Source organism: Metopolophium dirhodum, chromosome 1 (assembly GCF_019925205.1).
Source record: "Metopolophium dirhodum isolate CAU chromosome 1, ASM1992520v1, whole genome shotgun sequence".
NCBI classification, from domain to species: Eukaryota; Metazoa; Arthropoda; class Insecta; order Hemiptera; family Aphididae; genus Metopolophium; species Metopolophium dirhodum.
The window spans coordinates 58,681,029-58,753,117 of NC_083560.1; the positions used below are offsets into that span (position 1 = coordinate 58,681,029).

Below are 72,089 nucleotides of genomic sequence, written 5' to 3' on the forward strand. Positions count from 1 at the left end.
ACCCGTGTGCTATATACAACTATACAAGCGCGTATAATAGATAGGTATTTTATATTAGGTATATTAGATATATTAGGTACATATTATAATACATGGTTGGGCTTGTTATATTAAAATTCCTTGTCAACAAAACGAATACGTAAAAAAAAAAAATCATAAATATATATTTATAGGTAGTTTTTTTTTTAAATTTTGAAATCTGTTTTGGGAAAACTTGTTTTGGAGACGAATTAATGCGTTCACGCGTCCACAATGTTCTGCTGGGAAAAAAACAGATGAAACCTACCTACCTAATCCTATAGTGTATTTTTAAATATTTCCTCCTTGACGTATTATACATTCTATAAAATGTTTACAAGAATCTTTCGAAGAACAATTATTTCAGAAATTTTATTTAATAAAAACCGTAGATATTATACACATTTTGAAAAAATTAATTGATCTGTAGTCTGTAGATCCGTTTGTGTAATAATACATGTTTAATCTGTTTCAATTATAAAAATAACAATTTATGAACTATGAGTTATGTTACCTTTAACAACAATATCATTTAATGACGTACATTTTTCTAGTTATGTTTCAAAATTATATGGTCGTTTGCAGTGAAGAGAATTTTACTATCATGCAACTTTCGGTTTTAACAAACACACTGTAGAACATTGCCTTTAAGTGGGGACTGAAACCGTACCGAATAGATTTTGGACAAAAACCTTTTGAAAATGTTGATGTTTTTCATCTGATGAATTTTCTTTTCCAAATTCCAATAGGTTCTATTTATTTAGAGAGAATAAAACTATAGATTATAATCTAGTGTCATATACAAACTAAAACCTAAGTAAACTTAAATAACTTTAAAATAGTAGATCATCAAGCATATACGGTATATGGTTCTTTCTTCTTGACCTCTTGAATTGTCCAGACATTTTAAACTAATATTATCACAAGACTCAGAATTTACCATGCAAAAATATCACGCAGTATCTATCTTAATAGTATAAGAGTAAAAAACTCCTGCAATGTTCATATCGCCATTAAACATGGCTCATGTCCAAATGCCGCACAAATACCTATACTTACCCAGGAATGAGGAAATTATAAACTTCTGGTCCTAACCTGACACTAAAAATACGGTTCGTCCGCTCACTCTGCAAGTGTATGCAGCATGCATTTTGAAACTTGATTTATTAAGCTATAATATAGTTCGTTCCGAAGGCCGGTTATCACATAATTCATACTTCATAACAACGCTATAATATTATATTGGGCGAATGTAAGTTCTCACTAGAAATCACTTAGAAACCTAAGTTCTTTGTATTCATTTTTCACGCTTTGTAACCCAACAAATAAAATTTTATTGATAATTTTAGAAAAAAAAATTAAAAGTTGAAAATGTCTGTAAACAGTTCAAAAACAGTCAAAATATTTTGAAAATTTATAAAATAAATATGATATAATATACGGTTATTCGTTTTTTAATTACAACAAAATAAGAAAATTGCTACATGAGAAATCGAGTGAATATGCAATGTTGTAAAAATATGAACTTTAAACGCTCATAAAAATTTAATTTGACTTTCTTGTAGATATTTTTTTGTAACAATATAGTAGGAACCTTGTATTAAATGTTCAAGCTTTTTTACCCAACAAACAAAGTTTTATTGACATTCATAGAAAAAAAGGTGGATAAGTGGATGTCGCTCTGCTGTACAGTAGGTTACAAGTGGGTCACTGTAATGGATGGTGTTAAATTTGAATTCAATGATATAATATCATTGTATAAGAAAAACGATTCTGAGCGAAAACGGTTAGTCAGCCTATGATTTTACCAAGTATATTTGATGATATTATTGTGAATAAAGTAATTTATATATAACCTATTTACGTGGAGCCTTGTTTTAAATTTTCAATCTTTAGCCATAAAAGTTAAACATTTTATACATTTTTAACCACAAAATAATTAATACATTATAAATTTGATAAATGTTGTCAAAATTTGAACTTTAAATGCTTATAAAAAAAAATTGTGCCTATGTATTTTTAATATTTTTCAACTGTTATTAGAACGATATATCAGGAGCCTTATATTAAATGTTCACGCTTTTTTACCCAACAAATAAAAATTTATTGATATTTATAGAAAAAAAAACTAAAAAAATTGAAAACTGACAATGTCCGTAAACAGCTCAAAAAGAGTCAAAATATTTTCAACATTTTATGGTGTATAGAAAATGCTAATATGAACATTCAGTGAAATTTTCAAGTATCTACAGTCATTCGTTTTTTAATTACAATAAAATAAGAAAATTGTTACATGAGAAATCGAGTAAATATCAAATGTTGTAAAAATATAAATTTCAGACGCTCATAGAAATTTAATTTAAGTTTCTTCTAGACATTTTTTTTTTGATAAAGGTAGACAAACTTATGAGTAATCTTATATTACATTTTCAAATCTTAGATTTAAAAAGAAAAATTTTTATGAATTCTCAACTCAAAATAATTTGCTATTTTTCGTGATTTTTCCGTATTTTGTCAAAATTTGAACTTTAAATGCTTATAATTAAAAACTGTGACTAAGGATTTTTAATTTTTTTCATCTGCCTTTGAAACAATAACCTAGGAGCCTTCTATTAAATTTTCAAGCTTTTTTAATCAACAGATAAAATTTTATTGATATTTATAGAAAAAAAAAACTAAAAAAATTGAAAACTGACAATGGCCGTAAACAGCTCAAAAAGAGTCAAAATATTTTGTAAATTTTATGGTGTATAGAAAATGCTAATATAAACATTCAGTCAAAATTTCATGTCCCCACGGTCATTTGTTTTAGAGTTACACCAAAAACCAAAATCGATTTTCTCGAAATAGATAATATTTTATTGATATTTATAGAAAAAAAAACTATCAAAAAAATGGAAATTGACAATGCCCGTAAACAGCTCAAAATATTTGGAAAATGTTATAGTGTATAGGAAATGCAATTATAAACATAACCTACGGTCATTTGTTTTAGAGTTACACCAAAAACCAAAATCGATTTTCTCGAAAACAGATTTTGCGTAAAAATTCCCGTTTTTCCTTAATTTTTCTTTTGTTTTTCACGTCGCTTGTGAAAACTACTGTGAAATTTTTACTTTTGACCCCCCAAAGTACCAACTAGATTCACTTTCCTATCAGAAAAGTTACTATTGAAGAAAATCCAAGCACTTTTACTGTCCTAAAAGGTGATGACAGACACAAAAATAAAAAATAAAAAAAAAACACACATCATTGTAGAATCAATACATTCATCGCTTCGCTCAGAATCTAAAAGACTAATACAATAAATTGGAAACAGAAAATATTCCTAAACAGTACAAAACAAATCAAAATATTTAAAAAAATTTATCGTGTTTAGATAATGCAAATATAAACAATCAGTGAAAATTTCATGTGTATAATTGTTTTAGAGTTACACCAAAAACTAAAATCGATTTTTTCGAAAACAGATTTTGCGTAAAAATTCCCGTTTTGGCTTAATTTTTCTTTTATTTTTCACGGCGCTTTTGAAAACTATTGAAAATTTGAAAATTTGACCTCCTGAATGCACCAACTAGATTCACTTTACCATCAAACAAGATACTGTTGAAGTATATCGGAGCAGTTTTACTGCCTCAAACCGTGATGACAGACACAAAAATAAAAAAATAAAAAATCACTCCGCTCATAATCTAAAAATGAATGTACATTATATACAAAGGTGGGCAAGTTAATGAAAATAATTAAGTGTGGCAAGTTAAGTTAATTCAATTAGATTGCCTTTTGTTAAGTTAAAAGTTAACAAAAAATAAAATTTTACTAGATAAGTTTAAAGTTAAGATAAACAATAAAATAAACTTATCTCAGTTAAAAAAAGTTAATTTTTTAAAGGTACAATATTTTTAAGTCATAAACCGCCATAGTATTTGCCATTTTGTGTACACAAACATTTACCAAGACGTTTAACACGCTATGTAAAAAATTAGATTGTTATAATATATAATTCGAAAATAAATGACCAAAATCGAAAAGAGTCAACGAATCAGTATCGTGTAGTTGATTACGCATGAATCGAAAAGAAAATTAACTTAACTGCACGACAATAATAATTAACTATAAAAAGTTAAGTTACAACAATAAATATTTAAACTGAATAAGTTAATAAGTTAAAAACATGGTACAAAAGGTCCCATCGACTTCGATTAAAATGTAAATATCGACAAACGCATTTACGCATTCTCAAAAACAGCTGAAGTAGTTCTTATGAGGTAGTCTTCTGCAATAAAAACAATGTTATCAGACAAAACGTTTTATATTATTATAAAAATAGCTCAACATTATATCTTTTTTGCGTAGTTTTATTTCTTTCTATTATTCTACGAGCCACGTGCGTATATTAATAATTTATTACCTGCAAGTACCGATGGAATAATAAATCTGTAAATGTGCACCTCAGATAATATTATCATAATTCATAACACATTAATACCTATTACTTATGTACCGGCAGTGATCGTAATAGAGGGGACATAAGGAACGAAATTCTTCAAATTCTTTATATTTTGAGAGCACCCCTATTCCCCAATTATTTTCATTAGAACAATAGGTACCTACGTTGTTTTTGCTAACAAAATATTATTTTTTTTATATCCAGTTTTGTAATTTTCATTTTGCCAAATTGTATTCATGAATTATGACTCTAAGCTGCAATTACATATCTACCTATACGGTATAATATAATTTAATTATTGTTAAAAAACATAATTTAATATAGGTAGGTAGTAGGTACATTTAATAATTCAAATTATTTTTAATGTTGATACATTTCTTTTGTTCAAAAAATATTTATTTTAATCACTCTCAAGTAGGTAGTCGTTAGTGGTTAGTCGATAACTTATATAGGCTCCCTTCAACCGCAACTTAAGTTAAGTCAAGTTCAATTATTTTAATGGACGATATTTTTTTTTAAGTGCCAAGAGTCCCCTTCTTTTAGTTTTATATGTCTGCTTGAATGCATTAATTATTAAAATAACCAATAATGCAATTCACCGATTACGGCAACTGCATTTGACGCGCGATAATAATACAAATAATGCGATTGCAGTAGCTATACAACCTGTAATTGTTAGTGATACTACTTTTGAAGACCGAGGAATAGGTATAGATTAAATTAATTAAATTTAATATGTACGAAATACGAATAACTACATAATTTCAGTAGTGTCGATTGACGATTATACAGTAAACAGTATTGCCCAAAATTTGAGTTCGTTGATTTGCGATTTAAAATTTAAATACGAAAATATAAGAATTATACATAAGTAATAATTTGGTCTTGCGACTTAAATCTTATTAGGCAGTCGCGTTATACTATTATTACAAAACATCTAATAGTTTTACACTTAGTTATAGATTATAGAGTAACAAATAATATACAATACTACATTACACATTTTGAATAGTTAGATTTATTTAATTACAAACTATATTATATCAAATTATTGTTATTTGCATTAAAAAATAGCAACATTATATATAATTGCACATCTAATGTACATATTGAATATGATAATTACAGCTGAATTTATTATTATTGTCATTAAAATTGTTTAAAACACCTCTTGAGTCATTTGTATTTTTTCTGTTTCCAATATAATTTTGTGCTACCTAGTTGAGATCTGACCCACTTCTATCTTTTTTTATTAATTTAATGAAGTAGGTACCAAATATTTATCTGAATCCATTATGATTTATGACATTCTTTAATAATTCAAAAATATAAATAATTTATGTCAATTTTCTTGATAAATTAATATTTATATATTTTTAAAGCTAACTTTTACTTCTTTTGAAATAACATACACAATATAGCAATTACCTATGTAATATTATAGTTGATGTTTCGACTAGTTTCGTCCAAATTGTTATATTATGTGGCAACCTACAAGTGGTTGGTCATATACTCAAATGATCTAATATCACAAAACCACGTATTAAAGTGTTGGTCAGGTAAACACAACTGATAGTCTAATACAACCATAGACATATCATTAATCTTATACTAAGTATACTTAGTAAATCAGTTAGTATATAGAGAGTATATAATATTAGTAGTAGGTAAAGAAAAAATGTAAAACAACACAAATATAATAAATAAGTAATATATTTTAAAATAAAAAGTTCATACATCACAAGTAGTTTAATTGCACAATACACCTATATTGATACTTGATGACTATTATTATTAAAGAACGATACAAAAAATAAATTGTACAAAATTTAGTTTATAAATAAATTCCTAAAATTTCGTATTTTTATTAAATGTAATAATAAAATTAAGTTAAATATTACTATGAGTAATAATAATTTGTTAACAAGTGACACAGTTAAGACTGATACGGAGTATTTTTTGGAAATGGTATCAACTCAAATAAAAAACCGAAATGGGTTTATACTTGGACAAGGAAGGAATACAAGGAAGAGATGGTGTTTTTGAGAAATTTTTTTTTAATGCGTCTTTGTGAACGAGTGCTTGAATTGAGAGTGAACAGAGACCTCTACTTTATAAAATATATACGCGTACCTCTCAGTGGAGCCGAACATGTACTTAGGTAGTTCAATTGAACTGCCTTAAAAATCGGGTGGATGGTTGGAGGGTGGGAAAATAATAGAATATATACTTCCTAGTTTCCCAGTCTTTCTGCTATTATTTTATGAAACACAGGAATGTCATTAAATTATTCATACATAATTAGTTAATCCCGTTTCTCAGTCGTTTAAAGGGGTGGGTGGGTCAATCAAACTATTTGATCTGCCAGTTTTTATTTAATTCGGTGCCACTGGTATCCCTTCTAATTATATCCTATAATCAATTAGATACTTAAATACTCAGGTACGCATTTTTTTTTTAAAAAACACATGCATCCTCTCCCCCCCCCCCCCTTTAAAAAATTTTCCAATTCAAGCACTGCTGTAAACAAATACAATGTAATAAAAGATATAAATTTGATTTATTGTGTTTGATTTCAAGTTTCAGAGTGCAATAATTACTTACAAAGTTACAAATAAAGTAATATCATATGTATAATCGGATTAAAAGTAGATATTATGGCCAACATTTTAAATAATAATTTAATTTTACACTAATTAAATAATATTAAAAAAAGAAAATAATGTAATACAATGTAGTAATAAATATATGTTTATTATTAAATTATGTTTGTGAAAAATATAATAAAATTGTATTTTACCATTTACTATGCTAAAATACCATAGTTGGTTAATTTTACGAATAAGTTTATCTATGAAAAGTAATCATTTTACACAATTACATAAAAAAAAAAAATGTTTGGGTAATGTTCATAATTAAGGGTAGTTCATTATTTTGTTCATAAAAATATAAATTAAATTGAAACTCCATTCAAAAGTTTCTTGTCAAAGAGGAACTCACCAAGAGCTCCATGTGCTTCCAACATCTTACCAAGATTGGATATTTTACCAGCTAAGTCACGCTGACCTTCATATTGTTCAGTCAAGAAATCACCAGTTAACCAATCAACTAACTGAAAATAATTAAACAAAACCCATTTATTGAAATCTGTTTAAATGGATTAGAAAAAAAGGTGGATTGTTATTTGAGATAACATAATTTACTTATATTGTACAGCTAGTCATATAGAAAATATTTATTTTTATAAATAATATTATAATTACTATTATTTAAATAAGTAAACCTTTCACCTTTATTATAGATATAGAATGAGCTAACGTATACTTAATAGGAACTAAAGCATACCTAACTAATGGATTTTTTTAAAAAAATATATGTTTACATATAGATTAGAAAATCATTAGACATAAAGTTAGATGATAATGAATGTAATAGAACCCTACATATTTATAAATGAATAGAGAAGAGCATACAAGTTGCTTATTTTAACACATGATTTATTAGTAAAAATGTAATTTAACAAATTATTTTTTTCTTTAAAATGTATTGTTTAAATTATTGATTTTACCTACTAAAATGGTGAACATAATATGACACAAATATAACAGAACATATCGTAAATTAACTATGGTGAATTATAGTTGCTTTAGGAAATAAAATAAACATAAAAAACACCATGTAGAAAATGTAACTAGTTTAATGTAAATAAATTAAGTACGTATATTAAAAACATTGTCAAATAAAAGTTGTGTAAAATCAATAATTGTCTAGGTAGTTAATTGTGTTAGTATATTCAGTGACAAGAATTTATAGGTTTTATAAGGTATTCTTTACAAAATGCATACATCTGAAATAACAAGCTTATAACATGATGGCAAATAGATAAGTTATGATAAATAGAAAAAAAGTAAAAAAAAAAGAAAACATATAATTGGTTATAGTACAATATTAGTTTTTCCTAACGAGAAACAAAAGGTTTAGAATATTAGTCTTGATAATATATGAAGTAAATATAAATAAATGTAAATATAAATATTGTAATAGTATTTTTGTCAGGCCACCTAATCGGCAACTAGCCATAAGCCAGAAAAATTTAAAAAAGTATAGTATCTCATGTATACTACTTACGTGCACTTTGTACATAATCATGAAGTTATCAAATACAATTTTGAAGGTACATATCACCTCAGTAATTTCTTAATAACTTACAAAAGTATATGAAAATGAAGGATGGAGTTTTCATACATAATAAAAATCTAAGTAAACAATGGTTTTGTGATTGTATTAGGTATGTATTTATTATATGGGAATAATTTAAAGATAAAAATGGTATCTTTGTGTTAAAAGTACTTAAAAAGTGCATACAAATGGTTAAAACTATTTTAAATAAGTCTTAAATTTGATATTATTTTTTGTTAAGTTTTTTATTCCTTCTTTGTTTATGTAATACTTAAAATAGTATTGTATAACAGATAATAAATAATTAATATAGTTGAGAGTTACCTATTATAAGTTAATTATTAATAATGATAACGTCATATTAATTAATACTTCAAGTACATTATACATACATTAAATAGTTATAACACCCCATTAAGACTCAAGTGATCTTAGAAACACTCAAATTGATAAAGTCATAGTGAATAATCAACAACAAATAAATGTTGAAGTATTATTTTGATAAAAACTCTTATTAAATAATATCCATTCATAATTTTTTTTTTTAAATTAAAAATATGTCACGTAACATTAATAAAATAGAATACTACTCACATGATAGTCGTTGAAATCTTGTCCATCACGTCCAGGTTCCTCACATGTGGTGGCAATATCTCTTATCTTACGAGTGACATGAGCTTCCAATTTTAAAGCATCCTTCAATGCACTTAAACCATCAGTCCATGCTTCAGACAAAGGTTGCTATAAATAAAAAAAAGTAATAAAATAATAAAGTAACCAATAAAAGTTATATAACATGGGTAATAGATATATTTACATACAGGGTCACGGATTAATTGACTGATGTCTTTGGTCAAACCTCCTCTCATCAACAAATATCCAATAATTTTAATGGCATGGTCACGTTCTTCGCTGGCACTATCAAAGAATATTTTTGCAAATCCTGGACGATTCACTGTGTCCTTCGAAAAATGTGCTCCCTAAAAATACACAATATAAGCACCTTTATAAAATTATTTTGTTTCCATTTACATATTTTGAGTTCTCACAGTTCTCACTGGTTATACATAATTAATTTTCTAGTCGTGTAAGCCAACCGATATTATGAAAAATAATATAATTGTTTCTAATTACCATTGCAAAATATGTCATTGCTGCAGTTAGTTCTTCCTGGACCTGCTCTTTCATTTTTTTTCGTACATGGGTCAACCATGGTGATCCAATCGTCTGGAATTTGGACCTGTGGCAGTTTACCTGAAAAGGGATATAATAAATACGATTGCCACACATGTAGCTGGCGATTTGCAGCATTTGAAATACATTATGAATAGGTGATTGTAACAATACTTACAGGTCATTTTTCCTTGTGTCTCTTGGCTGGCCACAGCGAGAACGGCTGCCACACAGAGCAGCGAGAGTTTGAACATGATTTCGGCGTGCGGACGAATGATGGGTATTACGAAGACTCAAAATGGAGACTGAAACGGAAAAACGAATGTATAACAAAGACGAACAATAGTATAATAATAATAAATTGTGCGCAATGGACGAGACGAGACGTTGGCGACAGAGAGAATAAGTCGACGACAATGACGGGAAAATGGTAATTATAAATGTTATATATATAATATTATCATGTTATGTGTTTCGAGAAAATAATAATAACGTATCGTGGCTTGGCGGGGGGTAGGGGGCGGGGCGAAGAGATGCGGAAAGGAAAAAAAATAATAACAACATTAAATCGTACAAAAACGTTACGACCGCGACGTGTTCAATGCAATATATTATTATTATTATTATGAAAGTCGTACCTGGAGCTCAAAACGGTCCAGAGAAATGAAAATCCTGTTGACGGGTACACGAGCGTCGGTGCTGTGGGCGAATAATACCGAGTTACAAGCTCAGTACTCACAATGGAACGTCGAAACACAATGCGTACGACGGCGGGGAACGTATAATAACGTAATCGGTCGGCAGTCGTTATCAGGTGGAGTCGGCTCTCGGCGGCGCGCGCTCGCAGTCCACCGCTCCATCCCGTCCACCTGTGTCGGATGCCGCCGCCGAAGCCGAACGCACCCTCACCACCGTTCGACCTTCTTCGGGTGGGGGGTACACCGCCCCGAACCATCCCGTCCTTCAGGCGCACCACGGTCACCGGCGCCGCCCACCGACCCCGCCGAACATTTCACCGCCATCCCGCCTGCCCTTCGAAATACCCAGAAGGCCAGAAACGCGGGCCGCTGCGTCGTTTCCTTCCCTATTTTTTCGTCGTATTCTGTTTGTCTTGTTAATCAGCATTTCAGCTGGCCTGCGCAGGACACAACTCTTCTGTAATAATATTGTTACCATCGTACGTTAAAAATATATAATATTAAAACATTTAAAACATTATAATATTTTTATTCCACTGCCGATATTCCGGGTAATATAATTATGTGTATATATATATATGATTAATCATTATTTTCTCTCCGTTCTGCGTTTTATCTAATTTATTTAACGGCGCCGATTATTGTTGACTGTTGTAGTTGTCCATTGTTTGCTGCTCGGCATAACGCTCTTTGTATTTGCCTGCTGTTGTTTACCAGGCCCGCCGGCGCGCGCCGTTCCGATTTCCTTCTCCGTTCTCAACGTCACCGCTCGAATCGCTTCGAGTGCGTTTTAGGTCCGCCGACCAGTAACAGTCCATTCCTTCACCCGCGCTCACCTGCACTTCTCTTTCCGCGTCCGTCGTCCATTGCTAACGCACAGAGTGAGTATGATTTTTTTTATTGTCTTACGGTCGCGTCGCCCGCCGACCTTTTATTTTACCATACTATTCTTATTAATATTATTATTATTATTTGTATTACTATTTTCGTTTATCCCACGATTCCATAACTACAATTACTATCTGTACCTGTTCTACACCCTATAGTTGACTAGAATGAAAATTACAAACAACAAAATTCTTGTGATAAAATTAGACATGGATGTAAACATAATATTACATTGTGTCGTAAAATATTCAAATTCTATATGTCACAATATAGTGAAATCATTTTGGTTATTTATGCATAATTACTGTTGTAATTGCTGGGTATTATATTATTATTATTATTATTATTATTATTATAATATAATTATTACTATTATATTAGCTATGTGTATAAAATAATATGTCGTTGCCTGTTGGTTTCTTTGTCTCTTATTTTTATCTTATGTAACTATTAACTATTTATATATATATATATATATAAACTAAATAGTTATTTTATTTGCCTGTTAATGTTCAGAAAAAAATTTTTTTTTTTTGTTTAAATCGTTGTTAGTAAGTATGAATTTTATTTATAAGTTAATTGTTTTGAATAGGTAAATCTAATACGAAGTTAGTTTATATTTAATGCATAATAGTACATAATACCAATTGTCAACAACATATTATTTATATGGCGACATTTATAAATGGCAAGTTATATTTTAACATTTTAAAAATGACTTAGGAAATGATCCTGTGTGATTCAACATAAAATAAAAATGCCTAGGAGATTATTAAAATTATGATGGCTGATCATTGACAATTGGTTTATTTTAACGAGTTAAGGTCCCCACATACTGTAGCGGTGAAATTCCGCTGGACACAATTTACCAACACCGCGACAGCGTTGCCAAGACAATATAATTTTACCTCCACCCACTGCAGCGGGTGGCGACCTTTATTCATTAATTAATGCACTAGTGACATTAAATTAATAATAGTTAACTAGTGTAGGTCATCGGTACCTATGAAGCTTTCTTAATTAAATAGTTTATTTGATAGGCAGGCAATAAGATTTAATTTTTCATTTCAATAAATCATAATTCTTACTTATTTACCTAATTGTGTGTCATTATTTAATTTAAGCTTCCTCATATAAAGGATTATGTGTATTATCTGTTTTATAACGTTGATTCAATTTGATATAATATGTTTCAGTAATATATTTCTAAAAATCTACATTTTGTACCTAAATTGTTGTAATAGTTTTTTTGACTTTCCTGTCTAGATCAATTAATAACACGTATTAAAATATTTTGACAATCCGACCTCCAAATGTAATACTACCTATTTTTATTTTTATGATAAGTATTTTTCATCTAAAACTAGAACTTAATCTGAATAATATTTATCAATATTACCAATTTCAGTTTTATCATAATATTATAATAATATGTAGGTAGTATCAACTAAAACAGTAAAAATGCTATTGTAGAGCCTTCAACATTTTTATACAAGTGTTTAATATAGATCTTATAGTTTTATGTACCTACCTTATTAGTTATTTTATTTTCATGCCTAAAATAATGCATACCTAACAAATAGTTTAAGTAGTACCCTATTCACATATTATAAATTAAATATAATCTTAATACTGATAATTATAATATTTAAAACTTAAAAAAAAAAATAATATATAAAATGCTGGTAGATTAATGACAATAAGAAGTAATGTATTTAATGATAAACACTCAAGTGGACTATTTTATTGTCTAGTACTCTAGTGTCTACTCATGACTTGCATAATGTTAAGTGATGGGCCATAGTTATTTATTTTTATCAGTAGTTTACGTAATCATAAGTATTCGTACGTGGTAATTGTGTAGTGATAGGGTTGTATGCTTTGGTTCAGGTGTAAGTACTTACATTATGGATGTAAACTACATGCAACATACATAGTTTAAAATGTAAAAAGAAGCTGCAAAATAAATTATATTTTTTTAAATTATTGGTAGAAGATAGGTTAACATATTTTTTATATTGAAAACTAGTTTTGATGACTTTATTCCACACTTTATTCCACACTTAAAATTGTTAAAGCAACAGAAAAGAACATCATTTTTATTCACATAATCACTTTAATTTGTTATAATAAATTAGTACAATATGTTTATGTGTTACTCAGAAGTCATTAATAAATTAAAATAAAAACAATTAGCTAAATATAATATGTTAAATTGATATAATCCTCTATGATTACCATTAAAACAATAAAACAATTGAGCATTTAATTTAATTTAAGCTTATACTTGTTGTTGTAAGTTAATATTTAAAAATATATATTGTCTTATGACTTATGAGTTATTGCTGATTTTAAGATCTAGTTTGGTCGCCTGTTTAGCAGAATTTTTTTTTGGATTCCCATTAGGTTTCTGTCATGCACAGTTTTAGGGGATAGCTGTCACCAGTCACTTTCTTCAGTTGTTAGCATAGAAAGTTGAAGGTTTTTTTTTATCTTAGATGAACAAAAAATTGATGATTGTCGTATTAACATTTGAAAATGTTGCTATGCATTGAAAATTAACTATAAACAACTATCCAACTAAAAAGAAAAAAATTATTAGGTCCTATGTATATTATGTACCTAATAATAGCAGTAATGGCTGCATAATGATCTTATAAACAAAATTTTCTTTAGGCAGGTATATGTTATAATTATTATATAGTCATTTACGACACATATCAATTGTGATAACTTTAAATTACATGAATTTAAATATACAAATACTTACTTTTTTATTTAACATTATGTTATAAACAATTGTTTGGGCATTTTTTAAGTTTTGGAATATTATTAGTTTGTTTGTTATATTATTTATTTATTTTTGAAAAGCATTTTTCTTAATTTTAGGACATTTAATATTTGTGCCCCAGTAATAACTAATAAGTTGAGACCAATAAATACTGATATAATACCATAGTTTAATTGAATTATTATTTTTTTATAATTTTCAGTTTCAAGATGAGTATTAAATTGTTCGCAATTTGTGTGACAACTATCCTCTGTGTAGGATATGTTGCTGGTGAATATTGTTACAATGATGTTGTTGGTGCATGCAGCCCAGTTGGTTAGTTAAATTTTTTTTAACTCCTATATTTGTTTTTCATATTTAATTTTGTTGTACGATTATTACAGGAGGAGAAGTCCAAAACTGTAATTCAAGATATGGAGCTTTCAAGGGTGATGAATTATTGGTAAATGTACAAGGCTATGCCAACACACATATTTTGCGTAGTTTTCAATTCTTGCTAATGGTAAATATTTATTATTTTTTATATTCAATAGTTAATTCCCTAATTATTTTTCACACTTGAAATTTAACAGTTTTATTTTTATCTACTTAATAAACAATACAAATAAAACATAACATTATCATCTTATATTAATTTATAGTATTAATTAAAGATTTTAATAATTATTTTACTAATAACTTAAGCATTATTTGCTTAATATTGTATAAAACAATTAAATCTAGGTACACATAGTGTCTCAAAAGAGAATAATCAGTCGCTCGACCAATTTTCATCAGTGTTGCGCTTCTTCCACCAACAAGTACGACCTGGTATTAGCGTATTCACATGAAGAACACTCTATGCACCAATCTCCTCATTCATGATGGGCAAAACTTGATTGTTCTCTTTTGAGACAGAGTATATGTAACTTTGGTTGTGATTATAGAGTGTTTCATTCTATAATATATTATTTTATATCTATTATGTCAACCATAATTTCAGTTTTTGTAATTATTTCTTATAAATATAATTTTAATTGGACAGAAGACATATACTATGTACTAATATTTTTACTGAATCATACTTGTTACTTATTTTGTTATGCATTTGTTTCTTTTAGTCTTCTCATTTTGGTAACTTTGAAAAGAACCGTGGTGGTTTTGAAAAGCTTTACAGACAATTGTCTGACAATACATGGGAACAAGCAATTGATCTTGTGAAGTTTATTGGCAAACGAGGAGGTCACATGAACTTCCGTGCACGTAAAGACGAGAAGAATGAAAAAGTAATTTGTGGTTTTTTGAGAATCACATTTAAAAACGAATATAACTATTATTTATAAACATTGAGTTAATATAATATTTTTTATTCCATTAGCAAATTGATTTTGAAATGTATGAATTGGGAAGTATGGCAAGAGCTTTGGATATGCAAAAAGGTTTGGCTGAAGAAGCACATTTCATTCATGCTGAAGTCACTCGCAGAAAGGAACATGATCCTGAGGTGAGAATTATTATTTTTGAATTTATTTAAATAAAATAATCTTTTGAATGATAATTTAATTTGTGTTTGTCATTTTATCATAGGTTGCATCATATTTGGAGAATAACTTCGTACATCAACATTCTGAGATCATAAGAACATTGGCTGGTCACACCAACGATTTGAAGAAATTGATTGGCAATCAACCCGATCCAAGCTTGTCCCTTTATCTCTTTGATGAATATTTGCAGAAATTATAAAATAATTACATATGTCTTTTGTATGCCATTTATTATTATACTTTTAATCCCAATATTATTTAGAACAAAACAAATAAAACAAAAAAATAAATCTAGTAATTAAGGAAAGTATTTATAATCTTTATAATTATTTATTATATCATAAACAAACGTGAGTTGTCACTTTTGGCAACTTAATTTATTATTATCATTTAATTGAACAATTTATTATTATTATTTTGGATATTCATGTACATTGTACAACTCACTTTTAAATATAACAAATAATGAATATTACATGTCTATTGAAACTATTATAGTATCTCCATTATGTGACTTGTTTATTTCAATAAAGTAATATTTTGTAACCTTTATATCATTTTGCTCGTACAACTAATATCTTAAACACGATTAACATATTTAAATATTTCTACAGTCAAACTTGTTTAGAACATAAGTTTGGGTTTTCACCAAAATAATTAGGCACATAATATAATATGCTTTATAGGTATATTTTTTTTTTATCAACTGTAAGGATGAATATTCGAAAAAGTTTTATTTAGCATATATTTTCTACAAATTAAAATGTGTTTTAATAAAAAGGAATTATTTGTTTTGAAAACAGTTTTGACTTATTATCAAACTTTTAAGTAACAACATCATTTGTTCTGTCGTTGGTTTTTTATGATATTTGAATTTTTAAGTGAGAATAGTATGTAAAACATTAATATTAGAAAATGCTCATAATTCTCATAATTTTTTTTTTACTTACTCAGAAATATAAATACATGAACGTTTCCTATAGGCTATATTGCTATAATGTATCGATAATGGATATTATGTTATTATTATGATGCTATCGTAATATTGACAATGATTTATTTTTAGCAGAATGACGTAAGGAAACGGTATTTATAGTAATACCATTGATTATAAATATTAAATACTAGAATTTATAATCAATACCCATGATGGAAGAAATCACAGTAATTATTTCTATCATGGTAATACCCGAGTACAGTGAATACCGTCGATTAGTAATTTACGACGGTTGAAACTTTAGATATATACTACAATAATACAGCATAAATGTTGTATATATCTATGGTTGAAACATTATTACTATAGGTATTATAATTATAGCTATAAAACTGTTTTTGATGTTAACTTTTGGAATATTAGGTACCTAGAATAATGAACACATTCTTACAATAATATTTACAGTTTATTACGTATATTTTGTTCATTGTTCAAACACTTATAAAAAAGTATTTAAATTATCAAATATAATATAGGTAGGTACCTATATGCTATATATTATAATAAACATTTTTTTTTTATCTCTGAAATATATTTATTTGTGGGAAATCAATATTTTGATTATATTTATGGGCCCCCAAAATTGTTTGGCCCCGGGCCCAAAATTATCTTAATCCGGGCTTGTAATCATATTACTTCATTCAAACAAAAAAAAACCTTCAGTAAATTGACGGCTATGGCACGGAAAACAATGAACAAATAACTATTCTATGTATAACGAGCAAGTTTGAAGTAAATAGAGTGAAACCGAATAGGTACCTACAATAGATATCTATAGTATTTGCCCCCGGATCGTTATCATAGAACATGAGTGTGTTGGTCTGTAAAATACCGAAAGTATGAATTGGTGAACACGTATCACAAAGAACGACATTGACCGGACGTTATGGCCTTTTCGATTGGCCAACACGCCCCGCGGTGCACTAAAAGTACCAATGGTGAGCGCCGTAACCAGTATACCATCCGATGCACTGTGGTCCAAAAGTGAATATTTGCCGATCTTTATTGACCATTTTAAAATTCGGAAAACTCAAATTTTTATACGTTTTTATGCTTGTATATAAAAATGTTTTTAACCAAAGTTATAACTATTGATATGCGATGAATTCCTATTTTTTTTTTTTTCACTCAACTTCCTATAGCCATAATCATCCATTACATAGAATGCTTATGTTGGCCAACCTGGAATGACAATGGTTTGAAAACCAGGGTCTTCACCACGGTCTTAGAAGATAAGGTCGGACAACTTCCCAACCTCCCGCCTATTACAATATTTCCGTTTAGTGAGGCAAAAACATTTCCCATATTGCCGCAAAGGCACTGCCGGTTAGACTTATTTTGAGGTTAAGAACAAGGGCAGCGCTCAATTGTATAGCGGCCAAATTTTGAAATGGATTTGCTTCACTAAGCGGAATGCTGATAATGTATAGTTGTCCGACCTTATCTTCTAAGACCGCGGTCTACACACTATTAAATATTATAAATTTTGTATTTACTTAATATGCTATCTATACTATACTATCTATTGTTATAATTTGTTATACAGGGTGTATCTGTGACGCGGGGTTTTTCAACAATTATGGATCAATGACATAGAATTTCGTTAAAACGAAAAAATATGTTTCATTATTTTTAAAAGGCAATTTTTTTACAACAATTTCAAATTTTTTAAACACGCAGTTATACCAATAACAAAATCAACTTCATTTTTTCAAATGGTATTTACTATATTTTTTTAATGGATATATCATTGTTTATTATCTAGGTCTTATTAAGTTTATCATATTATTGTAATCATTATATTTTTAATAGCCGTTTGGCGTAAATTTTCAAAAATAAATAAATAATATTTGTAATATTTCTGAATTTATAAGCAAGATGTTTATTTATTATTCTGGTCTAAAAATATTTTAGATTCTGAGTGGAACGATGAATGTATTGATTTTACAATGATATGTGTTTTTTTTTATTCTTTATTTTTTTTTTTTTTTGTGTTTGTGTACACGATAAGTAGTTGAAATAATGATTTGAATTTCAACTTCAGCATCTTGTTCGATGGGAAAGTAAATATCGTTGGTGCATTGGGGAGATCAAAATTTAAAATTTCCAATAGTTTTCAAGAACTGTAAAAAAATTGAACGTATACACATGAAATTTTCACTGGTCATTTATATTAGCATTTTCTATACACGATAAAATTTTCAAAATATTTTGATTTGTTTTGAACTAATTAGGAACATTTTTAGTTTCCAATTTTATTAGTCTTTTTTTCTAAAGATATCAATAAAACTTTATTTGTTAGGTAAAAATTTTGAACATTTAATACAAGGCTCCTACTATATTGTTACAATGATATTTGAAAAATATTAAAAATCCTTAGTCACAGTTTTTATTTGTAAGGATTTAAAGTTCAAATATTGACAAAATACGGAAAAATCACGAAAATTGTCAAAATATTTTGAGTTGAGAATTCATAAAAGTTTTTCTTTTTAAATCTAAGATTTGAAAATGTAATACAAGATTCCTTATAAGTTTGTCTACCTTTATCAAAAAAAAAAAAAAAAAATGCCTACAAGCAAATCAAATTAAATTTTTATGAGTGTTTGAAATTCATATTTTTACAACATTTCATATTCACTCGATTTCTCATGTAGCGATTTTCTTATTTTATTGTAATCAAAAAACGAATGACTGTAGATACTTAAAAATTTCACTGAATGTTTATATCAGCACTTTCTATAAACCATTAAATTGTAAAAATATTTTGACTTTTTTTGAGCTGCTTATGAACATTGTCAGTTTTCAATTTTTTTGTTTTTTTATCTATAAATATCAATAACATTTTATTTGTTTATTTGTTGAGTTAAAAAGCGTGAAAATTTAATGCCAGGCTCCTGATGTATTTTTACAATAGCAGTTGAAAAATATTAAAAATACATAAGCACGATTTTTTATGAGGATTTAAAGTTACGAATTTTGACAAAATGTATCAAATTTAAAATTTAATAATTATTTTGTAGTTAAAATTTTATAGCTAAGTATTGAAAATTTAAAACAAGGTTCCACGTAAATAGGTTGTATATAAATTACATTATTCATAATAATATCATCAAATATATTAGTAATACCATAGGCTAACTGACTGTTTTCGATCAGAATCGTTTTTCAAATACAGTGATATTATATCACTGAATTCAAATTTAACACCATCCATTACAGTGACCCACTTGTAACACACTGTACAGCAGAGCGACTTCCACTTACCCACCTTTTTTTCTTTTATATTTGTTTTTTAATTTGTGCAATAGCCAATATGTCTTGTACCGTAAACCAATATCTAAAATATTTATGTATTTTTTTTTATTTTTAAGGTCAAATAATTGAAGATTTAATATAATTTACTACCTATATTTCCTTTAAAAGATTGTGAAGAAAAATTACTCAACAATACACTATTCCCAATAACAAAACATTGTAAAGGAAGCTCTCAAGTACCAAAATATATAAACATCGTTATTGCTGTTATTTGCGTTTTAAATGTATAGGTACAAATAATGTTTCTATTTTTTCATATTATAAGTTGAAATATAGCCGTATAACTAAATTAGGTATACTAAATTTCAAACAAAAACTCGTTTAAGAATTAATTGGGTGAAAATAATAAATATAATAAAATTATTTTATTTTATTAGTATGTATCATAATGCTCTATAATCTATATTATACCCGCTGGCACTTCGTTGCCCGTTAAATGTACCAATTCTATATGACTCAAACTTTGTTCAATTCGTTATTTAATATTCGGTGTATGATGTATGGTGTTCAAAATTTATCTTAACTTTTCTGTTGCCCGGAATAAAAATTCTAATTCGCAGCAGTATATTATCAGGTAGGCAATCTATATGTGGTAGATCGTGGACACCGTACTGTTTGTACGTAAGTGTATGATTTAACTCTAAAGCATCAAAATTGTACCAAGTTTATCATTTTTACTTAATTCCACCTTCGGAGGATTAATATAATCAATCAATACAAAATCCTTAATTTAAATAATATAAATTTCTGAAAAAGAATAACATTTTTGTATTGTTGTCTTTATCACTAGGTACTGTCAGCATTTTCTTGTGGTACAAGTAAGGCCTTGAAACGTCATTCAAGAAATTGTTGAATTTTTGTTTTAGTAAACTTCCGAGGGACGAAATGTATGGATCTGACAAGACAGTAAAGGTAGTAACACGTGGAGTTATAGTATAGGTACATTGTCTAGAATTTTTCCTCGTATGATATTCCCTAATTTTATTAGAATCTTTATTTCTTGTCTCCTGGGCTTCTTCAGATAGTGCCCCTTAAATTAAAATACAAATTTTGTCGCCGGCCAATTATTATTATACGTGTCCGACTCTGGACCGTCGTTCGACCGCACCGAGGTGCCGAAAACGTTGCGATGTTGTCAATTAAGGGGCTTCGCTATAACATTGATTTAAGGAGAATCATTTAGGCAATTTATAATCTCGTCGTCGCCACCTGAGATCTATGCGTGAGTCGTAAATGATTGTTAGTGTGTGTGGCGTCCATGCAGGTCAATTGTAGCGGTACGGAAGGCTCTTGCACTCACTCGCACACACATGTCAGAATGTAATCATGAAAAAATGTTTATTTTTCACTCCAACATACGATTCTAATTCCAACAATACGTCGCAACGATTACCTCGATTTGCATTCTTACAAAATATAGAGGTATCGATCGAAGCACATTTTTAAAATTGTATTTAGTTAATTAGATATTATGTAAGTTGGAAATTCTGAATTTTTTACAATATTTATTGTAATTTAAATTACAAAAATTAAAAATGTGGCTCGTTCTTTCCTTGTATACCTCTATACTACAGAAATATTTGTTATTTTTTTTTTATTTCAGAATATTTTTTCAGAATAAATTAGTGATAATTGTTTACACGTATCGTTGGAATTAGAAACAGTAGTTTTTCATAAAAAAAAGACGTGGTGGTGAGGCCCCTTAAGTTGAAGACGCTGTCGCATTTCCAGCGGGCTGTGGTTCCGTTTCGACCGCACCAAGGTACTGATTAGGTCATATTAATTTATTATTATTATAATTATTATTTGCTGTTCAAATCTATTTAAACCGACTCACATAATAATATGTGGAGTTCTTATTTCTGATTATTATTATTAATATTGCCATTGTAAGTTATAACACGTATCTAATTGCCCGGGCGTTTTTAAATGTATATAATAATTATTGTATTATTGTCAAATATACATATTGCGCATTGCGCCCAATCAGATTGGATGATATTCGTGTTAGGTATTAATCTGTGGGTGACTCCTTCAGTCACCAACATCCCGCAAGTCGTTGTCGCTAATCGCGAAATAAAAGTAGGAACGGCACGGGACACAGCAGCCAATTAATATACAAGTATCAATAGTTAAAGATTGTTGATTATAAATATAAATATTATGTCATATTTTCGAATTGTAAGCATCAAAAATAATAAGCACAATTATTAGGTACCTACCTACCTACCTAGTATCTACTTATTAAAGAATACCAATTTATATTGATGTTATTACTTATTAGTTATTCCTTTAATTTTTTTAATGTTTAATCATTTTGTTACAGATTGTACCCATGTTTTCAAGCTTTTCATAAATGTATCGTTGTTTTCAATAGTTGCCTGCAAAAATAAAGACAATTTAGACTTAATTTTGGACAATAATTAACAAGAAATTTCCTCAGACTTCAAATGGTAGTGTTTTTGATGGATGTTCGTCACCAAAAAGTCCGCTATAAATGGTGAATATTTTGATGCAGAACTGCCAATACCTACGTCTCTTATTATTTCCAGATTATAGGTTTTTGGATTTTCTAACAATATAATAAAATATTATAATTAATAATACAAATTATTTTCACTCTAAAATTGAGTAAGAACTATGTAGTATGTATTTTGTTATATATTTTACTAATTGATCGGTAAATTACATAAGTATAATATAAAATGTCACTATACGTTCGTTTTGTCTTTAACTATGCATAGGCGATGTATCTCGCACATATAAATATATTTTTATCATAGATATGTCTATGACTATCTAGACCTTCATAGTAGGGGAGGCAACATTTCAATTTTATAATCATTGTCCTCACAGTAGGTATCTTAGATAATACATTATATACATACTGGATAGAGATATGCGTATATTCCGATTTGGAAGGCCGATTCGGCCCCAATGAGTTTATTGCGCATGCATCAGAAATGAAAAAGATAGCGTGGGACGGGGTTAAATAATTGAAAAAATAGTATTTTGTGCATGTGCAGTGACTTTGCGTATACACAGTGAAGACATCGGGGCCGAACGGGCCAACAAAATCATACTCTGTTTTTACAAACTTTTTTTTTCAAGTTGTCGTAACTGTTTTTGTGTAGTTTCCGCGAAGACGGTAGTGACTGAATTTTATTGTATAGAACGTCTTTGATTGTTTCATGCTACTATTAGTTTCGCGGGAACTATACAAAAATAGTTATGACAACTAGAAAACATTTTTTTTGAAAACAAAGAAACGACTTTCTTCGCTGCGGTGGACGAAATATCTAGGATATCTATAATGTTATTTAATGTTATCTAACCTTTCCGTAAAGTACACTATATAGGCTATGTCGCCATGATGGTACTTAAAACTATACCAACATTTATAATATTATACATTTATTTTCATAAAAATTCACAAAATAAAACATAAACTTTTGGTTACATCTTATATTCATATTATAACCTCTATGCATGACGCTTAAAATAAATATAACCAAATCGTTTCTTTCATGAAATATTGTTTTCGTAGAATAGCCGGGTTGTTGCATAGATCCTAACCTGAATTACCTTTGCCGTAATGGCGCGATCAATGAACGCAGAGGCGTTACAAAAATAGTATGTGTGGTTCGTGCGGGAAGGCAATTTCAGTCTTTTCACACGTCGCCCGCCACTGAAATAGCTCACTTCCCGCCACTTCAGTTGCCACACAATATACTATTTTGTCACGCTGCACCGAAAGTTTAGTTTTCAATAACGGAAAGCGACTTTTTTCCGTCCAGTGGACAGTAAAGTGGGAAGTACCGGGCGGTAAAGTGGAATTCCCCAAAAGTACCGGCCGGTAAAATGGAAATCCCCAAAAGTGCTGGGTGTATCCTCTACATAATCAGACACTGATTAATGAACGCAAAAGCGTGAAAAAAAAGTATATGCGGCTTATGAGGGAAGGCAATTTCAGTCTTTGGGTGAAATGCGGCCCTCGTCTGCGATTGATATAGCTCACTCCCGCCCTTGCCACACAATATACTATAAGTTACATATACATAACAATTGGAGACTGTAGAAATTTCCTCCCTATCACTTCATATGGGCACATATTCCGGACATACTATTCATCATAATTTACGGTATCTAGTTCACGCGATAATTAATAGCTTGCAAGTTTCAGATCTTATAGAGAGGAAACTGTCCACACCCCCATCAATACGAATATGTTATTATTATATAAACGGACAAGTACGTTTATTCAGCAATCTCAAATAATTAGAAAATTGGTATATATTATATTATTATTATTAAATGTCTGATTGTCGGTTCTGATGATGTCTGATATATTCGGTACAGATGCAGTATGGAGGTAGGTATATATGTGTAGGTAAAATAGGTACAATTTTACGTACAAATTTAAAGATTCCCGCATTGACTCCGAAAGATTAAAGTCCTTATTGCCTGAATTCTTGAAACCAATTTCTTCGTTTATTTATCTCATGATTTTTTTTTTATACTTACAGTATTTTGTTTAGGATACCTAGGTGAAATTGCTATTGCTGTGTATTATCTTCTATTATTTTATATTTGACGTACCTATTCTTTAATCGTGTTTAAAGCTGCGCTTACAATAGGCAAATGAAGTAAAGTCAAATTAAATTAACTATTGTAGATATAGGTATAGGCAACTAAATTCTTTATACATATTTAATAACACATTGAAGCATATACTACTATAATATAAGTAGGTCGTAATTTCCTACTATAATAATAATAATTTATAGTAAAAAAATATTGGTTCTCATTAGAAAAATATATGTATTGCACTATTGCCACAGAATGCTTAATTAAAATAGTGTACAATTTAAATATTTCAAAATAGGGTCCAAGTACACTTCAAAATTCCGAAATACGGAATTTGAATAAGTTCATTTTTAAAAGAAAAAAATTGGTAACTAGGTGATTATGCTAGGTGAATTACCTAGGTGTATATAGTAAAAGCATCGTGATGACGTATTCGTAAATGTATTTTATGAAATTTTATTACTTATATCTGTTATATTGTATTTATACCTATTCTGATGTTTTCTTATCTGGTTTAATTCGTATTCCAAGTCTTCCTTTCTCCCGTTTTGCAACAACACAGAATCGTTATTTTTCGTTAGACAATCGGGTACATTTTTCATTGACATTGTGGACGGCGTCGCTGTTGGATTATTAATTGTATTTGTTAGTCTCGGCTTGTCTTGTATCTTTTCACCGCTAAAATGGACGGTTAATGACAATAATAATTTCTTCGTATCAAATTATATAGGTATAGTTAAGTATTGTAGTCTAACTATGGGCAGTACTGCAGGAGAAATTATGAAAATCATAATATTATATTGTTTTATAAACAAAATTAAAAATATGTGTATACTTATAACAAAATCAACTTTGGAAAAAATAGTGACAAAAATAACACAACACTGAAAGAAACGACAAAATTAACATGATAAGATTTTATTTGTATAGTTTTCGTATATTATTATTCGTAAAAATATAATAAATAGGGTAGATATATTAATTATAATAGCTGAGTTGCCTAATATTTTTAAAAAAAAAAGATTCAGTTTTTATCTAATATAACGGCTTACCAGTTAACATTTACCTGTTATATGGACAATTACCAAGAAAATGAATGGGAAATAGATGTTACCTATATCAAATGTTTTAACATCTACAGCATATAGATGTATCTACCTGCCATTAAGCATTCCTGATTTTAAAATGAATTCATTAAAAAAAATTATTATATGTATCATAATAATTCAAAAAATTATTTAATTTTACACATTTAGACGTATATGAAAAATATTTGAAATGGTAATTGTTTATTTACTTACAGCGACTGCCAAGGCACAACATTGAATGAGTTCAGTGGTGGTCAAATGATTTTTTCAAGGGGGGGGGGGGGGATATGACCGATTTTTTAACATGAACTATTTGATTATAAAAATTATAATTTGTGGATATCAGGTCTTAAATATTGAAAAAATAGTCATGACTGGATCTATTCCCCCCTGTTTAACCGCCACTGAATGAGTTTATAACAGAACTAGGTACCTACAGGATAACGTACAGATCATTTTATTAAAACCTAATTAAAAATTAGTAATAACAAATTAAAAATAGTGATAAATAGATGATTAAATTAATAATTAAGTTAAAGGAAAAAGCTAGCAAATATAATTTGTAAAATTATGAATATTATTGCCAGAATTTAAAAACTTATACCTCAATTATTGAAAGGATATCTATAATATTTCTATTATTTACCTAGCTTAATATTTATTATCATTTTTATTTATAATTAAAATATTTAACATACATATTTATATATGTTGCATGCCGTTAGTTGAGTATTATCAGACGATATGTGTATTTACTATTTAGTGTATATATATTTATATATATTTAGATACAGGGCTTAAAACTGTTATCGAAATTGTGGTTTTTTGAAAATTTTTGATAACGGTTACCGGTTTTAAACCAGTCCAGCCGTTAGCGGTAACCTATTACAGGTACTATATTCAATATTTACAGGTTAAGCAGTAAACGCTTCAAAAAAATGTCGGCTACCAATAACCGATTGAATATCGGTTTTCTAAAAACAATTACATCACACCTATATGTTGTATGATTTAAGAATCATACAACATACCGAATATTAATTATTGAATAGGTAGGTAACCACCAAACAAATGGCATTTACAAAATAGATGTTTATAATCTACATGTTTATTAATTATTAGTGATAATTATTTGCAGACCCCAGCGTAATAATAACAATATTTATAGAAAGTCTAGAACTTTACAAAAGCCAACATATGAACATATTAATATATATAAATTAAATAAGCCTAAAAAATAAACAATCGAATACAATTGTATGGTATTAATTATATTTGTGAACTTAATATTTAAATGTACATGATCAGTTATCAGATTACCTGATGACCGCTTGATTGTGGTCACTAATTTTATCACCGCCTGATTTTTCCAATATTTTTTTAACTTCAATTTGTGTATTTGGGTGGACGTCACAAGTCTAAAAAAAAAAAACAAAAGTATATACAAATACTAAAATTTAAACAAAAAATTAACTAAGTTAATGAATACATAAATGTTAATGGCATAAAAAACTTGTTAAAACTGTTATCAATTTAAAATCTAAGGAACTATTTTATGTTTCTGAAGAGGATGTCATATTGGCTTGTGTTGTCTTCGTCCTACTAACGCATAATATGGGTAGCAAAATGTATGTCCAGCAGTACAAATTTTGTGTTGTTGGCTTAATTGGAGTGAATTCACCTATTATTAAACTTAAATGTATGAACATTATCTGTCTTCTCTCGTTGGTTTTTACGATATTATTATGTTTAAGTGAGTTATAAGTAGGTATGTAAAATATTTAGGTATATTAGAAAATGCTCATAATTCACTTAAAAATTAAAATATCAACGAGATAACACAGATAATGTCCTTACATTTGAGTTTGATAAGGTCAATTCTCTATAATATTGAAGCCAACAACCCAAAATTAGAACTCCCGGACGTACATTTTTGTATATTACCTATGCGTTAGTAAGACGGAGGTAACACATACAGGTACCGGGTTACACCGTTCTCTCAAGCACACTAAACAATTCACAAAATTTGATAACGTTTGAATTGTGTGAATTATTTAATCTATTAAAAAAATACATATTAATATTTAATTTAAATTTTAAAAATTAATTTTAAATTAATATAAAATACATAATATTATTATAATTTATTTGTTAAAAAATAAAACTGTACCTATATAATATAATATTTTAAAATTTTAATCTAGTTGTTGATAATCTCGTAAATTCAGAAGTGTAAAAAATAAGTAAATGTTGTAATTTATATATTGTTATAATACCTACATTTTAAATAACCTGTAGAGGATTTATGATTTTTGATTTTACAGAATCTAATGTTTTAAAGGAGCACACAACACACAAAAAAGTTTTTTTTTTATTTGAAAGAATGTTCCATTCTAAGAATAATGGGATAGGTTTTACGTTTCTACTCACATCATTCAATAAGTTATGAGCAATTGAAAAAAAACGAGTGACGTCATTAGACCCGGCTCATCGTAATTGCCTATCTTATACGTGAAAAAGTTCCTCGCTTCACACAACGATTTACCAATTTAAAAGTTTTATTTTTGAAATTTTATTTACATATAAATGTGTGGTTTTATGTGCTTAAGAAGATACAAGTATCAGAATTTTAATATAACATTTAGTTTTTTAAATATTAATAATCTTAAAAGAGATATATTTGAATTTTTATTTTATATTTAAATGGCCATGACGGCGAGTTTAGCTAAATATCACTTTAAAGATTTATTAATATTTAAAAAACTAAACGTTATATCGAATTTCTGATACTATTATCGGCTTAAACACATAAAAACACACATTTATACGTAAACTAAATTTCAAAAATAAAATTTTTAGATTGGTAAATTGTTGTGTGAAGCGAGGAACTTTTACACGTATAAGATAGGCAATAGATTACGATGAGCCCGGCCCAATGCCGTCACGCGGCTATTCTACATTTCTTAATATCTCTTAAAGTAATCATTTTTTTTACATCGGATTTTCACCAAATCATTTAATATGGCAAAAGCTACAATAATTTAACATTTAAAAAAATTAAAATTTTTTTTTTTGTGTTGAGTGCTCCTTTAATATTTTCATGAACATAGAACTTATGAACTTCGTACGAGTTTGTAAAATTATAACTATAATAAATATCTTCATATTATTATGAACTAACACAAAATTAATAATTAGCGTGCGTTTAATCAAAAAAAGTAATAAATGTGAAGACTTGTTGCATCTTTAGTTTTAGGCAGGTAAACTGAAAAATTCTTATTTTTTGATAAATTAAAAAATTATAAATATTTACTTTAAAAATCAATTACATGACTCATAAAAGTGTTATATTATTTTTCTCATACAAATAATTATATTTATATCTTGATAATTGTATATGTTACTTTTGATTCTTCTTCATCAATGTCTGACACTTCCAGGTGAATTTTTAACTGGCATAACTTTTCTAGCACAGCAATACCTTGAAAATAAAATCACCATTGTATTTTATATACTTTTTAAATTAATTAATTCACATACTGTATACTTAGAGTTGTTAATAATAGCTCTTACCTTCTCCTCTATTGTTACTATATTTACATTCCCATGCATCAAGAAGCATATTATAATATCTAGAGCTATCAAAGTATTTATGATATTTAGAAGATGAAGTGGTTGGAAATACTTTTTGAAACCTAAAATCATAAAGAATTTAGTAGTATGTTTTTGATTTATATATTAAGTTACAAATGTAGAAAAAAAAATGTATTAATGAAATACATACGAGCCAACTTGTGTAAGTTCATCTTCATACACAATAAGATGTCGAATATCATCTGGTAATAAATCATCCAATATGCTATCAATATACTAAACAAAATAAGATTACAATTAATTTTTAGGTACTTATAATTGTAATCAATAATTTTGTACTTCTTCTCTGGATTCAATATTTGTATAATATTCTTGTTTTTCTTTTTCTTTAGCAGATAAATTGAATGTATATAATCTCTTGTCATAACATAGTGTTGATTTGACTCCTAACACCTTTAGTAAAGTATTCTAAACAAACATTTTAATTTAGTAAAAATATTTATTGATAGTTAATTATGGAAATTAGTTACTAAATTAAATTAATATTTGTGCAATCTATTATAACTCACATGTGTACTACGAGACATTTTGTTTGGTATATGATAACCAGCCATATTCATGAGATCTTTGACTAATGGTCCTTTGACAGCCAAGTCAAGAGGAGAAGATGAATGTAATGAAGGAGATATATTGACCTACCATTGTGTATGTTTTATTAATCAATTAGTCAATAGTATGAACTTGTAATTGTAATTAGGTACCTCTAATATCCAAGGTTTAAGATATTCATCAAACAAAACATCTATTCCAAATAACTCGTATGCATTATATCTATTGCTCAGATTTGAACTACACATTTGACTCATAGGTGATTCACCACTAATGACAGTTTTTACAACTAGATCTTCTAAGCTCTTCCACAATTTTTTTACATCAATATTGCGTTCTTTCTCCATATAAGTCCATAGTGAACGTAATGTCCTAAGTTGTTGTAATTAATTAATAATCATTATATTATTCTAAATTTAGATTCTAACATTCAATTTAAAATAAATACACATTAATACAATATATTTACCATTTATGACCTTGACATGCATCAGCATCTTCATTTTCAGTATACTGACTACTAAGTCTGTTAATGCTGTAATTTGTCAAATGCATATATCTATCAGATATAGTGGTAAGATCAGATGAATACTTAACTGAAATATTAAAATAAATAAATAATAGTATCAATGATATAACAAAAAATATTATACCTGAAGCAAAACGTACAAGCCCATTATCATAAAGATACAGACGAAGTGGATTGATTGAAGTGATGAGTATATAGAGTCTTAAATCAAATTTGGTGTCGTTGATTAAATATGGATTATCTATGTACCTTTGAACAACTAAAGGTATTTTCTTTGGTATTTGAGCCCATTTTGATATAACACGAATTCCAGATCCTCTAGCAGATGCTGGCTAAAAATAAAATAAAAATTTTAGATATTAGTTTAATCATTATTTTAAGGATCTATTTTCATAATAATACCGGTTTAATAATCCACTTATCTTCATCATTTTTCTCCCAAACTTGTCGTAAAATTCTAGCTTCTTGAGGTAATATATATGATGTAGGTATAAACCCAAAATGTTCTTTGCCATATTTTAACATTAATCGTTGCAAATTTTTCCACAACCGATCTTTACGACCAATTTGAAAAGTACCTGGAAAATGGTTCAGTTTTTGCTGTTCCCAAAGTGTCTTGAAACATAATGATTTCATATGTTTACCCCAAGTTCCCACCCAATCATTTGATTCTTAAAATAATAGTAATAAAAACCAACATTAATTATTATTGTTAACATTTAGGTAGATAATACAAAAGAAAAAAAGTACATATATACTCACGGGATCGAGGTAACATCATTAATTCATTAGGAGGAGGAGCTACACCACAGAAAGCGTCAACAATAGGAGGTGTAACACCACAGTGATTTTGTAAGGAAATGGCATTTTGATTGGATTGATTACTTATGACAGAAGGATCGGTTGTATTTTGAACTAAACAATGCTCACTTCTAACGAGTTTAAAACCACTATTTTGAATTGTGCGACGTACAACAATTGGAGTAATAGAACTTAGTTTCCACTTTAATAACTTTTGTAAAGACAATGGAAATGATTCACCTGTAATAATAATTATTATCTAAAAATGAATAATTTTCAACTAAGTATTGAATATAAACGTTGGTAGTTAGGTACCTTTAATATCATGTGATGAAAATCTTATGTATGGTGGCATATAAGAAAATAAACTACGTCTTAGGGCTGAATGATATTCAAAATTATCTTTTTGTTTTTGAGCACCTGAACATTTTTTGTATTAAAAATTATCATTATTATACAGCTATACATAAAATATTTTAAAAAAAATTGTATTTGAAATATAATACCAGAAAATAAATGGTCAAAAGCTAATTTATTTGGTTCATCAGTCATAAAATCTTGTTCCATCCTCTTGTTTAGGGTTTGCACTATTGGAGATTCTAAGGTTTTTCGAGCATCTATAATAGAAACAAAAGGTATATTAATATAATATTGACAGTAGTGTATTATACTATTATGGCAAGTTTTAGTTAATATTTACTTTCAGATGTTAAGTCCATGTGTGTTTTTAAAGAGCTGAAATAAAATGATTCAATAATTGTATTTAAAACTTAAATACTTAATTGTTTAACTAATTGTATTCTTACTTAACAGGAAACACAGATATGTTATTTATATTATCAGTTCGCTTTCTATTTTTAAGAGTCAATGTTTTACTATTTTCATCACATAATTTTGGTTTTTGATTTTCATAGATATCATTATTAAGCATTAATTCTGGCTTCGGATTTATTTGTTCAATAACTTGTTTGTCTTCTTTAGTAATCATCACTGGTTCTTTTGCCTTTGGAGTATCTTTGATATTTTTCATTGGTTTAAATATTTCTTTTGATTCTACAGGCATAAGTGTAGCTATTCGTACATGGTTGACAAGCGTTTTCTGATTTATAATGTCCATGAGATCCTTATTAATTGGATTTGTATTATTCAAATTACTAATTACAGTTGAAGATGAGCATCCTTTCTTTAGTATACAGTTTGTAGAAATAAGAGGCTTAGGAGTAATTGTTGGTAATACCTAAAGTACAATCGTATATAATTTAAAACACACAAATAAAAATATTATTTTACTGAGATATTTACCTTACGCTGACGATGAACAGGGGGTTGTCTTATGTGCATATCAGGCTTTTTAATTGATGTATAATTAAATTGATCGATATTTTTGAACTCCTCTTGATCTTCACGGTTCTCATTTTCTTCTCTTTGTCTTGAATTATTATGGTATTGAAAAACATTAGTGTGTCTATCATTCTGTTCAAGTTCATGCATTGGTTTCGTTGTGTAATCTTTCTTTTTATTTTCTTAAAAAATGCGTAGTTTTCTATTTTATTATGAAGGTAATTTTCTAATATTTTAATAATTTTTAAAAATGTGATCATCTGTTTGTAGATTACAATACATTTGGCTGATAATTAATTAGTAATATAATTCTTTATTTTAAATTAAGATTTTTTAATAAACTAATTAGAAATTACCTATCCTACTTAGGACTTACCAAATGAATGTGGAGATTTGGATAACGCATTTGAGTAGTTTAAATTGTTCAATGTAGGATCAGTATCCAAAATTGGATAGGGATTTAATTTTAGCAGTTTTTCTGAACCACGGTCCGTTGTTTGTTGAAAGTTTGTACGAAGAGTTTGTATACGGTCTATAGGAGGACACCTCCGTTCTTTAATCCCATCTGCTGAAAATTCATTATGTTCTTGGTGCGTATCAAGTGGTCGAGATTTTTTTATTCTATTCATATGTACATTGCATACAGGGCAAAAATAATTTTCTGGTACAGTTCCTACATTTGACAGATTATTAACCAATAACATAAATTTTGATTTTATATAAGAATTTTTTAATAAAATAATTAGAAATTACTTATTCTACTTACCAAATGAATGAGGATATCTGGAGAGTACATTTGAGTGGTTTAAATCGTCCAAAGTAGGATCAGTATCCAAAATTAGATAAGGATTTAATTTTAACAGTTTTTCTTTATTTAAATTATTACTCATAGTTTGTTGAAAGTCTGAACGAAAAGTTTGTAAATTTTCCTTTAGATTCCACCGTTCTTTAATCCCATCTGATGAAAATGTTTTATGTGCTTGGTGGATATCAAGTGGTTGAGATCTTTTTATTAAATTCATATGTGCATTACATACAGGGCAAAAACAATTTTCTGGTACAGTTCCATCGTGTTCAGAATTAATGGCCATTTCTTTCGTTAATATTGAGTATGATTTATTGTTTATTTTATATTAACTTGTATATTATAGCAAAATAACTGTTAGATTTGTCTGTAGAAATAATAAAATAATTTCATAAAATTAAACACAACAATAATTAGTATAATTACATTTATTTGAAAACATGTACCTAATTGACTAAGAGAGGAGAGCAAGGTTAGATGTATTTTAGATAGATAAGGTCAGTAGTTAGATACCTATAAATGTTTAAGGACCATCTAACGCCAAGTATTGGTGGCGACCTAAGGGTGTGCCACTTCAATATTGAAGGAATCTCAAAATCAAAATGTGAAGTTTTGTTAAAAATCATGAATAAAGAAAGAGTCGATGTAATTGCACTGTAGGAAACCCACACAATAGACAATGAGGATATAGGAAAAAGGGGATTCATACAAGACTACCTGCTACTCAGAGCGATACACCACAAACAATACGGTGTGGCCACATACATTAAATAAGAAATAGATACATGCCGGATTATTTTCGAAGATAACCAAGATGATATCCACGTACTGGCAGCCCTCATAGGGACTGTGACCGTCACTAAAATAAATAAGCCACCTCAATGGAAATTCCCCCAATTAAAACATTCGATCACCCTGCTTTATACGTAGGCGATTTTAATAGTCACAATCCGGAATGGACCAAAATTATGTTAATGGAAACAAACTTCAGGAATGGATGGTTTTGCACAACATGAAACTCATATATAACGCCAAAGATAGGGGTATTTTCCGGTCTGAAAGGTGGTTAAAAGACTATACTCCGGACTTAAGCATAGTTTCTAGGAACTCCTTAAGCGACAATACTATGGTAACGAGACACATCCTGGGAAATTTCCCACACAGTCAGCACCGTCCGATATTGCTGAACTACGGGCTACAAATCCCATTGATACGATCCTTACCCTAACCCACGTTGGAATTTTAGAAAGGCTAACTGGGTCGATTATGGAAACGAACTAGACCATATAATCTCTTGGATCCCACCTAAAGTTAGTTCTTATGATCGATTTGTGGGAGCCATCCAATTGGTGGCGTGAAAACACATTCCAAGGGGCTTTAGGAAACTTTACATAACTGGCTGGGATAAAGATTGTACAAAATGTTTTGAAGATTTTCAGAAAAATAATAACAGCACAATAGCAGACGATCTCATTGGTAGGCTAAATGCTATAACTTATAAGGAAGCAGAGATGGAGTGAAACTACTACTAAATTAGGCTTCACACACTCGAGTCATAAAGCGTAGGGCCTGATGAAGAGACTAGGAGACCATAGTCATAGCAAGAAGAAACAAGAAATTCGAGTCCAAACGAAGTGGCATCGAGACTCATCAAGATGGGCAAATCCCAATCATGCAAGGATCACAGTAGGACCATAAAAGCAGATCTTAGACGTCAAAAGAAAAACTACAACAACATACTATGATTGGTGCTTTACACTCGATGAGGTTAATTAAGCCTTAAGCAAAACCAAATTAAACAAGGCAGCTGGTTTTGATGGGATATACCCCGAATTAATCAAACACGCTGGTTTCAGAGTACGGGAGTGGCTAGCTAGATTATATAGTGATATACTAGACACAACAATCATTCCAAAACAGTTCAAAAGGGCTTATGTAATTGCACTTCTAAAGCCGGGAAAGTTAAGAACCAAGGCTACAGACTACCACCCAATCTCACCGCTAAGCATCCCATACAAGAACTCGGAGAGACTCATCCTGGAGAGATTGCAGCCTCATATTGACGAGATTATTCCGGTAGAACAAGTGGGCTTCAGAAACAACAGACATTGTGAAAAACAAATTCTCGCCTTGACTACACTAATTGAAGCTGGCTTCCAGATGAAGTTAAAAACCAGCGTGGCTTTCATTGACCTCTCTGCTGCTTATGACACGGTCTGGAGACATGGACTGCTGTACAAGTTTAGTAAGGTTATCAATTGTAGTAAGTTAGTGGCGTTCTTGGAAGGAATCCTTGCAAATCGACGTATCCAAGTTTACCTGGGTAAAAAAGGGAGCAGGCGGAGGACAGTGAATAATGGGCTCCCTCAAGGATCAGTCCAGTCTAAAGATTTAAAAGATGGCAGTGTAATCTTAACCAAAGACCTAGAGTTAATGAACACATATTTCCGCAAGATGCGCCTAAAGCCAAACCCTAGAAAAACAGAGGTTTGTGCATTTCATCTCAACAACAAACAAGCTTATGACAAACTTGAGGTTGAATTTGACGGAATAAGTGTAAAACATAATTCTCTCCCTAAATATTTGGGTATAACGCTAAACCGGTCACTCACATTCAGTGAGCATTTAAGTAACGCCAGTAAAAAAATCTGGTCCCGGGTTAACCTGGTACAAATGCTTGCTGGAACAGGCTGGGGTACCGATGCTAAGACCTTACAGGTAGCAACATTGAGCCTAGTTTATAATACAGCAGAGTATGGGTCCTAAGTTTGGTGTAACAGTACACATGTAAGCAAAAAAGACACGCAGCTCAATAGTGTAATGAGAGTAATAAGCGGGACAGTTAAATCTACACCACTGCAATGGCTACCGGCACTGGCAAACATTAAACCACCACACATTCGTGGAAAGATGCACTTGTAAAAATCATTAAGAAGTCTGTAGATTACAAGCATTCACTTTTATATCAGATGATGCTTCAAACACCTAATCAACGATTAAAATCCAGGAGTCCACCAGTTGAGTACACCAGAACACTGATTAGTTTAGGGTTTGATAGCGCTGAGGAATGGCGAAAAGAATGAGCAAGTTTTACAGCACCAAATAGGAAGCTACTATGTGACCCTAATAATGGAGTTCTAGGAATTAATTTTCCTCGTTGTACCTGATCCACGTTAAATAGACTGTAAATAGGTCATGGCCGGTGTGGTTACCTCCTACAGAAGTGGGGGTTCCATGACAACCCAGTATGTGACTGCGGAAACGGGGAACAAACAATAAATCATATAGTAGTCGATTGCCAAGGTAGATAATTCAATTAAGGATTTGAAGGCCTGCTGGCAGTAACACCTGAAGCAATTACCGGGATTACGAACCTCGACATCTGCTTATGAACCCACATTGCAAGAATGACTCACCTTTAATATTTATGATTTTTGACTAATTATAGTTCTATTTTAAGTTATACCATTATATCTTTATATCTATATCATGTTTTGTATTGTTTTAGTTTATATTTTAGTCAGAGTTTGATAGTTAAGTTGATTTGTGGTAAAGGCCATACGAAATAAATAAATAAAAAACCTATAAATTTAATATGATTTTATATAAGAATTTAAATTAAATATTGAATAGGTAGGTGACACTATGTCATAATTACAACATCAGTTCAAATATTCTTTTAGTTTCAGTGAAAAATAGGACTGTAGGTAGTTTTATCAATGTATTATATTATCAGACAATTTTAAAACTGCCCACTTAGATCCAATTTTTAAAAAATTTAATTTAAATCTAATCGTATATTCAAACATGTTCAAACTGATTAAAATGGAGTTGGTTTAGACGTTTAGTTCAGACATAAATATGTAGTTATTATATAGGTACTCTATACAGCGAAAGAACATGCCATCGCCCAACGAAAATCGGTTCTTCTGAGCATACCCATACGACTATCTATCATCATAGTAAAACCGGTCTCGATAAAGGATGTCACGTAGGGATATGTAGATTTGGTTTGTTCTCTCGATGGACAGAGACAGAGAATATAGGAACAAAATTAATTAATTAAATCAAGTACTAACTTATAACTTACAAGAATACGTATATATATTATAGAGACTTACTGTATATTCACAATCAATTTAAAAATCCACTTCATAGTCTTCAAGATTAAAAAAATAATTTATTCAAATATGCAGCTCGCGTAAAAACGGGATTTTAATTTAAGCCCGTATTATAAAAAAATAAAGTTAAAACACAATGTAATTAGACAGAGGAAAACGTTAAAAATAACTCACCATGGATACTCTTACGATAATATCTTTATATATTATATAATTCTACTGTACGTGTGTATGTCACTGAACTCCTCCTAAACGGCTGAACCGATTTGAATGAAATTTGTTGTGTGTGCTTGAGTGGATCCTTGAATGGTTTAGATTCACAATTGGACCCATTGGGCCAACCCGGGGAGGTGCTCAAACAGGGATTTTGAGATTTACGATCGAAATTATTGTTTATAAATGGTTGCTTTTGGTTATAGGAGAAATAAATAGTAGAATTACTAATTAGTATTTATTTATTGTTGGTGGCCATAAGTTATTCGAACAAGAATGCATCAAATCGAATTTTAGCAACATTGTCTACCAAGGTGGTTGAGTTGCACTTATAGCAGGTGGATTGCCTACTTGATATGTTGTCGCAAATTGTCCACGACTATAATATTTTTTTGTAATCAAAAGCAACCATTTAATTAAACAAAAAACAAAATAAAATAAATGTATTATAATTACACAATCACGCATTTTCTACTTCGTTTTATTGTGCCGATATTCTCATTAACAATACAATGACACGACCAAGACGATAAAATATTTCACGTCGAAGCCGTAATGCAACTAGGATTTGAAATATTGTGAATGAAAGGACTGATATATATATATATATATAAATGAATGTTTGTGTGTAGATTGTGTGGGGAGAATATAGGTTAATTTAATAAGGGTTAAATTTGGTCTTATTTATTCATCGGATTTTAGTACGGTTAGGATCTTATGTTAGTTATTTCATTACTACCTGAACATTTTAAACATTACTTATTATTTTGTATAATTTTATTTTAGTTTGTAACGAAGAGTTGTTTTCTTAATTGTATTATTAATACCAATAGTTTATATTTAAAAAAAAAAAAAATGTTTTAATTGAACTCCCGAACAAAACATATTCAGAAATATAAACTTGGCAACGTAGTCTATAAAAACGTTCGCAATCGTTCGTTTTTCGGCTAAAAAAACAAATTCTCTGATAAGTGTCATTCGTTCGCAATCGTGTTATAAAAAAGGTAAAACGTTCGCAATCGTGTTGTACCCAATTGTATAATTATAATTTAATGTTTATAATAATATGAACATTTTTTAAATTTAATATACATATTAATTTCATTTAAAAAAAGTAAATTATTTAAACTATAGTAAATAATAAAAATATTAATAATTTAATTTAATTTTAAATTAAATTAACATTTTAATTTAAGCTTATATTTTAAACTTATAATATAGAACTTAGGTCATTAGTAATTACCATATTTATTTTATGAGCTTATATTAATTGGAGTTATACGATTGTATCATCTTAGCTTCGAATTCTACCCTCAATCATTTTAATGAGGATATGTTTTATTAATAACTGATAAGTTATAACTAGGACTTGGATTTATATGTATTTATATAACCAAAGTATGTATTTATACAACAAAAATATGTGTTATCAAAAAAAATAAAATAATAATAATAATTAATATTATAATAATAAAATGTAATAAAAAATTTATATTTATCTAATAATTATATTGATTACAATTAATAACATTCATTTTTAAATTTTCGAATCCAAAAGTTCGCCGATATTGTAACATTTTTATAATAATTAATAATAAAATAAAATGTAATAAAAAATTTATATTTATCTAATTATATTGATTGCAATTAATAATATTCATCTTTAAATTTTCGAATCCAAAAGTTTGCCGATATTGTCGTAAAATTTTTATAATAATTAATAATAAAATAAAATGTAATAAAAATTTTTTATTTATTTAGTTATCTAATTATCTTGATTACAGTTATTATAATAATAACATGCACTTTAAAATTTTCGAATTCAAAAGATTGTCGATATAATATATAGTCATGATAACCTTTCAATCATTCTGATCTCTGAAGAAAAGACAGTATAAAACAGTATAATTGTCTAAATATGTGAGAAAAAAATTGAATAGTTGTGAAATATGTAAAAACATATTTATGAAAAAATATGTAAAAATATGTAAAATCAAATATAGTTCGTTTTATCAAAAATCTTGTGAAACAAATTTATCACTTGCCGAAATTAGTTTATGCAGAGAAAATATGTATTTACATATATATCCTATCCCTAGTTATAACAATATTAGGTAAGACAGGGTCTGTCTCGTACTACTTTGTATTTTGTAGACCTATCACGACAATCCCACAAAAAGATTTCGCTAAATAATTTCGTATGCACCTTGATTACCGCCTGAATTAGAAACAAAAGTGTAAAAAAAAACGAACACGTTAGTATTGGAAAACATTCCATATTAGAATTGGTAAAAAAACGGCTTCTATATTATGCTACCTTAAATTGATTTGGGCTTACGGAGTTACGGCATACGTTTGCGGAGTTGTGCCATCGAATCAAGCATCCAAGTCAATCAATACGATAATACTATATGTTATCAAAATATTGCCCTTCGTACTATTGTCGTAGCATACCGGGTAGACCGGAACGAAGTATCTAATCCATCGAGATTTGAAGATATCATCTTAGATCCAACTATGACGAAATTAAAAAGTTAGCCGACCAACATAATATGAAAAAAATAGAGCTGCACACCAACGCAACTACTAGATAACACGCAAGACTCAACAACTTGAAGCCGTAAGACATAGTTTAAATGACTTAGGCTAAGAAGCCTTTCTTAGTCTGTAAATAGTACCTACATGTATATTGTATACCCAGTGCCGCATTAAGCCAAATTGCCGCCCCGGGGCAATATAAAATTTGCCGCCTATATATATTTTAAAAAAATATCATATGATTTTCACCTCTCTTTTTTCGGTATCATAAACACTGTGAGTTGATCTCGTGTTGTTACATCAGGAGTCGAGTCTACTATAAGTGAAAAATATTTAAATAATTTTTAGTTTTTTTTTCTATAAATATCAATACAATTTTATCTGTTGAGTAAAAAATCTTGAAAATTTAATAGAAGGCTCCTAGGTTATTGTTTCAAAGGCAGAAGAAAAAAATTAAAAATCTTTAGTCACAGTTTTTATTTATAAGCATTTAAAGTTCAAATTTTGACAAAATACGGAAAAATCACGAAAATTAGCAAATTATTTTAAATTGAGAATTCATAAAAATTTTTCTTTTTAGATCTAAGATTTGAAAATGTAATATAAGATTACTCATAAGTTTGTCTACCTTTATCAAAAAAAAAAATGTCTACAAGAAACTTAAATTAAATTTTTATGAGCGTCTGAAATTTATATTTTTACAACATTTGATATTTTCTCTATTTCTTATGTAACAATTTTCTTATTTTATTGTAATTAAAAAACGAATGACTGTAGATACTTGAAAAATTCATTAAATGTTTATATTAGCATTTTCTATACACCATAAAATTTTAAAAATATTTTGACTCTTTTTGAGCTGTTTACGGACATTGTCAGTATTCAATTTTTTTAGTTTTTTTTTCTATAAATATCAATAAAATTTTATTTGTTGGGTAAAAAAGTGTGAACATTTAATATAAAGCTCCTGATATATAATAGCAGTTGAAAAATATTAAAAATACATAGGCAACATTTTTTTTATAAGCATTTAAAGTTCAAATTTTGACAACATTTATCAAATTTATAATTTATTAACTATTTTGTAGTTAAAAATGTATAAAATGTTTAACTTTTATGGCTAAGGATTGAAAATTTAAAACAAGGCTCCACGTAAATAGGTTATATATAAATTACTTTATTCACAATAATATCATCAAATATACTTGATAATATCATAGGCTGACTGACCGTTTTCGCTTAGAATCGTTTTTCTTATACAATGATATTATATCATTGAATTCAAATTTAACACCATCCATTACAGTGACCCATTTGTAACCTACTGTACAGCAGAGCGACTTCCACTTATCCACCTTTTTTTCTTTTGCTGCTTTTTGGTAAGCTGCACCACTTAATTTAATTCGCTTACCAGACATAGTATAGTATTCAATAACATACATTTAACAAACACAACACTGTTGTCTACCGAATTGCGTCGAGACTGTGGTCGTCAACAGACGACAGTCGATGATAAGATTACTAAAATGATCGTCAAATACGTATTTTCGCGATTATTATTAGATCATACAGCCCGCATTGCCCGCAACAGCAAACAGGCGACAGCTCTTCGATGTGATTGAGTCACTCGCCGAAAATTAAAAGCTATAAATAACACAGACACACAACTGTGATGCATTTAGTTATTATTGAATCGTTGATAGATAAAATTATTATTGGTATTAATATTTTTAATATAATAATAATTATTTTAAAAATTTAATACAAAATTCGTAACGGAGAACGTATAATATTATAATATGATATATTTTTTAAAAATCTGCCGCCCCTCAAATCACCTTAAAATTGCCGCCCCGGGGCAATTGCCGCCCCCCCCCCCTTGCCCCCCGTTAAATGCGGCTCTGTGTATACCTATTATTTTGTCTGACTTCAACTTTCGCATTTATATCTAACGCATATAATATAGCTTAAAAGTTTAATATGTAACATTATAAATCATAATAGGTACAACATATAAAGTGAAACAAAAATGAAGAAAAAAAGTAACCGTGATTAATAACAAAATTAAACTCAGGAGAAAATATTATTAATACATTTCATATAGGTATAGTTCAATAGTTGTTGAAATGATTAAAATTGGTTAAATTAATATTATATTTACATAATAAAAAGACTCCCGAGTTTGAGTTCCAAAATTAAAGCGATTAAAAATGGTAGGTATTCAGTTAAATTACAATTATTTTTTCCCTTAGATTATACAAATGTAATGGCTGGAATATACTTGTATTGACTTTAAACATATTTAATAAATTCTGTCACTCATAAGTTTGACCAAAGGTTCAAACCGTATACTGACAGTAAATCAAATTAATAGAATACAATTTTGGTTTATTTTATGTGATTTTAATTAACGGACTGATTGTTGTAGATAAAACATTGTAGTCTGTTGATTTTAGATAATATATGTATATAGTCTCCCACACAGAAATGCCATATAAGAAAATTTATTTTATAAATCTTATTTAATTTATTTATCGATTTTATTTGTTTTACAAATTATGCACGTTGGTAAGTGATAACAAATGGGGATTGGTTCTCATACAGGAAAAAAAACAGGGCGTATTAGTTAACATATCGTGAATTTGATTTTGGCTGTAGGTAAGTACTATAGGGTAAAGCCGTAGGTAAGGCAATTAACAAACGCCGATAATATTGAATACAATTGCATACGACCGCCACGCACAGGTGCTAATCTATATTTTTTAGTGGTACCTAAATTTTTAAAAACATGTTAATTTTATTGTATTTTTGAGTGGCCAGGCCTCGTTGGGTAATCAGTATTGGTTTACTTAAACAATTGTAAGTTCCCACATGTGATATAGTAAATTAAAATCACCCATGAATACGCAATAAGTTACCAAGTTCCTACCAGGAACTGGAACCTTTTGAATTTATCGGTATCGGTTCGGTGGGGTTTCGTCAATTGTGCCGAATTTGGGACACTACCTGAATTGTATACATCTACTGCGCCGGTATTAAAAAGGTATATCAAAAAGGTATACATCTATTGCGCCGGTATTAAAAAGGTATATCAAAAAGGTATACATCTATTGCGCCGGCATAAAAAAGTTATATTGACTACAGAGAAATTTTAAATTAGCCATTGTTGAAAATGCCATTATTTTGTTTTCAGAATCGTTTATTAATAAAAATTCTTCGTCTTTATTCGTTAGTGTTGGAATGCTAAGTAAAGCTTCTTGAGTTTTTCTCAAATTTGTGGGCAATGTTTGAGTATTTTTTCGTCTAGCTCTATATAAATGTTGTCTTATATTTGAAATATCGTCGGTTTTAAGGTTGTTTGTTAAATGATTAGATATTTCCTTACTTATTATTTTTAACGGCTTTTCTGTTAAATCGTCCATTGCTTTTCTTTTCACCTGATTTGATATAATTTGACGTTCCAGGTTATTAGAATGATGATGTTCATGTTTAATTTCTTCAAATAAAATTGTAGTTTTACCCTCATCTACGTAAAGCTTAGAGTTGCAACTTTTGTATGCGCACCGTCATTCATGCCCTTTTTTGGTAAGTTCCTTATAAGAAAATTTATAATTTTGGTAAATAATTAGTTCTTTACCACGTTCACTTAATACTATTTCCATTATAAATTTAAGTACGAGCCACGACAACTAAACGAACGACTATACGAACAACGTGTGGAATTGTACTGCACAATACTATGAATTTACCTATAACCCAACACGGTATTTATCCACATTTTGTAATTTGTTTTATCTTCAAGTCATAAAATAATATAATTCAAACTTACCTATGATATAGAATACGATATATTAGATTAAAACACGTAAAAACCGGTTTGTATTTATAATAGAAATAGTATTATAGACGTTTATATATATTTAAGAATCGATCAGCGTAATGACGTAAACCATTTATTACATTTAATGCGGGTTTAATTATTAATAGTATGATAAATAATAGATAACTCATAATATGATCATACATAGTTTATACACAAAACACTAATACCATTATATTATGATAAATACAATTATTTTATTTTTGAACCTAAAAGAACTTATTTGATTTAAAAATTCCGGTTCGGTTGCGGTTCTTTATTTATTAAGAAATACAATATTTCCCAGATCAATTAATTTTTCGAATGCAATAATCTTATCCACGATTAGTGATTATCAGTTAATGATTACTGATGACTGTATAACAGAATAATATTTCGTCATTATTATTTTCAAATAATTAATTATTACTGTTGTGTCAGTCTATTTATTAAAACATTTATTTTATATAAACTCAAGTTTTTGACTGTATAATAGAATGATATTTCATCCAAATTATGCTTGATATATTTTTTTATAAATCGATTAATTATAGCTATCGCAGGCGATTCCAGTACAAGAGTAGGTAGTGACGCTATTAGGAGGCAATTCGAGTGAATAATATTTTTGAAATCGGAAGGCAATTCAAGTAACCTTTTTAAAAAAAAAATCACGGGAGGCAATTCGTGAGCGCCCAAATATTTTGGCTAAGCCTGCAGGTGCTGTTAAAATGCTGTCTAGAATTAAATTGACTTGCTGTTTAGGTAAAATCATTGTCGTCTGAAATTAAAAATGTATAGGTAGGCAGTAGGTACTAAGGAATGTAAAATTATATTATATCTAAGTACCAAATTTCTTATCTGAACGTCCAGGAATAATAGAAACGAAAAGTCGTGTTCCTACACCGCAATGTTTCAAGGGGCTATACACTAATCTATAATACAATTATTTTGCCAAACGTACACTTACTATACGCGCAAGTAGTCCTCATTGACTATTACTATCGCCATTATTAGCATCAATTAAAATTTAAAATAACTTGTACCTATCTACATCTTACTAGACAGTGCTACTCACCTACCATCATGCTTTCCCTATTTTTCCATTTAATTGTGCATTTATTCTAATTCGACCATATCCGGACAATTTAAGAAGTTCTAAATAATAACTATATATTATAAGCTGCTGAGTGCAGGACATGCATTTTTTATTTACACACAAGTACTACCTACTTATCAAATAGGTAGTTGCTTCCACTTTTGTTTTGTTTCGTTCTCAAATTTAATTTAATACCTACTGTTGGCAATTAATTAAATAGTTTAATTTCCCTAGGCTCTAATAGTATACCTATATTAATACAAAATAATTTATACTATGTTAGTATTGGGTTTAAGTAATATTAAATTACCAGTACGGTAGTACTTATTTCAGTTTCTAATATTTATATTATGTGATTCAAATTGACCTTGCATTATGTATTTGTGATTATTTTAATTGTTAAAATGTATTATATACGATTGTTTGACTGTTAATATTTTTAGTATTTTAAGGAGTTCATTTGTTTAATTATTTGCATTATAGTGCCTAATGTTTTAATATTATTATTTTTAGGATTGATATATAAATACAGAGTGATTCACTAAATATGCTCTCCCCTTTTTCATCTATAATGCAGTTATTCAAATTCTGATTTTTGGAAGTTTTAAATATAATTAAAGACCATATTTTTAAAGTTTTTAAAATTGTTGTACTACTTAAAGAATGTCCTGTGAAGATACAAACTTCTGTTTTTCAAATGAGAACCCCTCACCTTTTAACTGTAAATAATTCAGTAGATAATATTCTTCAAAATTCGTTTCTACGAGTAGTTTTTGAGTTATTTAACTTTGTGATAAAATGTCAATAGTAATGTGTTTTTAATGTATGGGGGCTATGGTGATTTGAAAATATTAGTCATTAATAGTGCTCGGATTTAAATGTCCTTAAATTAAAACCATACAAATACGCACTTAAAAATAGCCATAAATGCCCTTAAAAAAATGACCTTAGAAATGACCTTAAAACTTTTTTTTGGGCATTATTTAACACAATAACTAACCCTTTTAAAATTACGAACATGAAATTAAAACATACGAAATACGACCGTGATGTAACACAAACTCTCTAATTATTTGTTATTTATAAGAGTACGGGTAGAGATGTGAGCTCGGTAAATGTACCCGGTAAAATTTACGGGTAAAAGTAAATTTACGTAAATTTTACCGAGTATTTTTTTACCCGGTAAATTTTTTACCGTTGAAAAAAATTGAGTGACCCCTCATTTCCAATGTTTTTACAAGTGGAATAAATTTTATCATAGATAATTATAAATACTAGTGTTTATCTTTATAATCAACGGTTTTAGTGGTTTTACCCAAAGCCAGTGTATCCAATACGTGAATACATCAATAAAATGCAAACACTATTATATGTTTTAGTTTATAATCTATTTATACATTAATTTAAAAGTAAACACTGACTATATTCTCGTTCTGTCGTTACTTGTTCTATGTGACTGTTAGTTGTTAGTTGTTACACACAACACACTTACACAGTTACACGTTTCACTTGTACTTTTTATCAAAAAAAAATATAAAACATAGTTATGTAAGTTATGTTTAATGTTTAATATAAGTTTCATGATTTATTTTACTAACTTTTTTCTGTTCTAAATGAAATAAGTAATAGTTTTTTTTTCCAAAGACTCAAAAATCCATTTAAAATTTTAGATATAGAGTATAGACCAATATTCATTACTCAATTGTCATATAGGAATAGGTTTGATAGACTGGTAGGTAAAAAAGGAAAATAAATATTCTTCCAACATTTGAACAGTTCATAAAAACTTGAAGAAGGTAAGAAATTTAGTATTTAAGCATTATTTGAAAATTGAAAAAAATTACACCTAAAATTTTTGTTTTTCAAAATTTACCAATTTACTGAATTTTACGTAAATTTACGTAAATTTTACCGGTAAATTTACCGAACATTTTTTACCGGTAAATTCCTCATCTCTAAGTACGGGTAACGCTCCACAGTCAATAATTTTGATAACATAAAAATTGAATCGAAATGAATCGAATGATTGACAATGTGTATGGGAAAATCCGATATATCTATTAAACTAAAACAACTTAAATATCAAGGAAGCAATTTATCTTTAGATAATAATATTTTGTATGGGCTAAATTTTAAAGTATATTGAACAAATATGCATTAAAACCAACAAAAATGTACCAATAATTCTAAAAATTCTAATAACTTAAAAACTCATTATTAAAATTTTGAAATTTGAAAAATATAAGTTTGTATCGCCACAGGACACTTCTTAAGTAGTAAAAAAAAATTCAAGAAATTGTATTTCAGTAGGTAGGTACCTATATTTAAAATTCCAAAAATAAGAATTTGAATATATTTATTATTAAAGGAAAAAATGGTGGGTAAGAATGCTTTGTGAATCCACCTGTATATTCATACCTATGCCTATGTGACTATGTACCTAGTACCTACTGCATTTAGTGGTTCTAAAGAATTTTTATATGCAGAGCCCCATATTACAATAGGTACCATAATAAATAATATGTGAGTATAGATTGTCCTATACTAAAATAGACCAATATAATAGACACATATTATAACGGAAACATTTAAATTCGTTGAAAGATGACGTAGGTAGTTAAATAACAATTAATAGAACAGTTTATAACATACGTAATTGGTACTAACGGCGTCAATAATACGTCATATTATTTTATATCTAAGGGAATGAGTATTGTATACACTATCTCAAAAGTTTTAGTCTCGATGTAATGTAGTGCCTAATTATTTGGCACTGACGATGATCACATGGTACATACATGAAATGGAAATGAGTTATTATTTCTTGTAAAATAATTAAATTTATTATATTATATTACCTACGACTTACACATGAAAATCTATCCTTAATTGTTTAATATAAATATATTATATTACATTAATAAAGATTTGTTTAATCTTAAATTAGATAATATATTGAAAATTAAAACTTTTCATATAGGTATATGAATATATTATGATCAACCCAGTATCCAGTAACAACCAATAGTAAAATAGCTGTAAAATGGAATTAGGTACATAGGTAGGTATTTTTTTTAAATATTTCCAATTTAATAGGTACATTATGGTAAACGATAACTTTGTACGGTTCATTGATTAAAATGCAAAACGCTGACATTTTGTACGGTCGGGTAAAACGTAGATTGCAGAACGCGGATACTTTGTACTATTATGTACATATAGAGTACCTATATAATATAAACAAGTCTGTAATCATGACTAGACTAGGTATGAATCTAGGAAAATAAATCCCCAAAGCTATACCTAACCTACTGTTGGGTACAGCTGTCAAAAATAATAATTAATAATAATAAAAATATTTACAATCTGAATGATAATTATTATATTATTATAATATTGATAAATAGGTACATATTATATTATACGATACTGCTATATAAATATTTATTTATTTATAAATGGATAGGTATACCCTTTGGTAATAAAAATTAAAAGTACAGTAAGTTGAATCTCAATTTGACAAATATTATACTGAAATTAAATAATATTATATTATAAATGAGTTAATATTTTTAAAATTAATCGTATTCCTGTTTATGAATCCTAAAATGATTTTTTAACCTAATAGTATTAATATGATAATTTGACCTAATAGTATTAATATACTACAATTATAATTTATAATCTTATTTGATTATATATGATAATTTTAAGATTTTTTGGGTCTTCAAGTTCCTAAATTAATAACCTAAATTTATTTATAAATATTATATTATAGCATCAAGTATTATTTGTCTGTTATCTAACCTATGTTTGGAGGTTTAGTTGTTACGCATATAAAAATAATCATGACATTTTTAACAACTCGATTGGCATAGAACCAAAGCCTTAAATTGTATAGATAAATTCTAATGGACGATGGCAATGTTATTTATAAGAATAGATAGGTATGAAATTGCATTGCTTATTTATGTACATAAGAAAGTAAAATAATTAATAAGGTTTTAACAACGAATACATTTTTTTAGGATTTTAAAGTTATTAAAAAATTATTATGCATGTGTGTTCGTCTATAACGAATTAACGAGTATAACTCTATGTGTAATATAGGTGTATTATCCTAAACACTGTGTGTATAACTAATGGATAGAAAGGTGGTCATATTAAAATACAAGATAAAATATTAACACACAATTATGATGTAATCAACTATAATATATTAACATTTGTTGTACACTAGTACACTACTGCACTACGTTTGTAACCCCCGAAAAAATTAATACTAATGAATTTTTATAACAATACGATTAATAGGGCCCATGTACGGATCGTCACCGTTGTCAATTCACGTTTAAAAATCCTCAACTATTTGGAGAGTAAAGTTTTTTCATACAATCATGATGAAAATAAACCTCGTTAAAATCACAAGTAGCCCTTGAAATTAGTATCTACATTTAAATAAAATTATGCAAGTAAGTTAATTTGTAATATAAGTAGTATTAAAATATTTTATTTCAATAAGAGTATAAGACTTTTATAAAACATTTTTAAAAGTTTTTAGTACCTACTAAACAATTTTCTGTGATTATTATACTTTATTTTTTATTTATTGATGTATAAATACAGTAATGTTTGTTGTACTGACTAATTACTACAAATTGACAAATAATATACTAGAAACATGAATTATTTTATTTATTTTGTTATAATTTTTATGGTTCAATACTCACAAAACTTTTATAAAAGCATTATCTAAATGACTATACATTATATAATTTAAAAAAAATGATGATTCATTTTCAGCTATTTAAATACATTGAAAAACTGTCAATACCCTTAAGTTTGATAATAGGTAAATCCACTGCTCTAATATTAAAACTAACGAACCTAAGTAAGAATTGTTGAACGTAAATTTAATATGTTATGCACTTGTTAGACAGAGACGAAACACGCAGGTGGGACATCCTGGCACTATTTAAGTAATAGATAACTAGTAATTGTTATATAATTTGATTCAAAAATATTGTTTTATTGAAACTAACCAACTAACACAATTTACCTTAGGCCATTTATGTGTCCATGTAGAACACTTCGAGGACCTCGTATTACCCCCACCTTCACCGGACTTACCAATGTAATGGGGCTAGATGCTGTGGTAACCGGTGACTGGCTCTATTTCTAGGTCACTTGGACCTACTAATTATATATGTGGACCTTCAATAATTTATAAATTATTAAAAATTATTATGTATATATATTATTTTGTTATAATATTGTATAGTTTATATAATATACCATATTATACGTAAGTTAAAAATAATTCGATAAATACCTAAATAACTTGCATATTTGGATTGTAGACCAGGATATCTGATTATTGTCGGCCAGCTTGGTTGCTTGGATTTGAATAATTATTAGATAGAAAATTTGGAACTTCTAATTCCAGGGAAACAAATGACTACCTAGGTAGATACCTAAAAATAGTTTTTATTATTGTCACTGTTGTCCCGCACTCCCACCTCATAAAAAACCTCCTTGTTTACATAGTGTTATTTTACCTGATAAACGTTTCAAATTGGTTTACAATTTAAATATACCTAATATGATATTTTTATTTTTAAGCCTTCTACTACTTAACTATTGTACGGTGTTTTGTAACTAGAGACATTTTTCTGGGGGGGGGGGGGGGGGGCTAAAATTGTATCGGCACTCAGCAGCAGTAGCGGATTCAGAGGAAGGGCACAGGGGCAAGTGCCTCCTGTCAATTTCCTATCGACAATTTTTTTATGTAACTACGAGTATCATATAAATAAAAAATTCAGTTAATAAGAATAATACTACAAACTGTTAGTTATTATTTGTATGTATATGTGTTATTAATTAAAATTAAAATAATTATACTATTTATATGTGCCTATACTATATGTGTTTAAGGTGAAATATGAATAGTTTTGTTTATCGTATATTGTACCTATACACCATACCTAACACTTACTTAATAAAAAAAACACAAAATCTAACGGACAAACGTATACTAGTTAAGAGGACAATACTCCGCATGTGTTGTCTCTGTTTTATAAATTTTAAATGGTTATACAAAGTTAGAAAATATATGTAAAGAAACTATAAATCTATAATTAAAATAAATAGAAAAGAAAATTTTAAAAAATGGTATTGTCACAAAAATGTTTCAAGAGAAAAATGTTTGTTTAGAAAATATAAAGTAATACAATTATTGTCATGGGAATTATTGAATGAAATAGTATTAAATAAATATTGAACGTAAATTATTAGAAAAGTATTACCTAAGTATATTGAACCGGAAAAGTTTTTTTGTATAAATCGTAATTAATTAAATAATATACCTAATTACTGAATCAAGTCTTAAAATAAATATTGTTCATTAGAAAATATATAGGTAATTGCCAAAAATACTGAAAATTAAATATTTATCGTTAAAAAATAAAATTTCCGAAAAATATTTTAGAGATTTTCTGATAAAACTTTTATCTAGACTTAACTTAAAACAGAAAAAATAGTTCGTTCGAAAATAGTTTAATAGAAGAGTATTTTGTTAGAAAAACTATTTAGGTATATTGTATCGGATTCCGAAATACATCAAGTACGTTTAAAAACTGGGTGGGCTAAGCCTATCCAAGCACCCCCCCCCCCCTCCCCTAGTTGCGCCTATGAGTCAGACAAACGACAATTTACGTTCAGATGAACCGATTCGTGTTGTTAATTTTTTTTATTGAATTTATCTATTATAAAAATTTAAGTAGGCTTTTTTTACGATATTACGTTTCTTATGTAACTTAAGTCTGTAAAATATTACAATTTTAAAACCGACATATAATTGCATAAAAATTAAAATATCATTAACAAGATAATGTACAATCAAAGTTATGATGAGTTAATATGAAGAAAGTTCCACATCTGTTTTTAATAAAGATTAAAAAATATTAAAAATTTTAATTAAATTAATGATATTTTTGTACCATCGTATCAGGTTTTAGGTAATATACTAATATTATATTAGGTGCAAAGTGCTTGCGAGTTGACCTCGATTTTATTAGGGGACTAACTTTTTTTCATTATCTACATATTAAGTTTCTTTTTTTCTACATTATTACCTACATAGGTGATAGGTTTAATAATTGTGGGTACCTATATAATATCATGTACAATTGATCTCAGTCAATCTCAGATTATAGGAGTACCATTTATATAAAATGTTCTTAAATTATAATATGTAATTATTACGGTTTATGGCCATAGGTTTTTCATAATTTTATTATGCTGATACTTATTAGTTATTATTAATATCTATGATTAGTTGAAAATGTACATTCCACTTTAAAATATTTAGTAAAACTATACTTTAATTAATTGTTTAGACAAATGTAGGCTATATAATTTATCTTAAGCAAACAGTAACCCTTAAAAAAAAAAATTAGAATTAAAATTTTAACTATTGACATCAATAGTATGTTACATATTTTTGTGATTTGGTTGAAATCGGGGATGTAGCTAATAGCTATGTAAATTTGTAACCATGTAATTTGTGTACATGTTTTGCTAATATATTATAGGATATTTAATTTTCAATTTTAAGGCGAATAGTATAGGCAAATTAACATTATTTTGTGTTCATTTGGCGAATCTTCAATGTGACGCAGTGTGTATCGGAACTTCGGAAGACATGTTAAATATCTAAATAATAAAATATACACCAGTGTGTGTGAGACAAATTTACATTACAAAATTCTTTTAAGATTCTTCGCGGAATGTAGATTAATACATATATTGGTTTTACAATGATTTGTTTATTTTTTTATTTATATTTATATGTATATTTTATGTCTACTATCACGTTTTGAAGCAGAAAAATCTTCAAATTTTCTGGTGCTTTCTGGACATAGCACTTTGTTAAATGATTGGGCCAAACAAAACATTCCATTGGGAAAACAAAAAAATTAGTTTTCGACAAAATACTTTTGTTTTTTTTTTCTGTTATTCATAATGACAAGATACTAAACATTTCACTTATGCGTCTATGCGTTTACTGGTGTACATTATTATCTATACACAATATGATGTTTTTAAAATATTAAAACTAGTTTTAAGTGATGTTTAGTTATACCAAGAACTTATTTACACAATCACACCATTTAACTTTACTTTGTACATGTCAGTATCGACTTAATAGTTAAGGGGGTCGGTGGTGGACAGTTATTTTAGCCAAAACATTTACCAATTATTAGATTCTGAGCAAAGCGATGAATGTATTGATTTTACAATGATGTGTGTTTTTTTGTTATTTTTTTTTTATTTTTGTGTCTGTCATCACCTTTTAGGACGGTAAAAGTACTTGGATTTTCTTCAACAGTAACTTGTCTGATAGGAAAGTGAATCTAGTTGGTACTTTGGGGGGGTCAAAAGTAAAAATTTCCCAGTAGTTTTAAAAAGCGACGTGAAAAAAGAAAGAAAAATTAAGAAAAAACGGGAATTTTTACGCAAAATCTGTTTTTGAGAAAATCGATTTTGGTTTTTGGTGTAACTCTAAAACAAATGACCGTAGGTTATGTTTATAATTGCATTTCCTATACACAATAACATTTTCCAAATATTTTGAGCTGTTTACGGGCATTGTCAATTTCCATTTTTTTAATAGTTTTTTTTTTCTATAAATATCAATAAAATATTATCTGTTGAGTAAAAAAGCTTGAAAATTTAATAGAAGGCTCCTAGGTTATTGTTTCAAAGGCAGATGAAAAAAATTGAAAATCCTTAGTCACAGTTTTTATTTATAAGCATTTAAAGTTCAAATTTTGATAAAATACGGAAAAATCACGAAAATTAGCAAATTATTTTGAGTTGAGAATTCATAAAAATTTTTCTTTTTAAATCTAAGATTTGAAAATGTAATATAAGATTACTCATAAGTTTGTCTACCTTTATCAAAAAAAAAATGTCTACAAGAAACTTAAATTAAATTTTTATGAGCGTCTGAAATTTATATTTTTACAACATTTGATATTCACTCGATTTCTCATGTAACAATTTTCTTATTTTATTGTAATTAAAAAACGAATGACTGTAGATAATTTAAAATTTCACTGAATGTTTATATTAGCATTTTCTATAAACCATAAAATTTTGAAAATATTTTGACTCTTTTTGAGCTGTTTACGGACATTGTCAGTTTTCAATTTTTTTAGTTTTTTTTTCTATAAATATTAATAAAATTGTATTTGTTGTGTAAAAAAGCGTGAAAATTTAATCCAAGGCTCCTGATATAATGTTACAACTGCAGTTGAAAAATATTAAAAATACATAGTCACAATTTTTTTTTATAAGCATTTAAAGTTCAAATGTTGACAACATTTATCAAATTTATAATTTATTAATTATTTTGTAGTTAAAAATGTATAAAATGTTTAACTTTTATGGCTAAGGATTGAAAATTTAAAACAAGGCTCCACGTAAATAGGTTATATATAAATTACTTTATTCACAATAATATCATCAAATATACTTATTTCATAGGCTCCTATCATAAGTTGACTGACCGTTTTCGCTCAGAATCGTTAAATATTATACCATTGAATTCAAATTTAACACCATCCATTACAGTGACCCACTTGTAACCTACTGTACAGCAGAGTGACATCCACTTATCCTCCTTTTTTTTTCTCCATCGTACTTATCGACCTAATAATGCCATAATAATTTTTAAAACTAATCTGAGTTTGTTATTGTCTACTTGACATCGGATTATTCGGAATTTAAATCAGAAATTTAAAACGTGGACTGATCGATCTCAAGTAAACATTAATTACAAACTCAGATCAGTTTTCTGAAATATTATCGTATTATTTAGTCGATAGGTGGGATGGACAAAAAGTACATTGAAACGATCATAAATTACCACTTTTACCACTTTTACCACTTTCATAGGCGTACGCACAGGGTATGCAGGGTATGCCGCTGCATAGTCTGCGGCTTCATGTGAGGGGCCCATGTTATTCATAATATCAATAAATCATAATATGTATCTTCAATAGTATTAAAAAAAATACATATAAAAAATTTTTTTAGTTTAGTCACGACCCCCGTGATAATACTGATAATCTAAAATGTAGACATTCTGTGATTTTATCTTGTTATCACAGTTTACAATGTTTGCCAAGACCGTGCCACCGAGTAACATATTACATGTAGATAGTAATAGATTGTTGATAATAGATAATAGATAATAGTGGTTGAAACATGAAAACTATTTATAGAATAATAATTCTTGATATAACTTGATTAAGACTTGAACTTTAGGTTTTTAATATTCTCAATAAATTAACAGCATTATGTCATTATAAAGATGTGGAAATTCTTCAAAAAAAATTTAATATATTCAATATAGTATGTATGTAAACTTTAAGAAATTATACATTTTCTTTAAATAAATATAATTCAAATTTCAAACTTCTTATCACTACAGTGCATTGTTTAATATTCTACTGTAAAACTATGTACTATTTTAGATTCTGAGGGAAGCAAAGAAGCTAAGTAGTATATTTGCAAAAATTTAGATTGTAGATTAAGTCCTACGTATGGTAGAAAAAAAATGTTTAACGACTCAAAATCTTTATTAGAATTTAGAATAAATTTAAATTTAACAAAATTACATTAAGTATCCTATCTTAGGTTGCAAGATATGTTGGGACTTTGGATGATTTTTTTTTTCTTGTGAGGAGCCCTATTTTTCTTATTGCATAATCTGCAAAAAAAGCCTGCGCCCGCCTATGACCACTCCACTAATTCTTTTACACACAGTCACACACACTAATGATCATTTACAACGCAACAAGAACCACATGTATGCAATTTGAAAATTGCCTATTTTGAACTCCTTAAAAACTATCTGCCACTTATCCACATAATATTAATACTATAAGTTTATAACGTCAAGATATAAACAATAATATAAATATCCTAATATTTTATTGGCAACTTGGTTTTAAATATCAATATTATGTTCCCACTATATAGCTGATAGTCATCAGAATATAAATAGCGATGACTATTAGGTATACAGTCCTGGGTTGTGTGTAATCGTTTTGAAAATAGGTCGAAACTTTATGCCATTATAAAGTGAATAATTATTTTCATTACACAATACAGTTATCAAAATATTTTAACTAATTGTAAGCTATTTATGCCACAAACCAATAATAAAAATGATGTCTTGGTAAAAAATCGCAAATTGCTGTCGCTTCTTTTATTTTCCATATTCTAGAATAATTGGTTTTTACTTTTTATTTCATTTGACACTATTTACTAAAATATTTATAACTATACAATTACACTTATTGCATGTATATTGTAGATCTACTGCCACCATTTATATTTTGTCTTAATATTATTATAATAATATGGCTGTACCGTTTTGTATTAGTTGAAATGAAAAAAACTGTTGGTATAATAGATATGATATATTTATATATTTTATTATAATAGACAATAGTTACAATATTATTCTCCTTTAACAGAGTTTCATTTCAGAAAATGTTTCTCTTTTTTTAATATAAAAGTATTTATTTAAGGTAATTAATAGTATTTCAGTATTTGATTAATACACTTGGCATTCAATATAATTAAACTTGGTAGAATATAATATTATTGTATTTGTATAAGTGTTTTAGAGATTCAACATTGAAAAACTAAAAATGAAAAATTTAAATATAACGCTAGTACCTAGTTTATTCAAATACTCGTTAGTATTTGACCAAAATACATGAATTTAGAATTTGTGAATATGATTTAAGCCCGTGTAATAATTATTCTTGAATAGCCTTATATAATATCTTCGTACCTATGTAGATATAAATATAAAATTGATCTATTGGATATTGTTTTTTTTTTATGTAATCGATTAAACCGACTTGCCGGTAGTCGTTTGAAACTTGCAGTTGTCCTAAATACCGAGGAAGAAATATGGTAAATACTTTTTATTGAGTTTTATAATAAAATAGATAATTATAGATAACTACAACTATAGATGATTTTTTGATCATCACTAACCTCATATAGTCATATATGTATTGAATACATATTGTACTATATAATATTTCTATCGCGTGAGCGCGCACTATACACGTCATAATAATACAACGTCATCGACTAAGATAATATAACTATTTAACTACTTCGCTAAGCTCTGCCATTGATCAGCGAGTACTAACTATGGTTTATTTGGGGAGCTAGTAATGACCTAGGTACTCCGCCGAGAGGATATCAGGAGGAAAGTGAAATTCCGGTCGTTCGGGGTGGCGGGTTTTCGTCTGCAGCTGGATTGGCGTTGGCTTCTCTGTGCAAGTGGCTAAAGCGTCTGCGCATGTCCGCGGCTATGGAATTGACCGAGCCGGGATGCTGTTCGTTGTTCGCGTTCTGCAAGACGAACATGACGTGGCAAAAGATGTAGTCGTCGATTACTTCGCTGGATGCGGTCGGGAAGGGTTCTATTGGCGATGTCACTCGCTCCGCGCGTATGAGTCTGTACATGGGAGTCGGCCGACGTCTATCGTTCATAGCTTGAGCATAACCGAGACTAGGGAAGAAATATATCAACGGTGAGCAAATTATGCGGTACACGCGCCGTAAGATGGACCGAAACAGGCTGACTCGTTCCAGCGGAAGATGGAGCTCGCCGGGACAGAAGTATCTGCGACAGACCGGGCACGTACCATGCTGCAATGAAATATATTATTTAAGTTAAAAGCGTTTAAGTTTATGCGATTGATTGCGTTTAGGACACCTGGCCGTCTGCAGGCTAGGCAGTTCCGTGCTAACATTTATTTCCCCCCAATAATAATTAGCCCCCCCCCCCCCCCCCCCCCCATTAAACATATACATAATTAAAAATTTGCCACCCTTTAAAATGTTACAACTTTTTCCACCCCCTTCCTTGGCACAGCTATGTGTATTTATATAGCTACAATATTTACATGTATATCCATTATATTATTATAGCAGTGATAAGAATCGGTGTTTCCGAATTTCGTGCGAAAATCATTAACTATATATAGGTTGAATAGCGTATGAATTCGTTTGTTTTTGCTGCATCGCCGATTTGCAAGAAATACGAGCAATATATTATATTAATTACTCTGTAAGAACGGTCAGATTTGCATGAAGTGAAAAATTTCAAAATAAAAATACTAGTAGATATACAAATAATCGTATGTTATAATATATTTGATGTAAATTGCGGTCAAAAAAAATATATTAACATTTCAAATAAAAAATTGAATTAAAAATCGGTCTAATACAGGTAACCGCTTTTCTTAGCAGCTACTGTACGTCAGTACCTACTACCTACAGTGTCGAGTGTACCTTGTCATTGAGAAGGCTCTGTAATGAATGTGTTACATGTGAATTCAATAACAAATCATTGTATACGATGAAAACCTGTTCTGAGCGAAAACGGTCCAACATGTTAGTTACCAAGGTTAGAAATTTCTATGGCAGAAAATTGAAAAACTGTAAATTAATATCATTATGTATTAAATATAATTTTATTTAAAAACGTCGAAGAAGAAAACTGAAGAAAATTAGTTTGGACTCATTTACATTTTTAGAATTAAGAATAATTAAAAAATGTAGTTTATTGTACCTAAATATTTATATATTCTGTACTTAATTATAATCTATTAGTTATTTATAATTGAAATGAAAGGTAAATTATTAAGCTTACTTAACTCGAGAGAATAACTATTGTACTCGTTTAATATTATCAAAATATTAAGGAGGTACTTACTATGTACTAATGTACTATCTTGCAAACAAAAACAGTTTTTTGCCATATTATTCACAATAATATATCAACTAATGAATAAAAAAACCAATTACCTACCATAATAATCCAATGAGTGATGCATTTCTCATGAAATATATGACTACAAGTCAATTTTATCGCTTCCTCACCAAGTTCATATTCGTCCAAACAAACGGTACATTGGAGTCGCTTATCTAAAAATAAAAATGTAGTCAATAACGTTTATAAAATAGTTTTTTTTCAAAGTTTTGATTTCCTATAGGATGACAAACAATTTAAAATTCTATAAGTTCGGGTAAGTCTTGTTTTAAAATGGTTCTTCCATTTTTTTTTTAAATAGCATCATTTTGCTAATAATCTAAAGTAATGACGTAACATAGTATGTAAGGTTTTAGTTCGGTTAGGGTTTTACCTAAGACTGTTAACAGACTCGTGGAGGGTTCATCTCCATTATCATTATTTTTTGAAAAAAAAAAACAAATTATAGAATTGGACTAAAATTAAGTCTACGTTTAGAGTATTTAACCTGGTCATCTATAAAGCCTCTTCAGGTCGTAGTAAACTTTGTAATAAACGTTGATACATAATGATTAGATGATGTGACATGTACCCCCTCCCCCAGCGACCAAATTGTGTTCACAAATCACGGATTATAATAGTCACGAATAACACTGACAATACCTACGTCAACATAATATTATTCAACAAGAGAAACCTAAAATAAATATAAACTTTTATAAAGTAATTTGAGGAAAAAAATATTTTAATATTATAATATAATGTTAACAGTCTTGTTAAGAATACTTTTTAAGTGTTGATTATTTGGAGGGGCTAAATAATACATTTCGGGGGGGGGGGGGAAGTCCCCCCCTTGTCCCCCGCAAAACGCCACTGCCCTCGCCCCTTAGTTACCCTACCGTGCTATATACTTATGAATTATGACTATATAAGAGTAATGATTATGTAAAGCTCAGGCGTCAGCATACCTATACCTTATAATTAAAATAACATTGAAATATTTAAATGTTTACTGTTGAATATTTGTTTACATTTTTAAATATTATACAATAATAATTATTATTATGCAATCTTGTATTTGCAATTGGAAACTAATTAAATGTTAGACAGCTATTATTTAAACCAGATGATGTTATTCAATTAGCTATCAAACACGCAATCATTGGAAAACTATTTGTAAACAATGTTTAAGTACAATTTATTATATATTATACATACAATAATTGTTATGGCATATAAACATATTTTACCAATCTGTTTTTGAGTAATACGTATCGTAGTCAATAAACCCGTCTCATCATTAGCTACATTTGGACCATCAGTTGCATGTTGACCCGTACCAGTATTAGCATCAGCATTATTCTCTGGTCCGATTTCGGGTCTTCCCCAGATAAAGCTAATAATTCCGATAAAAAAAAATTTATACATTTAAACCTATTAATTATAATCATAGTTTGACATGACGTCATTATAGTAACTTACGCCCGACTTCCATTAGACTGTACATAATTGGCAACGTTTCTTACAGTATTTGTGATTTTTTTAACGAAATTTGGACTGCTAAAACAGTATAAAAGTACATACAGTTATATCATAAACATTTTATTATATTTTGTAATGCATATTAGTTATCGTATATTAATGTTATATTTATTTTGTTTTCAAGTGATACAAAAAAAAAAATATCAAGTAAAACATCTCAGGCTTAGCATCTAAGACTCACAAGACCATTTTGAAAGGGACATTTAACTGTACCTATGATGTAATATGGTATAATCGTATTTTTACCAGCGGTAACCTAGTATTTTGAAAATTGCTTTTAGAAGGTATAAGCATATAATAACTCTAGGTATAGGAATTTTGATATTTTAACATTTATAACATGTGATACGAAAATAACATAAATAAAAGTGCATGAATAGCACATAATATTTAATCATAAAATAGTTTATTCTTAATTAAAAAGCAGATTTTGTTCCAAAAGTAAGTAAAATATTGGTAGGGGTGATTCGGAGCTTTTTATTATTTAAATATTACCTTCCAAGTTGATCAGCAATTGTATCATGGTCCAGTGATTTTTGATCAGGTTCATTCTTTTTACCATGGTCCAATGGTTCTTGATTAGGTTCATTCTTTTTATCGTGTTCCAATGTTTCTTGATTAGGTTCATTCATTTTTTCGGGGTCCAATGGTTCTTCATTAGGTTCATTCATTTTGTCAGGGTCCAATGGTTCTTCATTAGGTTCATTCATTTTGTCAGGGTCCAATGGTTCTTGATTAGGTTCATTCATTTTCTCATGGTCCACTGGTTCTTGACTAGGTTCATTCATTGTATTGCTTTCTCATTTGACTCCACCTAAACATGTAATGTTAAATTTACAATTTCATACTACAAGCGAATTATTGTTCAGTAAAAAATCTGGATTAAGTAAGTAGGTCAGTGTAATGGATGTGTTAAATTAGAATTCAATGATAAATAATTGCGACAAACGATTGTGAGGGGAGACGGGTTGTAAGCCTACATTTTTAAGTATATTTTATTATATACTTATATATATATACGCTTCTCAACAGTTATATAGATGCCACCTGACTTTTTTTCTCAAGTTTTATTCAAAGTTCTCTCTCACAATATTTGTTATCATATTCCTTTTTATATTTCCACACATTCCACTTCCTTTTGCCACAACCACCCCATGCACAGAATACTTAGATCTGCCAATTCAGTTTAATCTTCGCCCTAATTGTTATTGCTTTACCTTGTTATATATACTTTTACATTTATATTATTACTAGTTATACCAGTGCCGTAGCCAGAAAAACTTTCTTTTTTTTTTTTTTGGGGGGGGGGGGGGGCATTTAATTTTTTTCTCTAGCCTTTGAAATGCTAAAATATCGAATTATGACCCCTTTGTTCATAAAGTGTATCTACTCTTTTTATGACTTTATATTTATGTTAACAACTATGGTATCTACATTTAAGATAAAAATGAATTAATATTATTGTAAACTATAGGTTAATGTATTCATTAATATCAGCATATTAATATATTATTATCATTATATCAAAACAAAATGTGTTGTAAGCAATACATTCCATTTTTTGTTCGAATATTATTAAAATTTACCAACAAAAATTCAAGACTATATTAGGCTTTTGAAAGCTGGTCGTTTTTTGTGCAATTTAGAGTTTAGACCAATAAGCTGAAAAAATATGCTTCTAGAAGTCCAATTTTAATTTTGAAAAAATATTAGAATTTCTCTGCTTTTTGTCTGTGTTTTGTAGGAAGCAAATTTCTTTTTTTGGTAATATTGTAGTAAAAGTGAATTTTGACAAAAAAAAAAATTAATTTGGTACTATACGTCTATACTAATTAAACAATATAACAAATCAAAAATCCATTTCCTCCATAACCTAGAAAAGAGATTAAGGAATTCAAATATGTTTTCAAAATTAAAATAGGGATTTTGGTACTGGGTAAATTTTTTTTCCACTTTTTGGGAGTTTCATGGCAAATGGGAGTTGAACATTTTTTTATCACCAAATATAGTGATGTGACTGCGCGTATGTACGTTACTGAGGTCCAAGAATCTTAGCCACCGTTTATCTTTAATTATACATAAAGCGTTTGGGGAACTCACACACATTAATGATCAGTCACACAGCACTAACGATGTATGTAGAATATTTCCAAAATCTGACCCCTTCAAAATGGATCGCTTTCGACAGCCTCAATTTTTAATTTTTATCAAACATATAATATAATATAAAACAAGCCAAAAAAAATATCGGGGGTACGTGCCCCCAGTACCCACCTCCTGGCTACGGTACCGAGGTATACCATATATTAGTGTTATCATATTATATTTATCTTTTCACTCTTTTGTAAAAGCCGGTTGGCATATATAAATAAAATAAAAATAAAAGTAAAATAAAATAATATATTACTTGTATTTATGTTATATTGATTTATTTTATTATTAATCATACTGTATTATACTGTATTATTATACGGTGTATAAAAAGGTATTATCTTAAAATTAATCTAAACATTTAAAGACGAAAAATTGTGTGATTAGGTGTATAAATAAAATCGTTATTCTTTATCAACATTTAAACTTAAAATGTCTATAAAAAAATTGTGCTTGTTTATTATTACATTTGTGGGTTTCAGTAAAAACTACTTATGAGAAACCTTGCATAAATTGACAACCAATAGCTATTAAAATTGAACATTTTATACATTTTCATAATTTTTACAAATTTTGTGACTTTGTATTAAATTTGTATTTAAATTGTATTAAACCCCAGGTAGGAATATTCAAAATTGTATGAATTTTAAACTACAAAATCTTTGATAATGTTCGTAAATTTGAAGAATTTTGTCGAAATTCTAATTTTAAATGTTCATAAAAAATCTTTACATGTTAAATTTGTTTTTTCATTGCAGCTAGTATATTAATAACTAGTGAGGAACATGTATCTACGGTTGTTCATTTTTGAATTACAGGGGTGAATCCACTAGGGATGATCGCCCATTCGTTCTCAAAAAAAATTATTGTATACGTGCAATGTGCATACGCCTAAAGAAAATACAATAAACGATAAACCTAACGATATCTAACACTGTACTCAATGAGTGATGAACAAGTTGTTATCATTCAATTGTTATACTTTTAGGTGACTCCCCCCCCACAATATAATGAGTTGGATCTGCTTCTGTTGAATTAAACAAAATAAAAATAACTAATAGGTAAGTTACAGAATGTTTGAAAACAACTTAGATTTTTATTATATTAAGATAGGTACGCTTTAATTATAAAATACGTAATTACATTTAGCATCATTTATACATTTATATTTGATCCAATCTGTTATGATTAATAATTAACTTATAATATGATCTATGATCTATGTTTATCGTTTATGAGACAACTATACAATATAATATTAAAGCGACTTTGTTATGTACATTTGCTATACCTACTGTTTGCTAATAAGAAATAACTAATAAGTGTAATATTGGTTAAAATTAATTTACTCTGACTACAATGTACCTAGTTAATTATCATACTCGTATACTGCCTACTTATTTATATATAAACAGTTAACACGCATATTTATGAACTGTTGACTAATTTACTAATCGCCATTAGACATTAGTAAAATCCATTCAACAAAGTAAAACAATATTATTCCTACAAATTAAAGTTGGCATGTTACAACGTATTACAATATTATCAATACAGTTATAAATTATAATGTTATAAGGAATCCAATTTATTATAAATAAATAATAATAAATAAATTTAAATAATTAAATATACACACTAAATTGTTCTATAGACTATAGTTATTCCATAATCAAGTTTATGCATAGAGTGTTGGAAATATTCATTTATTATAAAATAATATGTTTATTGTTTTGTGTGTGAAAAATAACATTGTACAATGTACCTATATCCACTGGATGCTTCAGTATGATTATTTATACATTTAGAGCTTTTGAAAAATAAAAATATATAATGTATAGGTATTTACGTTTAAGTCAGTAATTATATATAGATATTATAATTTTTTATAGGTCTTGATTTCGTAAAAAGTAATTCATAATTTGATTTCTTATTACTTTTAATTACTTTTAATTTTACTTTTATTCTGAAGCAGAATATTTTTTGTATGTGAAATATTAATATTAAACCAATAATTGGAGATTAAACTTTTGATGAGTAGTGTAGTGCTAGTGCATCATGGGGACACCCCATCAAATTATGTAGGTTAGTGGATGGTAACTGGGTAACTGGGAGGAGTACTCCATTCATTTAAAACGATTATAAATAAGAATTATTGGTTCGATTTTTGAATTTTTTTATGTAAAATTTTGCAAAAATGCCATATCCTATATATGGTTTCAAGAATATACTATTTAATAAAAGTAAATAGGTAAACATATTGCTATGATTAATATTTATCTATTGACATTGTATAACTTAATAACATTATTTAAGGCTAATAAGTACCAGAATACTTGATAAAATGTTACATATATTTACAATTTTCGTAAAATAATTATTAAAAACTATTATATTATATCCATAAAGAAGTGTGTATCGTTACAGTATACTTGGTAGGTATACACACGGTATACAAAATCTTAGTTGCTACTTATTATTTGAAAATATAATCCTTAGATTAATTTCAAAATTCAATTAATGGGGGTGAACATGCACAGTATATTAAATAATATATAACAATAAGTATAACAATTTAAAAATAACTTAAATATATAAATTCACTCACATTTGAATAAAGAGCAATAAATAATAATATTACAACGAAAAATGTTCTGGAAAATTTATTAAACTGCGATACTCGAATACCATATTTACCTTCATGTATCGCAGGCACTTGAGTTGTCGATCGTTTTTATTAGAGTTCCATTACCCTCAAATGGCACACGTCTAGGATTTGTAAAAACCTAAAAGCAAATTAAGAGAGCATAGAATAATAATAATAATAAAAAAAATAAATACTATTAAAAGCCTTACGTTGTCAACACGGTATGTGACATTGTGACAATGTGAAATCGAGAGTGGCTTGATTCGATCCATAAACACCAGAGGTACAACAAGCGTCTCGAGAGCGCAGGTTCACCACATCCCGGTTTTTTTTTATTTGTATAAAATACAGGCTCTGATACCCTGGCTAAAATATAGATGACACGGTATTGATTTTTCGTGTTTGGTGCGGAAATGGGGTGGTTTAGTGACGACGGCGCAAGACGTAGCGTCAATTTAATTTCACGAGTCTCCATATTATTATATAATATTATGTACCCATTGTATAATACTATTGTTACTATTATTATACATTAATTTAATAATTCACACTATATCAATTATTGCATAATATGAAACTGTATACCTACATACTTCGAAGAAACTAACAGGATGTATATGTTCAGTTTTCATCTGAATTGTATAGCACCTATGTATTATTCAAAATGCACAAACTCATTGAGATTTTACAATTATTTTCCTAAACATTTTTACTATATTACCTACTTATAAAATTAAAGGTTATTTGCGTTTTAATATTCATTATATAAAATGTATGACGTCACATTCATTGTGTCTCGGGGATGTGGTTCTTGGGTCGAGGCAGTACATCATAAAAACGATAGTCCTCTATAATAATGATTGCTAGATAAATCGCAGTTAAAATTTCTGTCATGGCCACAAAAAAATAATATATTAAATGATCAACTGCTATTTGGGTACAGAAATGATTGGCATATTATATTACAAAGTCCCTTATGGACTAAGACATATTATATTGATAACTGTAGATAATATATAATAAATATGCACGCGCTTATTAGTCTACGTACCTTTCCCTACCATATACGAAAAATCAATGATGTGTCTCGCCAATCTATAATTTCATTAAAAACCATCTGTAAGTCGTAGACACATAATTAATGTCACTAACGCAAATCGGAGTGTGTATCATTATCTTAATGAGTATTTTAATTTTGACTTTAAATTGTTTTAGTTTATCAGTGCAAAATATGTAATTTTTATGTTATGTTATAGTCTATTCTCTATAAAAATAAACATACTAAAAATCAATAAGGGACAATAAAACGGCTACTTGAAAAAAAATTTCATTGGGTTCTCCCGACGGTCGATTGAAATCAGTGACGAATCCTACAAGTTATAGTTATATATTATTATATACCTACGACGCCGTTTAATTCGAGATGTACCAGTAGACTGCAATAAATCTATACAATAATGTGCACCTGGCATTATAATATATTCTGCGTTATTCGGTTTCAATGAGTAGGTTGCGTGACAGGGGAATTGTACGTTGTCCACCCTATTGAAATTGGCCCTGAACCAGTGAACCCTCAAACGAGTCTTCACAAATGTTATATATTTCTATTTTCTATTTTCTATATTTAATATAATATATACATATGTATGTTATATACCTATATCCATTATTATTATTCTCGCTTTCTATATAAACAACGATAGTTCCATAACTTAAGTGCTTATAGGTACCTACAACGTTATTCTTTTATAACAGTAAACTCTTTTCTCCTTAAAAAGTATCATGTTTTTGGAGAATATTATTTTTACATAACTTGAAGTCATCAAACAAACTTTTTAAAAAAAATTTATTTTTACTGCGTTATTTTTCAGGTACTTTATACTAGACAACATTTTTTTTAAATATCAATACACTTTTCGGGATATAAAAAATGTTATAATACTTTATACCATTAAAAAACACGCGTGAGTATTTACCTTCAAAATAATCATCTTGTACCTATATCATTAGAGTGTAGTGCAGTGTGTCTAACACCTCTACAAACATGGTTTTTTATCCATTCAATTTTATTTGTCGGTTAGGTTATGTTTGTCTTTATGCCTTGGGCAGGTGATGTTTACGAATTGTATTTGTCAGCGTTTAGTTTCAACTTGTAATATTATAAAACTATACTGCCTGTTTTTAATAAACGCGCAATAAGCACAAATACTTAAATATAGCTGGTTATATAATTACAACAAATAATTATGCTCCAGATCAGTACCTATTCATTATAATGTACAAGAAAAAATTAAAATTATTCAAATCTTATTTAATGATATTTTTATCGAATATATAATTTGAATATAAAAAAGGGGGAATGTAAGTAACCGCTCTGATGTACAACAGGTGTTCAGTGTATGTTGTACTTCGCCATTGAGCAGTAAGTCACTATAATCTTTGTGTTATATTTTAATTCAATGCTAACCCATTAAATACAAAAACTAAAAAATAATTCGGAGAACAGACTATCTATCAGCCTGGCAGCCTATATATTATAGGTACCTATGTATAATGTATATGTATTATTTATATTGCTGTAGACATTTATTTTACTATTAGTTATACGGTTTGTTGAATTATTTTTTGCATAAAACGTCGCATTTAAAGGCTGAGACACGATTGAGCATAAAACACCTTTTTTGCGACACGATTGAGCCAAATTGTCAGCGTATCAAAAGAAATCGGAATACAAAAGAAAACCTACACAATTGAGCATAAAAAACTCTGCAACGTTGCCATTTTCCATTTTAAGCTATATTATAGAAAAATATTTATTTAAATAATTATAATAATTCAAAATATAACATATCAAAAAAATAATATGATTTCATAGTCAATAAAATAGTTACATTTCATAAATCTGTTTGATAAAAATAATAATAATAATAGTTATGAAAATAATAAAATCAAAATATGATACGAATTAAAAAAAATACTACTTGGTTTATAAGTCAAAAATACTATAGAGTATGGGTGATCGAACACTGATATTATTTCTATAATAATTTTCGAATTATATCCTAATTTATCATCTCATATTTTCCCCCGATTTTAAATGCTTAAAATGTCGGAACTCTATTGCTCCGGAACTAATTTATTAATCGATAACATTTTCGATAAGGGCAGATGTAAATTGCGCCAAACGAAGAAAAATAATTGTAAATTGCGCCCATTATTTTTCAGGTACAAATTTCTGTGTAGTAAATTGCGCTCAATAGAAATATTATTTTTATGATAGTCATTTAGGCGACTCAATGCACTTTTTTCAAGGTCTTAGATTATGATTAACTTTGTTTCACTCGAAGACAACTCAATTTTGAAAATTTATAAGTTTGGTAGATTATAACATCATTTTTTCTGACTAAATCCAGTTTGTATAATATCCATGTTTCACTGTTGCACGCAAACAGCTTACTAAATTATTACCTATACGTAAAGTCGTTGTATACGTGCAAAGGCCATTGTTATCGCTGATATCATAACGATTATTGCGATAAACGTTCGGATTATCCAACAATAAATGAACAACAGTATTTTTAAAATACACATAATAGGTAACGATGAATTCAAGGTCACTTAGTTTCCATGGGTGCAATTTACTATACCCATTTTAGACCCCGAAAAATCTCGGGCGTAATTTACGATACCTATTTTAGAAACTAAAAAATCAAGGGCGCAATTTACTATAGTATTCTTACTACCGGCTTCATGTGGACGCAATTTACAAGCGCCCGTCGATAAAGCTGGGCTCAGCTCACGGCTCGCGTCTGGTATCATAATAATTGTCAATTGATGTAATAATACGTGAAAATAATAAATTACAAAATTTCGTCCACGTGAATGTGGCAACATCGCATAAAATATTCTATGCTCAATCGTGTTGCTAGAAAGGTATATCATGCTTAATCGTTTTATGCTCAATCGTGTTTTACAGCATTTAGAAATGTCATTGTATATATAAAATGTAATAATTTGTACAAATAATATTTTTAAATGACAACAAAATAACTGCTATCATAAACCTATACAGTTTAAAATCTAATAATTTTTTCTACTAATATCGTGTGTATTTTCATCATTTGGTGACCCCACAATTTCGAATATTGTTTTCTGAAAAAAACTAGAACTATAATTTGTTTCTAGGAGTGTGGTTTGGGGTGGTTACCAAAAATCGAAAATTCACCTTTAAACTTGGGGGTTCATTGGGGTCCATCATAAATGTAAGCATCTCAGACCCGCGAATAGCAATGGCCCTGGCTTCTGACACACTTCATAATATAATATCTAATCAGTCGTGTATAATATATTTTGCTAAATATTTATATAACATGCATAAATATGTATAAAAAATTAACAGTTATTTACTAAAATTCAAATTACATAAAATTAAGTTTAATTTTAACTCTATAAATCTATTTTTGTTAATGAGTTTGCCTAATATTTTTTTTTATCAATGTTAATAATGACACTTTTATGGGCCCTGCTAAGTTTGTCCTTTTTTTTTGGCCCATTGTACTCCGTCTGTTCCGTAAACAGGAATTTAGTTTAGGGGGAGGGGGTTCATCATATTAAAATAAACACTTTAAAATATTTTGGTAATTTTATATAGCTTACTACCCCCTACCACGTCTATGGCCCTGTACTTCGTGTTTAGATATTTATAGTTGAAAACTAAGGTCACAAGTAACTGAGGAAATTCGCAAAATTAATGCATGTGTACTGACATCCTCTTCATGAATACTTTTGTTATAGTCAATGACATTAATAACGAGAATTCTAATTTTGTAACAAGAGATACTAATCACCCTTAGAAACCTTGGGATTTATGCCTAAGTGTTTATCTATAATCTATATCTCTCCTAAAACAAATTCAGTGTCCTGAGGCAGATTTCTCTATAATCTCCTAATAGTTAAAATGGGTCAATGGGTCTGGCCTAGACGATGATGTATTGCATATCAAAACATACAAGTTGATACTATAAATTAAAAAAATTAAATAAATACATTTTAAAAGAATAATGGTGGCGATATAAAGTCATATGCTTATTATAAAAAGGTTCATAAGTATACAAAATAAAATAATATTATTGAAAGCTAATATTTTGTTGCGTACGAAGACAATATTGACAAAATCGAATGTGGTGCGTTTCCACCTGCTGGCGCTTGTTTGCGACCCGTGCCGGGGTGGTTTGAAGAGTGTCTTTGTATTGATTTAGGGTGGTTATGAATTGCGCAACGTTAATTTATCACATTCACAAAGAAACTGCGCAACAACTTCTTCTCCTCGGTCCCCTAAAGGTTAAAGGGAGAAAAACCCGGTCAATATTTTATGTAGGTATGTCAATATTATAGGTATACAAGGTGTAACCAAAAGACTTAACAGATGAAATAACTTTTGTTTTAATCGATATTTAAAAATGGTTTTTATATATAATGTATATTCAAATTAATTTGGCATTTTCAAATATTACGTTCTGATTTTTTATACAATTGTATATTGCACCATGATTCACGAGTTCACCATCTGTCTTGCAATAACAATTTAATAGAATAATCGTATTTATTAAAAATCAAAAAATGTGCAAAACTCAAAATGTATAATGTATATGCCGTTGCACGATTACTCATGCCCTGTAATTTTGAAAATAATGATTTGCGCAAATTGTTGTGAATTTCAGCCGCATACTGTAATATTGACAATCATTATTGCAATAATTTTTAAACGACAAGTTTCCGTAAAGTTGTTATAAACATTTTTAAAATAAGCTCTCAAAAATGTATATTTTGGGGGAAAATTTTAAAAAACAATTTAAAAAAAGCTGGGGAATTAGTCTAGGAAAGTAGATTTGTTCTCAAATTTTGTATGTTGTGTCTGTACATTGAGGGAACGACCCGTATAACAAGCCTATGGTTGAAATTTTTTTTACAAATAAAACTTCGCACGTATCATATTATTTATTAACATTATAGTTTATAATTGACGTGGACTTCGGTGACGTCAGTCGTTGGTTGTCGTTGTTCGGTCAATATTAGTTTTATAAATATATAAATAATACATTTTATCAAAATTAGAAACATAATATTATGTAAGGGGGCTAATGGTGCACAAAAAAACCGTCACCATGGATATCACTCGATATTGTTATTATTATTGATGTGTATGTGTGCACTGATTGGAGAAACGTCTTCGTCGGTATTTACACCCAATTTGTTATTAGTTGTAAATTCACAATACAATTCTCTGTAGCAAAAGCGTTTATATTATTTCCGAAAAACAGTAAATCACAAATTATAAGTGGTCATAACTGTTATACAGTGCGAGTTTTCGGGCCAACTACGAGTAATAGCTTGACAGCGCAGACATTTATGAACAATTGTCGGTTACTGCCTTTCACTTTGGCAGGGCAGTATAGTATTGTGAATCATACATATTTTTGTATGCAATATTTGCACGATTGATGAATCCAACAGCGGGCCGCTGCAGGGTTGGGCAAGCGGGACCCTCTTGGCCTCGTCCATGCCCATTGTTTTAAAAAAAAGAGATAAACACTAACTTAACCTGCAGTAGCGCAATTAATCTAAAAAAAAAAACAGATGCGCAAGTTGAGGTCACTAATTTGGTGACTGGCACAATTGATACAG

The 72,089-nt window shown here is 28.6% G+C and overlaps 4 protein-coding genes across 6 annotated transcripts; 1 reads left to right on the plus strand and 3 right to left on the minus strand.

Annotated features, from left to right (window-relative positions):
* Nucleotides 1-6,163: 6,163 nt before the first annotated feature.
* On the minus strand, nucleotides 6,164-10,618 carry LOC132933495 (ferritin heavy chain). Its single transcript, XM_060999766.1, is given in 7 exon segments — nucleotides 6,164-7,580; nucleotides 9,242-9,388; nucleotides 9,469-9,627; nucleotides 9,782-9,841; nucleotides 9,843-9,901; nucleotides 9,999-10,125; nucleotides 10,459-10,618. Coding segments are annotated over 6 exon segments (660 nt in total). The 5' UTR covers nucleotides 10,075-10,125; nucleotides 10,459-10,618; the 3' UTR covers nucleotides 6,164-7,421.
* Nucleotides 10,619-10,858: 240 nt separating this feature from the next.
* Nucleotides 10,859-16,272, plus strand: LOC132933494 (uncharacterized). Of its 2 annotated transcripts, none has more exons than XM_060999765.1 (7): nucleotides 10,859-10,997; nucleotides 11,176-11,399; nucleotides 14,400-14,512; nucleotides 14,581-14,699; nucleotides 15,298-15,462; nucleotides 15,555-15,680; nucleotides 15,764-16,272. In XM_060999765.1, the coding sequence occupies exons 3-7, from the start codon at nucleotides 14,407-14,409 to the stop codon at nucleotides 15,917-15,919; spliced, it is 672 nt and encodes a 223-aa protein (XP_060855748.1). In that variant the 5' UTR covers nucleotides 10,859-10,997; nucleotides 11,176-11,399; nucleotides 14,400-14,406; the 3' UTR covers nucleotides 15,920-16,272. The 2 variants fall into 2 exon arrangements, with proteins under 2 accessions (XP_060855748.1, XP_060855747.1); XM_060999764.1 differs by having other exon boundaries at nucleotides 10,907-11,069.
* Nucleotides 16,273-25,065: 8,793 nt separating this feature from the next.
* LOC132936621 (uncharacterized) lies at nucleotides 25,066-33,702 on the minus strand. Its single transcript, XM_061003376.1, has 19 exons — nucleotides 33,348-33,702; nucleotides 32,958-33,254; nucleotides 32,543-32,763; nucleotides 32,047-32,477; nucleotides 31,941-31,975; nucleotides 31,747-31,857; nucleotides 31,556-31,660; nucleotides 31,202-31,480; nucleotides 30,842-31,110; nucleotides 30,564-30,771; nucleotides 30,380-30,506; nucleotides 30,063-30,282; nucleotides 29,871-29,996; nucleotides 29,641-29,769; nucleotides 29,492-29,577; nucleotides 29,281-29,402; nucleotides 29,112-29,188; nucleotides 27,028-27,125; nucleotides 25,066-25,297 (listed from the first exon to the last, which is right to left on the minus strand). The coding sequence occupies exons 1-19, from the start codon at nucleotides 33,670-33,672 to the stop codon at nucleotides 25,066-25,068; spliced, it is 3,498 nt and encodes a 1,165-aa protein (XP_060859359.1). The 5' UTR covers nucleotides 33,673-33,702.
* Nucleotides 33,703-56,754: 23,052 nt separating this feature from the next.
* Nucleotides 56,755-65,721, minus strand: LOC132935361 (uncharacterized). Of its 2 annotated transcripts, none has more exons than XM_061001890.1 (7): nucleotides 65,615-65,721; nucleotides 65,456-65,544; nucleotides 61,103-61,421; nucleotides 60,548-60,622; nucleotides 60,316-60,461; nucleotides 59,126-59,241; nucleotides 56,755-57,960 (listed from the first exon to the last, which is right to left on the minus strand). In XM_061001890.1, the coding sequence occupies exons 3-7, from the start codon at nucleotides 61,393-61,395 to the stop codon at nucleotides 57,508-57,510; spliced, it is 1,083 nt and encodes a 360-aa protein (XP_060857873.1). In that variant the 5' UTR covers nucleotides 61,396-61,421; nucleotides 65,456-65,544; nucleotides 65,615-65,721; the 3' UTR covers nucleotides 56,755-57,507. The 2 variants fall into 2 exon arrangements, with proteins under 2 accessions (XP_060857873.1, XP_060857872.1); XM_061001889.1 differs by having other exon boundaries at nucleotides 60,548-60,625.
* Between the last annotated feature and the right edge of the window lie 6,368 nt (nucleotides 65,722-72,089).

Excerpts from the sequence above, each read along its gene's own strand:
- LOC132936621 (XM_061003376.1), bottom strand. The coding sequence starts at position 33,672 with ATGGCCATTAATTCTGAACACGATGGAACTGTACCAGAAAATTGTTTT. Across the intron at positions 31,481-31,555 it reads TTCATCACATGATATTAAAG|GTGAATCATTTCCATTGTCT; the intron begins GTACCTAACTAC and ends TTATTATTACAG. Across the intron at positions 30,772-30,841 it reads ATAAGTGGATTATTAAACCG|CCAGCATCTGCTAGAGGATC; the intron begins GTATTATTATGA and ends TTTTATTTTTAG.
- LOC132935361 (XM_061001889.1), bottom strand. The coding sequence starts at position 61,395 with ATGAATGAACCTAGTCAAGAACCAGTGGACCATGAGAAAATGAATGAA. Across the intron at positions 60,462-60,547 it reads CAGTCTAATGGAAGTCGGGC|CTTTATCTGGGGAAGACCCG; the intron begins GTAAGTTACTAT and ends CGGAATTATTAG. Across the intron at positions 57,961-59,125 it reads TCACTCATTGGATTATTATG|CATGGTACGTGCCCGGTCTG; the intron begins GTAGGTAATTGG and ends ATTTCATTGCAG.
- LOC132933494 (XM_060999765.1), top strand. The coding sequence starts at position 14,407 with ATGAGTATTAAATTGTTCGCAATTTGTGTGACAACTATCCTCTGTGTA. Across the intron at positions 14,513-14,580 it reads TGGTGCATGCAGCCCAGTTG|GAGGAGAAGTCCAAAACTGT; the intron begins GTTAGTTAAATT and ends CGATTATTACAG. Across the intron at positions 15,681-15,763 it reads GAAAGGAACATGATCCTGAG|GTTGCATCATATTTGGAGAA; the intron begins GTGAGAATTATT and ends ATTTTATCATAG.